We start from the raw sequence: 70,418 nt of genomic DNA, 5'->3' as shown, positions 1-70,418 counted from the left end.
AGCTACAGAGTTCGTTTCTTTGCTGACCTTTTGGATTTGTGATCATCTATTTGCATGTGCATGTACCATTATACACTGTCTTCTTTTACTTTTTCTCAACTTTTTCCTATTGAAATATATATTCTCTCTTTTTACTTGTGACTTTGTTCTGATATATATGATCGATCTTAAGTTCATAACTATTACAAACTTTATGAGGTTTTTTTTTTCTTGAAATTTAATTTTATTTAGATTGCTACCTGCCCTTGTTCCTCCAACTATAGGGTCAATAGGATTGAATTTTGAGTTTGTGGTTATTGACACTGGTTTTGAGGTTGAGTTATGTCCTACTAATATCAGCAATTTGAAGGCTGAAACTGATAGACTTTCTAGTAATAGATACACTCATTTCAATTGTTGGATTTTGTAGTTTGAGGGCTACAAATTCGACCCAAATGGAGAATACGTGCGACGCTGGCTTCCAGAACTTTCAAGATTACCCACTGAGTGGATACATCATCCTTGGAATGCACCAGAGTCAGTGCTACAAGCTGCTGGAATTGAGCTAGGATCGAACTATCCTCTTCCAATTGTGGGAATAGATGCAGCAAAAAACAGATTACTAGAAGCACTATCAAAAATGTGGCAACAAGAGGCAGCTTCAAGAGCTGCAATGGAAAATGGAACGGAGGAAGGACTTGGAGACTCTTCTGAATCAGTTCCTGCTGCTTTTCCTCAAGACACGCGAATGGAGGAAACTCATGAACCTGTTAGGAACAATCCCCTTCCCATTGCTCGGCGCTACCAAGATCAGATGGTTCCAAGCATCACTTCTTCCTTGTTGAGAGTGGAAGAGGAAGAAACGTCTTCTGATCTTCGAAACTCAGCAGAAGAGAGCAGCAGAGCTGAAGTGCCAGTAACTGCAAATGCACAACAAAATGCAGGAGTTGCATTGAACGAACGGATGTTGCAGACCACTAATAGGAATACACAAACCCAATACAATACTACGATGGACCTGAGAAATGTAGCTGATGATTCTGCAGTAGAATCTTCAAGTGGTACCAGGAGAGAAAGGGATGGAGGTTTAGTTCCAGTATGGTCTCCACCAGCTTCCAGTTACTCAGAACAATTTGTAGGAGATGAAAATGGTATAACAAGCAGTTCATCTTACTTGCAAAGGCATCCTCAATCTCACCAAATGCTGAATTGGAAGCAGCTACCTCAAACTGGGTAAGATTTCCCAAACAAATGAAAGCATTGATGACTTTTTATATATACTATTACTGCCTGTTCTGAACATTTCAGTAACATCGAATTAGTTGTCAATGCTTTGCTTGAAGATTATGTTCTATATTATTTAAGAGTAAATGATCATTTTGCTCCTTGAATGTGTATACCAATGAGGGAATGACAATTTAATCCTTGAAATAACGAAAAATTTAATTTAGTTCATAAATGTATAAAAAATGCGATAATTACATCATATCCTATGACTTGATGTCAAATTGGTTTTTAAAAAATATATGTTAAATTGAAATGGTCTCACGAAACACACTTTTTACACATAAAAGGACTATATCAGAATTTTCATTCTTTTTGGGGACTAAATTGTCACTGTTTTACACGTTCAAGACCAAAATTGTCATTTACTCTTAATTTAATTATTGTGACCCCTTTTTATATTGGTTAAATTTTAATTTTGGTCCCCCTGGTTTCTAAATCCATGATTTTGGTCCTTCTGGATTTTAATTGTAACATTTGGTTATTCTAGTTTTATAAATTTATGATTTTGATCCTCTTGATAAATTATTAACAAATAATTTTGATTAATTGAGTTATTAAGTTGATTATAAATTAATTAAAATCATTAATTATTAAAAAGTTTAATAAAAATATTAATCTTAATTCTCCACAACATTGTTCTTCTCCTCTTCTATGCAAACACATCTTCGACTCCACGGGTAGCAACTCTATGTTAGGGTTAATAGTCTTTTATCAAAAAAAATTTAATGATTAATAATTTTTATTCAATTTATAATTAATTTAATATCTTAATAATCATAATTATTAGTTAATAATCAACCAGAGGACCAATCAATTTATAAAATAGGGGATTAAATGTTACAATTAAAAATCAAGGAGATTAAAATGATGGATTTGGAAAACTAGGGGAACCAAGATTGTAATTTAGCCTATTATATTTTGTTGGCTCCTTGTTATCTTATACCTGCTAAATTTTGATCACAGGTAATTCATATATAAAGCAATTAGACTAGATGGAGGGAGGTGGAAGTTACGATACCACTCTTCTGTTGAGACTTGAGAGAAAGTGGGGTGTTGAAGCCACATTGGACACACATGTTTTAATTTCCTACTCTTTTATCAGTAGCTGACCTCCAATGTGTATGGAAATTTCAATTCATACGGAAGTTCATCTGCAGTCCCTATTGCTTTCTTGTACAATATTTGCAACTTGCTGTATAGTATAGTTTGTGTAGTGAGGGAGAAAGAGCCACCATAGGATCTTTGGTCTGCTAATAAACTCAGATTTGTGCTTTCACTTAAGGCGGATATATTAATTATGATCCGAGCTTTATTTACATTTCCTGTGCTCTACATCTCTGTTGATCACTGTAAAATGCACCTCATCTTGTTGCTCTCATTTCTGAAACTCCTGCAGCATATTGATCTACACTGCTAAAAGACCTCATCTTGTTGATTTTTTTTCAGCTATGATAACTGCTGTTAAAGAATGTGGACTACTAGACTTCATAACTGCTAATTTTTAGAAACATTCATCTAATGAATTTTTCAAACAGCATTGTTCATTAACTTTTTTTAACTGTTGCTAAAAGAGCCCCCTCCTCCTCCTTCCCTGGTGATGCTTTGAAGCACGGTCAGATTACTTACTATTAGGTTTAGTAGAGATCCTCAAAGAGATTAATGGACGTTTTATCTTTTGATGGGTCACTAAGGTCAATCATAGTGCAGTCTTCAGTTTTATCTGTTTCGAGTACCTAAGAGTTTGTGAATTTGGCTCCTCTAAATTTCATATAAAGTGCAAATATAATGATTAGTTACAAAAAGTGAACTACTGAGATTGCATAAAATATATGCACACTAAAAATTGTGGGGTAAACTCCTTTCAAGGTACGTGGAATGTGATTTGTTAAGGAAAAATATTTGCATTCTTAAATTGCACCTTGATATATAAGCTTCGTTCTTTCCATTTGCTAGCGGTAAGTGCTATGATGAAAACCATGATAAGATGACCGTGGAGTGGAGGCACTTTATTTAACCAGCTATGATGACTTGAAATCGAACAAAAATGTTCATTGCAGCTAGTCAGCTACAGTGAGGTCTTCTTGCCTTTATATTTTTTCAATTAGTGAAGCTACCTACCATTATAGTTCCCTTTTCACACAAAAAAAGTATAAGGGAAAATGTTTAAGTGGAATGCTTTCCCAAGTACAATTTGGAGAATTATGAGACTTTTTACTTTTCTCCACATCAATATCGTCTTTTTTTCTTCTTGCAGATACATTTCACGCCTTAACTCCATAATTAGACAAAAAGAAAAATCCTATCAAACATTTTAAACCTTCTTTTTATCTGTATGGTTGATTTTTTTAATCATTTTCCACTTTCAATAGTTTTTAAAAGAACTATTTAATAATTAAAAACAACATTATATTATAATAATTTAAATATTCATTAAAAATTCAAAATATAAATATTTAAAAAAATTAAGTTTTAATTATATAAAAACAAACACTTATCTTATATAATAAGCCACTAATGTATTTAAGTTAATGCTCCAAAAGGGTAAAAGTTATTTAATCAAACTTAATAAGTCAAAGGGAATGAAGATATAAGGTTGGTTTAGTATTTTGTCAATAAAAAAAATTAAGGGATTCTTATTTTGCTTGGTATGGTTTAGAAAGGGAAGTAAAAAGAAAGAAATATGAAGGGGAAAAAAGAAGTAAAAATTGAGATGATTATTTAGGTTGTTTGGTAAAAAAAAGTGAAAGGAAAAAAAATATAAATATCCTAGATAAAAAAAGAAATATACAAAAGTAAGGATAGTTTAGTTTTTTAAATGTAACAAAATTTTCTTCTCAAATTGGCGATAGAGAAAAAAACGAGAATCTCACATATTTTATTATTTTCTTTCATCTTATTAGAAATCAAACAAGAGAAAGAAGCATATTTTCCATCTTTTAATTGCTTTTCTTTTCCTTCTCTTTCTTACCTCTTCCAAACATAGCTTATAATGATAGAGCTTAAAATTATTATTTTTTCTTTTATTCGTTATTTAATCTTATTGGATTCCATATTATTTAAAACATATGTTGGATGGCAACCTAACGTTACATTTTTATTTCAAATTTTATAACAATTTATTGTTTAAAGAGTTTTTTTAAGCTCCATGAGATGAGGTACAAGAGTTTTGTATTGTAACCTGGGTGCGCGAGTGATCTGGCTCCTTCTAAAAACAAGTTTGATTCCCTTCGGCAAGGTCTTCCAAGCAACTAAAAAGACAAACAAAGAAAAGTCATCAACTTGCGAGGTGTTGACATTTTCTTGTATAAACTCTACAAATTTGTTTTTAGAAGTTTACTGACCGTGAAAGGACGTTTTTGTATCAGTGTCAAAATTAACTTGGGCATTATAGTAACCAAGATCGTATTGTTGACTATTTGACTTCATAAACGTGAATGCACAAATACACCATCTCATCCGGGGCTCATTAGTTTCTTCATTTCTTGAATCCCTTTCTATATTTAATGATTTTAAAAGCACAAAAAGTGCTCATATACTCCACGAGTGTAGTGGACAATTAGTGATTCTTGGTGCCTTTAGAGAATGAGAATCATGGGATAATGAAGCAAGAATTCCAGGCACAAAAGCCTATCACACTACTCATGAATGATGAATCATTGGTTTATATATCTCTCCCATGGACTATTTTGGGAATGTACTTTGTCTCTTTTAAGAATCCTAGAAGGAATTATTTCCTCTTTTGTTTTACCCCTGTCAATTTCCTACCAATCAAAGCATTGGATTCCACTTTAGGTGTTAGGGGTAATGTCCTATAACATTAAGTCAACCTCAATTACTTGAAGCCTAGAGCCATGTAATAGCTACTTGCCACTAAACCATTAAGGCAGTGGTTACATAATTAAAGTCCCTCAGTTCATCTTAATGTAGTATATTATGAGAAGAAAAAGAACCGCGAATTAATGCAGTTTCTTAATTAACTCAAGTTTTGAAATCTGAAAGCCAAGTTCATATTAAAGTATGAATGTCATCAGGTGCTTCATAGTCACAACTAAACTAACTGTTTTGAAAATGGTAGAGAAATCATACACAAAGATGTTTGAAAGCAAACTTCAGCACTAACTGAAAGAGCTCATTAATTATAAGTATAGTGAATAGAGGAAATATAAAGTGGGTTGGATTGTTAAAGAAATGAGGAGGGAAAAGATATTTGATCTTCTCTATTAACAAAATTAACATTTGTCAATATAAAAAAAAAAAAAAACTACAGAGAATGGAGCGTGTTTGTGACATCAAATTAGCAAATGTTTTGAATAAAAGGACGGCTTTGAAATTTGAATTGAAAGAAAACCTTCCCATAAAATTAAAGTAAACTTGCAGCCTGCAAAAATGGCGCTATGAAATTAGAGAAAGAGAAAATGCTAGAAAAGAATCAAAAGACTGTCTGCTTTGACTTCTTCAATTCCAATGCTTTTGAAAGGTAAAAAAAGGCTAGCGGTTATCTTTTGAACAAGACTATGATTTTTGTATATTTGTCAGACAGATAGTATACTTCAAGTGGTCCTCTAAAACATAAAAATCTGTTTTGAACCAACTTATCATGGAGGGGGACAACCGGACAAGCGCAGTCTTATTCCAGACTATGGCTCTATTTTTTCGATTACATTTAATATAAATTAGGGCTAGGTAAAAAAGAAAAATATGGGTTATCTGACTTGCAATTTCACACCTAAAAAATAAATAACGTGCTTGGATCAGCGTTCAGACGCAAAGGATCCACATTAGATCAAAGCTAACATTTAGATTAGCTTTAATGCATTTAGAATAGCTTTACGTGAATTTGTAACACATATCCAAACACACTAAAAGAGAAAGAAAAAAAGTATAATTGCGATAAAAAAAAAAAGTAGGTTATCAATAGAAATATAAAGATAAATAAGTACTGAGCACTTGAAATTGACACACAACTCTTTAATTTAATTACTAATTTTGAATTTAAGCATTGGACATGCGACTATTTCAAATACTCGAAGGAAAAATTGTTACTTGTAGTGGTCTTAACTCAATAGCTCAATGGAAGTGTAGTCAGCTGTTAACTGATTGATCATAAGTCCAAATTTTATGTGGGAAGATTTGATTGATTCCAAAATTTCTAATTCAGAATGAATGAAAGTGTTTGCTTTGACCGTCAAGAAAAATAGATAACTTATTTTTTCTTTATCTTTGTTTATGTTGTATTTTATCTCATCCTATCTCATTCTGTTTTGTTCTACAATATTTGAGAATCAGTGTAGATTTGGAATACTTCTTTATTCCACAGTCGTCCGAAACTATTTAAACCAAATAATTAAAAATTCTTATATGTACATGTACTAACAATAGCAGGTGCATCTTTTGATAGAATTGTTTTCAATAAAAAAAATATATGTAATCTTCCGCGACTAAAACAACCTCACATGAGTTGATAACGGTGGTAACATTGGTATAATATAACACATATAAAGATATAGATTTAATACATTTTAAAAATTATAAACTACACCATGATTAGAATTATAACATTTAAGTGAGTACATAATAGAAAAATAAAAAAAGAAATAATTTTTTATCACGTATGAAGAAACTCACTTCAGTGATAAGATATTAGTTTTGTGAATTTCAATTGAAAATATCTTGCTTTGTGGAAAAAAAAATTATCATGTGCTAAAAAAGAATAGTGCTATTTGTTACAAAATATGTTAGTACAATCTGCACGAAAAAAAAACTACCAATAAAAAGTCAGTATTCATCCATCAAGATAATGATTAGACATAATTAATAGGAGAAAGAAAATCAAAATACCAATTAGATTTTCTTATGAATTTCATCTTCGTTCTAAATATATTATAAAATCCAACTAGAAATATTGAAAGCATCCGTATAAAGTCCAATATAAATACATACTCAATGACCACTGTAAAAAAAATGATATGACCACTATTTAAAGTATATCTTTATATATATATATATATATATATATATATATATATATATATATATATATATATATATATAATATATGATATGACCATTATTTAAAGTATATCTTTATATATAAAAAAATGAGATCTTTCGATCAATATTTTTTTTTCCGATCTTATATTATATTAAAGATGGGAACATTATTTTGGTATATCATTTAGGTCGGAGAAAAGACATTTTCTTCTTTTTTTACCATTTTCTTTCACAAAAACACTATTTTGTTCTTTGTATTAAGTCCTCCTTGTTAATGGAGGGCTAGGAACTTCATTGTTGGGGAGTTATATTCCACTGAGCACTCTTAATGTAAACTTTTAACTATCTATTTAATGTTATTTTCTGGTGTTCTTTGCTTCTATTTACATTTATTTTACATGTTTGTGACTTGATCATCCATTTGTATGTTTAGTTAGGTTCTTGAGTGTTGGAAAATGTTTGGAATCCTTAAAACTTGATAAAGCAGTTGGAGGTCCGTTTATCTAGGAATAGAAGGCAGTAATCTAGTGTATTTTGTATTGTGTGCGTACTACAACTCCCTTGAAGTGAGTTTGTTGAGAAATCAAGAACAAAAACTAAGAGGGTTGGGTTCATTCTTGTGAGGAATCATGGTCTAAGTAAATAGGTGGTGCAAGAACGCTAAAATAACGTTAAATAGATAAAAACATTTTATTACGACAAGAGAAAGTTAGTAGAAGACTCCCTGACGCTTTTACCTTGATATTTATCACATTTACAGCTTTGTGTTTATTTTATAAGTTGATAAGTAGAGTAATTAATTACAGAAAATCAAATCATTGATAAACTTTTCATTTCATTTCCAAAGTTAAAAGTGTTTACATACTGAATATACAACATTTAAGTGAAACAAATTCTCTATGGATACGATACTCGATCTTACCGTTTAAATACTACTTGTGTAAATTGGTACACTTACCAATAGGATAACAGTTGGCAAGGATGTTTATTCAATTGATGATGTCGAGGGTGTCGAATTACGAGGGGAGGGGCGCTGGGGGAGGGCGAAAGAGCCGGTAGACTTGATGTTGTAGTTGTAGAGGCTGCTTGATCTTCTTAAAGGAAGATGAGTTGAGGACAACGAAGATGGGTTTCACGAAGTGAAGAACTTACAATAGTTCCCATAATTTCAAAATTGAAACCGAAACTAAATACTCAAAATTGAAATTGGATTTAGTTTTTAATAATTTCAAATTTGGAAACAGAAAACCACCCTGAACAAGACTTTAGTTTTAGGTTTTTAGTTGATGCATTATTTTGTTTTTTTTAATAAAATATTTGTTAAGAGAAACTAAAAGCCTCTTGAAAAACCAATGCAAGATGCATTATTATAAAATGGTTAAATTACTCATTTGGTTCCTATAGTTTCATGATTCTTACATTTTTAATCCCTATAATTTGAAAGTAATTTTTTTAGTTCTTATAGTTTACATTTTAATTCTTTTTTAATTTCTGTCGTTTAAAAGTGTTCTTTTTAGTCCTTATAGTTTGTATTTTAATTTTCTTTTAGTCCCTATAATTTAAAAGTGATATTTTTAGTCCTATAATTTGTATTTTAATTACCTTTTAGTCCTTACTACAAAAAAATATAAAAATAATTAACTACAAACTAGTTATAAATTATCAATTACTTTTTTTTATTACAAATTATCTTACAATAAATTAGTTACGAATTACTTGTTAATATTTTTGTAGTTAATTGTAATTGATAATATTACTCATATTTTGATGATAAGGATTAAAATAAAATTAAAATATAAAGTATAGAGACTAAAAAGACCACTTTCAAACTATAGGGACTAAAAAAGAACTAAAATACAAATTATAAGAACTAAAAAAATCATTTTTAAAACTATAGAGACTAAAAGAAAATTAAAATATAAATAATAAAGATAAAAAAATTACATAAAGACAAAAAAATAAGAATCATGAAATTATAATAACATACGAGTAATTTAATCTTATAAAATATAATTTTTACGCTAAAAGTAATGTACATATGAATAAAATAGTTTAATTAGATCCACGTGTAACCTCTACAAGTTTTATGTTGAATTGTTAAATGTGGAAGGTCTAATATAACCTTCTTCCTTTATTAACGACTGGGACACCAAAGTATTTTCTATTTCTTTGCTGAATAAAAAATTCTATTCATTTAAGAATTCAAATTCAAATACATGAAATTTACAGTAAAAAAATATTATAGATAAAATTTTTTGTCTGAAATAACATAGAAATTATTTATAGGAAAAAGTATATAACATTACATTCAACTTTAATAAGTTTGATATTTTTAATACACACACACACACATATATATATATATATATATATATATATATATATATATATATATTACAATTAGACCGATAGCATTTATACTATAATTTTATCTGCTTCAATAGTTGATTCATGATACATCCTACTCACTACGTTTTATTGATGAGTAGAAAGTTATATAATCATATAGTCAAATTTTGGACCAATTCAATTCGTTGGTCAATGATCTTATAGTTTTGATGACTGCAACCAATGAAAACTTTCAACTACTTGATGAAGGCACTAAGAAAATTGGTTCATTTTCAATTAAGTTAACGTTAATGTTTATTAAAAAAAATAGAAGGTACTTGGCTTTCATAAAAAAAAATGGAAGGTCATTGGCCTTTACTGCCAACGTTCACTGCAATTAAGGAACAAATACGTCAGAGTCGCAACTTCCAAACGAGGAGCTCAGTTCGTAAACGACTTGCAGGAACACAATATTGGCTTTATATAGTGAAAATATTATTGTATTGTATTTTGTTATACTAATGCATTCTTGTCTTTGTAAAATATTTTGGATTTTGGATTCTAATGACAAGTACTCAACAAATTAAATGAAGGTTAATATTTTATACAAACTTATAGAATACAAATCACCCCTGGATCGTTTGCTAGAAAAGTAGAAATCATTCTTATGTTCGGTTTATTGTTTACGATTTTTTTTTCAGAAAGAAATAGTATTTAGTAAACACTGTTTTTCATAAAATTATTTTTATAGAAAAGTGAAAATTATAAATTTTTTAAATTGGGAAAAAGTTATGGAAATATTTTTTTTAGAAAAAGTTAATTTCTCACTTCTCTATAAAATAGAGAAAATACAAATACACAAAGGTGTAATGGTTATATATTATTATAAGATAAAAAAGAGGTATGCATTACAGTAAACATTAAACTCTTATTATAATACTATAAACACCAAAAATAAAAATACTACACTAGATACGAATATGAAATGACACAAATACAAAATTATAAGACAAAACTCCATTATATTACACCAGTGTAATATTATAATATAAAATTAATCTAAAACATAAAGTTGAAATAAAAAAGGAAGATAGCCTTCAAAAAATAAAATAGACCCATTGAAAATATCAAAAAATATTTTTCTCTCGTTATAATATTTCTAACTATTGATATTAAAGTCTAAAAATTAATATATATAATGCAATATAAGAGTTCAAGAAGTGTGTGACACGGAAGTGTATTTAAGACGAGCATGATACATACATATTACACAGTGTGTAAAACCGCGTAAGTCTCGGTTTAGTGCTAATAAAATCACTAGAAATGTAAAGATTATAAAAAACTAATATTCATTCTAGCATCTGACCCATCTTTAAATTAAACATTATCGTTTCTCAAGAGGCAAATAAATTCCTCAATTACCTTTTTTAAAGTAAGAAATAAAGATTATTATTTTATACAGTAGCAAACAAGAAAAGTCAACAGGAAAGAAGTCATTGCTATGTTTTTGTTGTGGGTACCCTTTTTCCTTGGCATAAGAGAAAATACTATAATTTTCTTTTCCCCTGTCTTTGCGAAGCTTAAGGTTCCCCAAACGGTTACATAATTATATCATAACACAGAAACATAAGCATCCTACGATTCCTTTCTGCCTCACACACAACACAACACAAGCTTCAAAATTATCACTTTGCTTTATGTTCTCCCTCTCTCATTTTTCTCACTTGCTTCTGTAATTTTAGCTTTTGCAAACTTCGAAGGGAAACAGCATGGACTATCCGAGTCCAAGTACAAGTTGAATCCTTTATCAATTTTGATTGGACTGGTGAGCTTAGATTCGTTCATACCTCACTTTTTGCCTTTTCTTGTGTCACTTAATGGCTTTTCTGTGGTTTTGGGGTTGTTTTTGAAAGTTCTGTTTTTTGACAGTTGTGTTTGTGTTTTTGATCAAACAGGTTGTGATTCTGGACACAGGAAGTGGGTTTCTTTTCAAATTTGAGTTGAAGGTGTCAGCCAAGTGGTTTGTGCTGAGAATTAGTTGCAAATATTGAAGAAGCTGCTCAAACTTTTTTCTTTTCATTCATGGACAAGTTGTGCTGTTTTAAGGCTTCATACTCTCAGGTAAAAATGTAACTTCAGCTTTTAGTTGTCTCATGCATATGCATGAAACATTAGCTGTTGTTTATTGAGTTTGATAGAAATTATAAGGCTATGTTTTCACTTTTTTTTGGTCACTCTGGGGAAAAACTTGAATTCCATTTCTGGGTTTTATATTCCTATATATTTTACCAAATTTGAGTGTTATAAATTCTTCATTGTTACCTTATAATTATCTTGGAATCCATTATTGTTATCTTTGGAAGAGGGGCATGGTTCGCTCTTTCTTGTCACTGTACTCTGTCTAAATCTAGAATTTTAGTGTATCATGTTTGGTTAGTAATTTTAATTTGTTATACAATGATTGTTTTGTCTGCATCCTCATTTTTATTGGGATTAGAAATCTGTCTCTTGGGGTGACCAGGAAATAAAATGATTCTGTAATTACTAGTAGAAGACAATTAAGGTTTAGGTACATTAAATTAAACTTTTTTTTTGTTTTTAGGCATTCTTGACCATCTATTAGATGGCTCGTAGAACTCTGAAAGGCTCTATTTGTATGATAGGGGCTGTTAATGTAATCAATGTGGCTTTGTTGTGCAATCAAATACTTATCCTCCCTTCTATGTATGTCACCTAAACTGGCAGGACTATTCAATTTCTGTGTTGGTTGCTTTACAGCTTGTAGCAGCACGTTCTTCCTCCAGCACTGGTAAGGGGAAAAATCATGAAGGCTCAATAAAGTATGGTTTCAGCCTTGTAAAAGGGAAAGCTAATCACCCAATGGAGGATTATCATGTTGCTAAGTTTGCACAGATAAAGGATAATGAATTGGGTTTATTTGCTATTTATGATGGTCACTTGGGTGACCGTGTGCCTGCCTACTTACAGAAACATTTGTTTACCAACATTTTGAGGGAGGTTGGTTGAAACTGAGTGTTGTGAAAAATATGCATATATTTTCTATGCTAGTTTGATCAAAATTCAGATTGGAAATGTTACATCTTCTTCATTTAATATCCCAGGAGGAATTTTGGGAGGACCCCACTCTTTCTATCTCAAAAGCATATGAGAGTACAGATCAGGAAATTCTATCACACAGTTCTGATCTTGGGCGTGGTGGATCAACGGCTGTAACTGCTATATTGATTAACGGACGAAGGTTATGGATAGCTAATGTTGGAGACTCAAGAGCTGTTCTATCAAGAAAAGGTCAAGCTGTACAAATGACAACAGACCATGAGCCTAACAAGGAACGAGGTAGCATTGAGACCAGAGGTGGTTTTGTCTCTAACTTGCCAGGTACTTTAAAGCTTCCATTCCACTATTCCAATTTATGGAGTCTATGTTTCCTTTGTGTTCTTGTTTCTTGTATGGATCTCCTCTTTCTGTTTAATCTGTAGCTACCATTTGGTTGAAAGAGAATATTCTAGTATTGTGTAAGTGAATTGTACTGTTATAATTCTCTAGAGAAGCAGCTCGAATTTGTCTTTTGTTGTCAAATAAGACAAAGCAAATTATCAATGCATTCAATAACTAGATTAAATAACCTTGCAGAAAAAATATTCTCCTTAGTTGTGATTCTCTTTCCGAGTTCCAGTAATTTAATCGGCTATTGAATGAATTTGAAAGTATATGAATTCATGTACTCTGTTTTATAAATCATAACTAAATTCAAGTGCAGAAATTTTTGTATGTTGTTTTTCTTGGAAAACACATAATGCTCATGATGTGCATAAGCAAAATTCTATTCCATTACATAGTGCTTTGTGACTGTGTTTTTCTTGGAAAAGAATTTTGCTTATGCACATCATAAGCGTTATGTGTTTTTTTTTTCCTTTTTAACATGAAAGTTTGTACCATGTATCTCACCTACTATTTCCTGTTAGGGGGCTGTAGGGAGTTGTGGGAGTAATTCCTGAAGTATCCAAGTAAAAATAGTAGTTTGTTACAAAATTCTTTGCAATCCATAAAAGGTTTCTTAGAAAAATTCGTTTTCTTCATTATACTCTAACCCTATTTCCAAAAATCATCAGATTTTTACTAACAGTGCTTAACTGTATCCATATTCTAATATCAAAAAATTGCAACAACAATCCTGAGTGTGAAGTCACAACAATATAGTGGTTATTGCATGCTTGTGGTATAAGTGAGATTACATGTATGACAGCAAAAAGTCACCATAACATAGATACTTAAAGTAACATTAATGATGCTGATGATGCAAGGTGATGTGCCTAGAGTAAATGGACAACTTGCTGTTTCTCGTGCATTTGGAGACAGGAGTCTCAAGTCACATTTGCGATCAGACCCTGATGTACAGTATACTGACATAGATGTTGATACTGAGATTCTAATCCTTGCAAGTGATGGACTTTGGAAGGTGAAATAAAAGTGTATTGTTGTTTTCATTGCCCTTACTTTTAAAGGTCAATATAAAAAGAAGTAAAAAAAAAAAACATTTGCATGTGATAAACCAGGTAATGACTAATCAAGAGGCAGTGGATATTGCTAGAAGAACGAGAGACCCTCAGAAAGCAGCTAAGCAACTAACAGCTGAAGCATTAAAAAGAGATAGTAAAGATGATATATCTTGTGTTGTGGTTAAATTCAGATGATGGTATCTTTCAAACCATGAGCATGCTCGGGTGCAGTTTATAACAATAATATAAAGGTACATGTCTACGGAGCATGTCAACTTATGGTCTGGACCAAACAACTTATATTACATACTTGTTTGGGTTAGTCCTGACTGAATTTTTCTGAATAGGTAATTTTGCCAAAGAAAAAAGAAGGGTTTGTCAAGCTCTAAATTGTTTTTTTTTTATAGATTGTGGTTTGAGAATGTTGTTTCTGCAAAAGTGTGACTACTCAGAATCTGTTGTATATTGTCTTTTTATTGTTCATAAAAGACCAGCGGCTGTGTAAAAGACGAATATGCTTGTAGTTATTGATTGGGGTATAGTGAGTGCTAGGATGATTGGTCCTATCCATGGCTGTATACCACATTCTTTGATAGAAGTGGACCCTCTTTTCCTTTGTTCTGTTTTCCAAATGAGAGGAGGTTCCCTGTGACACAAGCTTTTGATACCATATATATTAGATTATTAGTGTTACATGCATTTTACACATATTTTCATAAAATGAACAAAAGCATCTTTGATTCTTAGTTCACAATTAAACTAAAATATGTAGCACAATTTCTTGTTTATGTTTTTTGACCAAACATGAGGAAATTCTATTGTCACAAACCATGAACACCAAAACTGAGATTAATTACTCATGACGTTTAGTATTGCCAATACATAATAAAAATAAAAATAATTGCAAGCTAGTTTAATTTCATCAGATTGCAAATGCAAATATGTCAACCATGTGCAGTCAAGGCATCTGATTAATTTAATGATGTCTTCCTAGTCTCTCAAAAGCACGTTTAGTGCAAAGACTTTCTTTTCATAAAGAAAAAACAAGGGAGACTTCTTAACTCTTAATGTTTGGAAGTATCAAATTCTCATATCAGCACACGAGCGTATTCACTATTAGAGGTTAGCCAAGGGATTCACCGTTACAAACCAGGGTTTTTCAAGATCGACTATCACTCCTGAGGAAAGGATTAAAACAGATTACTAAAGATTTTGATATAAATTACTTCTATGACATTTTGATTTTGATCAGATTATCACCATCTTATTATTTTTGAACTACAAATAACCACGCACCAAGTACATCAACAATGCATCCAATCACTTTTGTGAGATTTACAATCAATTCATTCCCAACAAAATTAAATTTATGAACTGACGATCAAGAAAACCTACGAGTCAAAGAATTGCAGATTTTAGCTCGAGTTTGCTACATTTAAACTATACACATCAAAGTCTCAATCTTCTAGAACGCTGAATGAAGTATTTCTTGATCATATGAACATATAAGGGATGTTTACATCATTCAGTAACATAATTGACCCCACTAAGCACGAGGCCAGAGGGTGTGAAGATGATCCTGAAACAAAAGTACATGGCATAACTTGCAGCCAAGCCTTTCATAGGTTATATTCTAATCTCCAATTTCAAGAAGGAAAATCACTCAGTACAATCAACTCACTGATGCATCCCACGGCTGCTGCTTTCCTCTCCAATTGAAACGGTGGCAAGGGACTTGGAAGCCCATGCTCTAGCATTCATTGCTCCTTCCTGCAGATTACGTCTCTTGCACGGCACTTTCAAACAGTTAAATGACTGTGTTAGGCGCTTCAAATAAATCAAAGGATGTTCAAGCAAGCACCATATTCTAATACTTTGGATGACCCTTCTCAAAGCATATCGAATACATATAAGCAGTGTAGGGAAAAACAAGTATAGTAATCTGAAAACCACAAATGTAGTGGCCAGAGCCAAATAAGTTTCCTGTCGTAGTAAATTTTCTGGAGATCTAGCCCATGAAAATGGACAACTTTCTGGCTCGGTGCTACCATGACTCTCATCAGCCGATGAACGACTAATTTTCTCAAGTGATAGTTGATCAAGTGAATCAATCATAATCCCTACAATGACAGCAAAATAATGAACTAAATACAAGAAAATAAGGAAAAAAAATGTAATGCTGCATATCAAAGAAAATAAGGAAAACAACATGTGGTACTGCATAACAAGATCACAAAATTCTCAGTTTGTTTGGTCAAACAATTTAAAAGAGGTCATGTGTTTATTGAGACAACTAAAATCATTTACTATAAAATGCTTCCCTTGGATATTAAACAAAAGAATTTTGAACATCCTAGGAAATTCCATGGGCTAATTTTTAGCCAAAAACAGAGAATCTGAAATCCCCACCCCCCCCCCCCACCCCCCTTCCCCAAAGAGCAAACTTCTCTTCTCACTAAGACTCTAGCGTTGTATATCAGCACATTTTCACAAAAAATTATCTTCCTTGCTGAATACAAGCAACACCTTACCCAACCTCCAGCTCCACAACCACCATGAGTTCAGGACCTCTGTAGGTTGGTTCAGTTTCAGAATCACCAGGGTTGAGAGTGCCATCATAATGTTTTGTTTTGGTGCTTGTTCTTTTTTCTTATTCTTCTTTGAGCATGAAAATTCAAGTTCTGTCCTGGTGGTGTAGGATGATGGTATCCCAGGCAAATTTAGTAAAATTTTGTAGGAACAAAAATGAGGATTTTGCAGGGTTTTGCAATTAGGAAGATAAATCAGGGACTATACTGTGGTTTGTGGGCTTGACTTCGTAGGATATAAAATTTGCTTGCATAAAAAATTCTCTTCAATTTTGAAATACTCCAGTCAGTATTTACAGCAAGTGAACTTTTTATGCCCCCACACTCCCATGTTGCAACAGTTGTTTCCCCTTTTTCATGTGAAATACACAGTTATCACTTGATCGTAGTATGGGACAGACAAGGCATGACCAAAGTCTGTCAATGATCAACTTTTACTATGGTCTGTGGGTTTAACCACATAGGATTTAAAATTCCCTTGCATTTAACATGCTCACATTCTTTTATGGCATGTTGACATTTAATGCCCCCACACTCAAAAGCCACAATGGTTTCCCCTAAATGTGAAAGACACAGTAGTAATGACTTGATTGCAGTACAGGACAAATAAGGCCTAGCCAAAGTATGTCAACAATCAAATATAAAAATTTAAGCTTAATTAATAACCAAATCAATCAACCAATTAATTGAATACAACATATTCTCTTGTGTCAGATAAATCCATCCATTTCTTCGATGGGATCATGTTTGGAAATCAGATTTTAGTGTAATCAATCATATATGTGTCTGTGTTTTGAAAGCTTTACAAATTGATTGAGCACTATGATCAAAGTTAAACTCCATCATGAACTGAATGAATTATTTGTGAGAATCTCAAGTAAAAGTTGCAGCTACAATTGATTTACATGAAGAAAAAACTCAAGATTACAACACACAAAATCCCAACGGAAGGATAATTAGTGGAAAAAGAAAAGCATGCCTTACCAGTAACATCATTGTAGAAACCAATGAGTGAGCCAAGCGTCCGGGACCCATGATACCGAACCCGCATGGTAGAATTCAAAATGAACAGCGTAGGGAAACCATGGACACCATATTTGGATAATATGCTGCAAGAATCACATTGGCATTCAATTAAAATAATCCATAAAGAAAGAACAAAATAAATAAATAAAATAAAACCAAAAACAAATTACACAAACCTGGGCCTAACGGATGACTCCTCAATGGCAAAATGAGGAATGGAAGGATGCAGCGAAGAGAGAACAGAGAAAATCGGTTTAAACACCCGCGAGAAAGGACACCAGGATGCATAGAAGAGCACAGCCACATACTCATGATTATTCTTGTGAACCATATTCAGAGCCTTCTGCAAAGAAACTTCATCTCCCTGCACATTACCAATGCAGAGCTTCAATAAAAAAACTCGTACTACAGTTATCACTATCTCACATCACAAAATCTAAATTTGACACAAACAGTGCATCAGCTCCACACAGAACTATAAAAGGCGGCGACAAACATAGTCAACTCCGAATTCATGAGTCTTCTAATACCAAAAAAACAATTTTAATGCCAAAATTACAATTATATTTTTTTCTAAAGAAATTATAATTATATAATAAAAAGAGAATATAAAAAAAGGAATTACCTCGATGACGGCAATGGATCCAAGAGAATTGAGAAGGGGACAAGTGGAATCTGGAAACCCTAAGACGAAATCGAGAAGGGAGCCGGCGTGACAGATACTTGTGGTGGTTGAGAGAGAAACCCTATTATGATGAGGTTGGGCGGTGCATGAGAGGGTCCCACAGAGAAATATGGCGAACACGATCTCCAATACCCAAATCCTCATCCTCATCGCTTTCCCCTTTTCCCTCTCTCGGAGTCAAGAAATCGGGCACCAGAATTGCGAAATCCAAATGGAAACCCTAATTCCGAACCATGGATTTGAGATGAGCGAGGGGAAGGGCGAGATGGTGACGTGCCTCAACCTTAGTGGACAGTTTTTTTATTTAGTTTTAAATTGGGGAAGGAGAGGAAGGTGAAGAAGTTACGGGTATCAGTTGGTGGATGAGAGGGTGATAGGCGGTGGTGGTGGCGGCGGCAATGGTAATGAGGATTGCACACACAAAACAACACAACACAGATGAAAGAATGATGATAAAACTTTATCTCTTGTTGTTTCATCGCCTTTGCGTTCAACAGTATAAGCACTTTGGTTGGTTTTCAGTCTTCCACTTTCTCTTCTTTTTTATTTTTTATTCTCTCCAAATTACTACTACTAACTACTTCATTAATTTTTATCTATTTCTACTTCTTTTTTCTTTTCTGATCTTTCAATGATATATTGATTGCTTATATAAGTTGTTTTACTTTTTTCTTTTTACACATGAATTGTTTTACACGATAGTGGTTGTGTTTAAATTTAATATTTCTTCAAATAAATACTATTAAAATTTTATATTTTTATTGAATATCATAAAATATGCAAGAATTTTCTTGTACTTCTTAGTTTAGATGAAAAGGCATCTTACACGTGACATAATTTCATTCAAGATAAGAATAAGAATACCATTATGATGGGTTCACTTTTTAGAATATATATACATATATATATATATATATATATATATATATATATATATATATATATATATTTTTTCCTTTTTGCTCAATAAAAAAATATGTATTATTTGAACCAATTGCTAATGAGTACAATACAATGAGTTCAATATTCACAAAACACAACTTTAAAAGAATAACTTTAAGTCATTAAATATGATTAAGTTTTAAATAAAAAATTAATCTTATAGTTAACATAAGAAATTAAAGTTTATGAAATACTTCAAAACTCCACCGAAAAATTAAAGATTATAATTACACAAGCTTCTTACTAGGATCCTTGATGCTCATTAATCTTCTTGTTATAATCCATGAGAGCATCTTATAATATACGTTGCACAAGCTTATTGACTTAAAGTCCTTTATGGAACAAACAGGTTTAAGGATAAACATTATGAATGTATCATTTAATGTAGCCACTTGAAAGAGCTGCTAAAATAAATCTCATGTAAACAAGATACTCATAAAAATACTTAATTATACATTGAATTTACTCACACATATTGAAGAGTTTTTTTTATGAAACACCTTATGAGTTGGACAAACATATATGATAACTATTAAATATGAATTATTTTTTATAACAAAAATATATTAAAAATATCTTTAAAAATATTTATTTAGAAGTTATTTTTTACTTAAATGTTAGGAATTGATATTTTTTTATTTATAACTTGTAGATAGGAAAATGAGAGATTAAAAACAAAAAAAAATCTAAAAAATATCAAAGATATGAACAAGGAAGATTTTTTGTATTAGCTCAAGTCCACTCCAACACCTGCGTATCTCTATTAGGAGAAATCTTTCTTCTTCTATCCCTTATCTTCCATCACTTTCTAAACCTCTTTTCAAGTGTAAGGTCTCTTATGGCTATGAGAGGTTAAACCCTTAGTTAGGGTCTGGTTTTTAAACCACTCCAAAAGATGTATTATACACTTTAATCAATGCAAATAGTTTTTTTTTCTATTATCCTTTCTTATTTTAATTTCATGTATCATTCATCCTTACATCATCATCTTTAGGGGTTATGTGCTTGACATAGGGTAATCCTTAATAGAAATACAAGGGTACATGCATCAGTTTTAGGGATTAGTCGACAGGGGGCAATAGAACTAAAAGAAAGAAATATCTTAATAAAATCATTGTTAGACATATAGTATTGCATTATGTTCATACGTTAAAGTAAACATCTATAATTAGAACTTTCATGCATTTTATCTATTGAGTCTTTACAATAACATTTGGGAGATAGATAAGTACAATAGGCTTGTCATCCTCTGAGAAATTTAGCAAATTGATAGAGAAAAATTTAAAATAATACATCTTAGACAAATAAGTCAGGTTAAGTCTCAACATTGTCACATTCTAAATTTATCTTTCTTTATCTTCATCTTAATCTCCTTTTGTCTTCTATTTTTATCTTTATCTTTATCATCTTTTATCTTTTCTATTTTTATCTTAAAATTTTGTATCGTATCTCCTATCTTTTTCTTTATCTATTATCTTAAATTCTTTATCTCTTGTTTTTAAATTGAATTTGAATCAATCTAAGTACGAACAAAGTTCATGTGGATTAAATACTCAGATTTTTGAATACTTTATTATTTATGACAAATTTGGTGTACTTGACAACAAGTTAACAATATCAATCTAAAGTCCATTAAAACTTTATCACGTCAAAATGACTAATCCGTAAAAGAAATTTAATGTTACATTTAATGTCTCCAACTATCATTTTCTCTCAATGAATAAATCAAATGAACACTTTTGAATCCATCCTATAAATACCAAAGATTTTTCAAAAAACACAAGGTTTATACACCATTAGAGCTAGAGTGTGGGAGCAAATAAAGATCAATAAGTTTTCAGCAATTCAGTAAGCTTGTGCGTGATATCTCTAATAACACTTACTACTCATTATCCAGTATTTCTCTTGATATCAAGGTCTCGAGGAGAATTTACCGACTATCCATTTTCATTTTGGAAAGCATCATTAAGTATTTCATAGCCTTTCAACAATAGTTACTCCATGAAAAAACTTTGTATTTATGACCCTTTGCTTAAGTCACTTGCACCATGACTTTTGGAACTACAATAATTCCTCTCTTTAGAAGATTTTCTCGCATTCTTCCCACAAAGAAATGTAAAATTCTTGAATAAATTTATTAGAACCATTAGCAAGTTTCTTAGATATCCTATTGAGTCTACAAATGAGTATTTATTCTTTATAATACATTTTTAAAAACCTCTTTATTCTATATCTTTAGTTTTTCCTGGGCATTTAGTGGTTATTATTCCACTCAAGAGAGTAGTTCCAAGATATTAGGCGAAAATGTGAGAAAGTTTCATGGGTGAACTCAAAAGAATAGTTCCAAGATATAAGTAAGCAACAATGTTGTGATTTGAAAAGGGGGAGAGGGGAGTTCACCGTAACTCTAGGAAAAAGTTTTTTCCATTCCATGTTTAAGTCCCATCACGCTGTTGTGAATGTCTAAGCTTTAGGCAAAGATGTTCGTGTAATTACCCTCTAGAATTAATATAGATTATTATAAGGAGACACTATATTGTGCCAATAAACTGAAAGAGTATTGATATTTAAATACTTCTTTTGCTATAATTGACACATTTAACATGTATTTTTTTATTTCTCCTTATCATATCACTATCACGTATTATATTTATATTTTTTTTTCTTCTATCTTTTTACCTTAGGTGTAAAATAACATTTGAGTGTCTACTTATCATTTTCCAAACCAGAACCTAAATGCTTCTATTCTTTTAGCAAACCAACTTTCCAAATGAAGTTGTAAATGTTTGGTTTGTGATTGAAATTGTTGTGACAGGTATTACAATACAAATCCAACATACAAAAATAAAATAAATACAAAAACAAGGATCATAATCCGTTAGCAAAATAATTTTTATCTCAAACTTAATTTTGCAACAAATAACCAAACATGCACGTGATGTCACTTTGACCGTTGGCTTCATAAATAAAGCAATCATCCAACTTAATAGATTTAGTGAACCGATGAGCCTTCGGTCCAGCAACATGTGCGCTGACATATAGCATTATGCCTGAATATACCTCCATTGACAGGTTGCAATTCAAGGAATGCCTCCATTGCTATAAGATAAGGCACTGCTAATGCTTACACGAACATGAAATCAGTCGAACAACCCCTCTTCCCATCTGCAATTAATTCAACCGTCTCTCTCTACGCTCTTGTACATGAAGCGTGCCTCCATTGAACTACTTGGACTTCCTGCTTATCAAAGCCTATTGGCCACACCTTGACTTCTCCTTTGAGTGAGAAGCCTGTCAATAACTTATTCGCAAGAGGCACATTCGCGAGGTTTATTTTGTGCTGGGCAATGTCTACGATGTTGAAGGAAGACTCGATCTTAACCACTACAAGTTGGGCAACACATCCATCATGCGCTAGCAAAGGTCCTTAAGCGTGAAGTCCACAATGAAAGATAATGAAGTCATAGAGCCTTTAAACAGTCAAGGACAGCGACTTTGTCATTGATGAGGATTGTACCAAAAAACTGTGGTAAGCAGCGTTAGGATTTCTCTGATTTTGAGTCTATGAATCCCAATTATGCCAGCAAACTCATCCAAATTCTGACTTTTTCATTTTTATTCAGTTAGAACGGCATTCAGCCCCCATCCATTTTCTAATATATATCTAACGGATATAAACTCACCTGTCCGTCATGGACCACGCTATTGCTTCTATAAAATAGTTTAGCAAGCCTCACTTTTATAAATGAAGCTCAAACACAAGAATCTAAAAGAATATCCTCCTGCTAAGTGCAAGGTTGTATTTTGAGCAGGGTGTAATTGCGCGGAAATTCTAGAAAACACACGAGACGGGATAAAAATGAAAAATAAAGAAGGCAGTATCCATTGGATAGGAAGCCCATAACAGTATCAATAATAATGGTTATGCAAAGAGCGATCCACATGTGAAAGACGAAAATCACCAGATAATTTTGGTATTTCTCTTTCAAAAAATAGGGGAAAAACTAGTTCCTTCATTTGAAGGATGGCCTACCTAAAATTCGATTTCAGTATACCAGTCTACCAGTTGTTAAAAAAAATATGTTTTTGAGCTAAAATGGACCTAAGGAAAATTTGTTCCTTGCAAAATAAAAATGGTATCCGAGCTTTGGCAAGAAGCAAGCAAAAGCATCACACCCGAACCCCTAAATAACCTCTGGAACGGAGAAGCCACCAGCACCACCAGCTGAATCTATCAACAACAAAAAATGCTGCCATCGCAATTATCTGTTTTGTCCCAAAATAAAAGAAAATTAGAAACCCTAGAAAGTCATCAGCTGCAGACGTAAAGCATGTAACCAGAGAACAAGAAAATATCTACAGTATAGTTCATTGTGCGGTATTTAGCAGAAGACAAAACACAATTCAATTTAAGTTTCATAAGCAAATCTCTTCAAATTGAGCTACTATATATACAAAAGAGAAATGCTAGAAACAACACCCTCTATTCACACTTTTTTTAGACTCTTATTGATTGAAATTTATCGAAAATGATAAAATTTTGGAGATTCCACATCATATTTAATTATTCTCTCTCTTGATTTTATAGTTTTCAATAAATTTTAGCCAAATAGAGAATGACTTTGAAGGAGTGTGTTAGAGAGTGTTTTCCTAGCACTTCTCTATACAAAATAATTATGACTTTTGCACACAGCCATTTTCAACACAAGATCTTTTAACATGTTACATCCATTCACATTGAAACTAGACGATAGTAAAATCCAATCTTTGGCTTAACTGTTTTCACTATTCTCATGATAAAAGAGGCAAGAAACTGATCAAAGTTACACAATTACACCTAAGCCTAAAAGCAACAAAAGGTGCCATATTACAAGTGTAATTATAATTATTTATGATTGATATTCATTCTTGCAATTTGCTAGAGCATGGCATTTCCATGTTCTCAATGCAGAGGTCCCCAAACCTCAGTCATTGAATAGCTGTTAATTTAGTGTTAAATTCTACAAGTATTTCTAGACAGAAATGTCATTCCAAATTTCTAACACATTACACACCTTACAGCCACCAAAAAGAAGTTCTTGTTACTTGTTAGGCATAACTAGAATTTTTTTAAATTTTTTTTTAAAATAGAACTGTATATGACCACCATTTACTCAAACCTCGGCTATTTTGTATTAAGACAAATTCTTGATTATTTGTCTACCCACTGATTGCTACAGGAGGAATCCTTAGACAAGTTTCAATGTCTGTTTTATCAATGATATCATTGATGACATGAATTCTATTGCAATCCAGAAAGTATGAGCCAAAACTATTAACAAGATCAAAAAGGCAAAAGATTTTTAAGCCATAACTCATAAGCACAACTGCACAAGGGTATTAACTCAAGAAACAAATTTAATCAATCTTTTCTTTTTAAATATACAAAATCCATCCATGTCTAAAATATTTATTCCTACTATTTTATGGGAACATTTTAAAGAGTTCATGGAAATGCCAACAATATGTTGTGTGTTGGCTTTAGCTACTTTTAGATTAATTTTCCAAGTATTTACATTAAAAGAAAATAATTTTCATAGTTTAATTTCATCATGAATTTCAAAATCACTTTGAAAAGAGAGGAATAAATGGATCCTGAGAAACAAATCAGTTCTTCAGCAGAAAAAAATTTATTATATTGTAAATATAATCATTACCTTTTCTAGCATATCATCTTCAATAGGAAATTGAGAATATACAAGCAGAGCCTTGTGGTTACCAGCACACTCTGCAGATCTATAATACAAGTTTTATTAAGAAATTGCTTCCTGCACTGCATGTCACCACATCTGCATCTGAATCTAACTGCTACCGAAATTTGGGCAGACCCATAGATTCAGTTTGGAATATTTCAACTTCATTCTGAGCTGTCTCTGGTAAGCAGGATTTATTTGCTTTATTAACACCATCATCACTTGGCTTCTCAAAGTTTAATATATTTCCACCAAGAGGAACAGATACACATCCTTGTGGTTTTCCCTGCATAATGCTTGCAGTAGTATATGCATCTACAGCAATATTGCTGCAAGAAACAATGCCCAACTGAGGCTCCATGCAACCAGCATCAACAGCTTTGAGTGCATCAAAGGTTCCATCAGAGATATTTACATTATCATGAAAAGTACAAGAGTGCTGATTACCAGTTAGAGCAAATAAGTTACTTTCAGAACTTCTGTGCAACATATTGTCCATCATGCTATTTTGGTCATTCAAGGAACTCCTTTCCTGTAAACACCTTGTCACAGCTTCCTCGTTTGAAAGAATATGATTATCACTAACATCCTTAGCTAGTTTAAGATCAGAAGCAAAATCAAATCCACCATACTCGGATGCATGTGTGCAAGAGCTAAAAGAAACATTACTAATGTAGCCACTGTGAACATGTGTTCTTTCATCAATAGATGAGCTAAATAAATCACTATCAAAAATATTTTCCTCAGCAGAGTCCTTCAGCTCGGAAGTCTGTGTCTTGTCCATATTATTTTTAGATGTATTAAGTTCATTATGAGATGAGACAAGTGAACAACCCTCAGAACTACGCTGCAGTTTAACATCAGTAGAAACATCTTTAATTTCAGTCTGGTCTCTGCTACAAATAATTTGTTGTTTGTCATCCTTAACGGCCTTTCCATCTCTAATCTCCGTATCCTCCAGTGAACTGATATGATTTGTATCCTCTAAATTTTTACCAGCAAGTATTTTCCCCTCGGAATTTGGAGCCAGCATGCTGCTTTCAAAACTTGGTTTCTGAATGTTCTCTTCCACTAATTTCACAGAAAGCCCAAGTCCATTGTTGCCAACATGTGCTCGCACATTTCCACAAGAAACAGTTTCATGGCATCCAGTATTTCTATCGTGACTAGCAAAATTGCTAACGCCACCTTTCATGCATGTGGAAGCATTTATTTCATCTGAAAGTTGACCATTGTCACTATTATTATTGGAGAAAGGAGTTGAGAAAACCAAAGGAATATAAAGATTACATGCAGCATCACTAGACTCAACAACACCAACCAACTTCTCACTGTTTTCATTACAAGCTCTATCCTCCACAAGAGAACATTCCTGAACTGAATTTTCATCATTCTTATCAGCCTTCGATAGTTGTTTATCTTCAGTTTGATGGTCAAAGTCTCTAAAGGCTCCACCAGTAGCATCTCCTAATTTACATCCCAAAGCCAGATCACTAATGAAATTTTCACTCCCAATTGATGATGATACGAGGGGCTGCTTCTCATGACTAGAGTCTATAGGTGCACCAGCTGAAGACAAATAACTTGCATTGGCAACAGTCTTCATGTCTCCAGTGGGGACATGTCCAACACTCTGCACATGTATTTAAAAAATTAAGCATGTTCATTTTGTTATTGGAATAGAAAAAAAGAAATAAAACATTGCAAATATTAGCTTACACTTTCAGATGCCCTGTTCATACTACTGGACAATTGCTGAGCACCATCAGTATAACTAGATTTTAAATGGCTTCTATCCTGAACACCAGAAACAGAAAGCAAGTATGCAGAAGCTTCTTTGCACGATTCAAACTGGTGTCCATCAGGACTGGATGGAATCAAAATTAGAGAAATTGCATAAGAATCCAATGTAAATAACAGTTATAACCACAAGAAAGCAATAGTCAATATATGATGTATTACAATTAGAACCAATAGAATTTAGGTTACAGCTGCAACAAAGTAAATATCCTCATCCTTCACAAGTAATTCGTAAAAGAGTAAATAATTAAAACAATTTCATTTCTTAATGACTAATTTTATCAATTTAATGTCAAACTTCAAATCCCCAATATTTTTCACTTTTCATTTCTCCATCCATTTCATTATAACTTTTTAACAACAACAACAACAACAAAAAATGCTGCAAGTGGCTTTATAAAATCAATGTCTTTAGTTATATTTTGAATTTGCAAACTTATATTTTGAACTTACTATAGTGAAATGTCTTCTGTTATGCATTCTTTATTTAAATTAAATATTTATATATTCATTCTATTTTATGCAGTTTGGCAAGTGGCTTACTAGTTGAACCAATGATCCAATCCAATGCCCCAGCCCAAGCTGATGACGAGTCCAAATGTACTAATCCACTTAAGAACTTAACAAACACAGTGGATTTCTTTTTCAAATTTCAATTGATTTGAAAAAGGGCCCTAAAATCCAATATTCGATTTTTTTCACTTTTTTGTTAGAATTTAATTTAACATCTTGAAACTCTTTCTATTAGTAGAGTGGACTAGTGGCAAGGAGATGAGTAGTTTGCATTCGTTCATAATTCATAAACTCAAACAATGTCCAAAGAGATAGGGCAATGGGATTTAAATTAATCTATCCTTTTGGAAACCACCTATTCCTCTTATCAATTAGACTCGTGTTCATGCATCTATTTGTAACCTAGAAAAAGGAAACAGGAAGAATTTTTATCCTGTTGCCATTTTTTTCCTTCTTTCATGGCATATGTGCAAAGAAATGTGCTTTACATAAAAGTTCATATATATTGCCATCAGTATGAATGGTGATAAGATTCATGCAATTCAATTCTAAGATACAGTAATTCAACATATCACATCCACACGTAAGAGTCAATAACGGATAGCGCCACGGAGTGGCTGCCCTCCAAAAATGCTATAGCAGCAAAGCAATAGTGGGATGACGGCTATTTTGATCCTTAAGTAAATTTATATTACATGATGTGTGTGTGTGTGTGTTCATGTGTGCTGAAAAATTAAAAACACCTAAATTTAAAAATGTATTCAGATTAACTTTCATAACCAACATAGGTCCAATCCAAAACAGCAAGTAACATCAAATCTCTATGTCCAAAACAGCAAAATAACAGGTAAGCACTATGCCGAAAACAACAAACAATAATCAGGAAAATAAAACAAAAGCTGAACAGGGAAAAAACACGGGTGCAGGCGTCGCCAGAAGCACCACTAGAAGTGCCAAGGATCAGGTGCAGGGTTAGGGTTCACGAGATTGGCGTTCGTGCAAGTGCGAATGGGTTTTGGGTAGGGCTCGCATGGGATCGAAACGAATGAGGGAAAGGAGTGAAAATGTGGGTCAAATGGTAAGACATGTTTTTACAGTTTTATCCTTCATTAAAAAACCTCGAAAAGGCCAAAAACAACGACTTTAGGGTTGTCTCTTCCCCCAACCCTACAATGCAAATCACGACTGCAAATCGTGACTATCACTCACGAAACATTCACGATTTTTGGAGTGACTGGAAATGTGACCACCGCGCCACAACATCCAGGAGCAGTGGGTGCCTGCTCCACTCCGCACCGGAACTATTGACTGCTATGCATCCAGAATAGTTTTTTGTGCTGATACACACCTTGAATCGTTTGAATCACAAAATTGCACCTTGAACCATCCATATTGATCATCTAGTGACTTGCATTTTTTAAGGGACTATACAAATAACTTATGCATTCCCTCTTTTATTTTTGCCACTGCTGTTATGACTTGAATTTTGGTCTATATTAAAGTTTATATTTCACTCTATTAGCTATAATGCTATATGACTTTGGTTTTTGGTCCAAGGGGAGGCTCAAAAGGTGGAAGGTAAGAGAAAGGATAAAGTAACAGAAAGGGGCGGAACACATTGCGAGGAATCAAACCCGTCATGCATTTACAATTCATGTTTGTAGCTTAACCAACTGAATTGACACGAGGAAATTTGACTTCAAATGCCAATGTGTATTTTAATGATTTTTTACGTTACAATACCTTTTTATGGTATTCTAATGATTGATCATAAATTTTTACTATTCGCGATAAGGCAACGGTTTAGGAAATAGGCCTTCAAATTCAAGTTTCAAATCCCAATTTGACAACCATGACCTAGAAATGATATTTGCACGCCCTTTCAAACGCAAACCTAACCAAATTTTAAAGGTACTATCTGAATTTGAGAGGGAAACTGCAAAAAATTCTGGCAGTAGGAACACCTGAACTCAGACACAGGCACCAATCGTCACATTTTATCATAAAGTTACAGATGAAATACAGAAACTTGTTCCTTCATCCCCATCCTTAAAACACATTTAAAAAAACAGTCCACAACCGTGATTTTGATTGCAAAGTCAAGGTTTTCAGCCTTCCATGGTCGCCATTTTGGACGCATCAGCTACATTTGTCCACAATTTACCAAGATATCAAATAACACTACGAACCCGCCAGAGCAATCACAATTTAAAAACCTTGCATAGAAGCACTTACACAATTCTCACCAGTTTTCAAACATACACAATCAAACTTTGAAGTATAGAGTCATTGAAATTGAAGCACCAATCAAAGCCCTATTGCATGCAATTAGAGACTGTATGAAAAAGGAAAAAAGGAACAGAAAGAACCTTACGTAACGGCGACAAACAGCGGAAGCACGCCCTGCCCTCCTCATAACAATAATCACGATCTTCCATCCCGCAGGCAACATGTCACCAAGTTCAGTGGCCGGCACAATCCTCCTCTTCTTTCTCTGACTCGCCCATTCTCCATTCAAAGTCTCCAAAAATTCCATCACTTGCGACTCCGTCTCCAACCCTTGCGCCCTCCTCTTTAACTCCACCTCAAACAGATCCTCATCCAAACCAACACTCTCGTTAACAGTCGCCGTCGCCACCGCCGCGTTCCCCTCGCCGTTACCGTTAACCTTCACAGATTTCTCCTCATTGGTAACCTTCTTCGGTTCCTCAACGAAAACCGTCAGAGAATTCTCCTCCTTGGTAACCTTCGTCGGTTCCTCAACAAAAACCGTCACCGAATTCTCGTCCTTCCGCGGCCGCCCGCGCTTCCGCTTCCTCTGACTGCCGTCCGGGACAACGTCAATCGGAACGTTCTGGAACAACGCCACGGATGTCGGAGGCGGCTGTTTGAACTCGACATGGACGGGAACGAGGCGGCGTTCAGGCGCATCGTTGTTGCGCGGCGCGTTGTTGCGGAGAGGCTCGACGCCGAAGAGTTGGTGCAGCAGAGCGATAATTCGGGAGTTTTCTTCCTCCTCAGGCTCCGAAATGTGGAGGGGAATGTGGAAGGAGGAGGAGGCGGGAACCGCGGGATTTTGTTTGCGCTTGTTGAGGCGGAGTTTGGAGTAGGTCTGTTTGCGGCTGCCGGCGGATTCGTTGAAATTGGAACGGTCGATTTTGGGAATCACGGAGTCATCGTCGCTGTTACGGCGGTGGCGGTGAGTGGCGCCGGAGAGGGAGAGGGTGTAGAGTTCGGGTTGAGAGAGGAGGCGGAGGTCGACGAGCGGAAGAGAGCCGATGCGGTGGTCGGAGGAGGGTTCCGGTTCCGGCGTCGCCATGGGCGTTGCTGGCGATGGCCACCGTGGTTGCAAATGAATCTGAATTTGGTGTAAATCTTGTACGCCTCTCTCTTTTCGTTTGTTTCAAGTTCCAATTTTTCAACTGTCTGTGTACGTTTTCACTATTCTTTTTATAAGGGTTTCATTGTATATTTTTTCGGGATAATTACAACGCTTCGAGATTTGAATAATTAAAACCCTGAATTCCCCTCACAGAGCTTATCGACTGAATGTCCGAGACAAGGGAAATTGAAAGCGTAGGGCCCAATATCGCTCGGAGCAATAAAGGTCCACAACGAAATCTTGAGGGTTAATTTTAATAGATTTGAATTTAATTTGTTTTAAATTTTAAATATGACTTCAATTCCAATCTAATTTTTTACGGGTTATATATCAAATGATAATAGATATTGATTTAATAGATAATATCTTATACAACACAATATTATATTGTATTGATTATTTGTGGTCTATACTAAAATATTATATTATATTGGTATTATTTATTTTGAAATATTCTTAATTTAAGTTATATATTTCTTTAATTTAATAACTTAATTATATATGATGTTAAGATTAATATATTATGTCAATAAAATAGGTAAACCTAGTTTTGTCCTGCATGTCGTTAAAGCTCAAATGAATTGTGTTTAGATTCAAATAAAAAATGATCTTATTGAAATGTTAGGTCAAATAGAAAAGATAAATTCATTGTACAAACACACTTAACTTAGGGTAAATAAAGACATTTGATAATAAAATCAGAAATATTGAAGATTTCACAATTGTATTTTATTTTTTAAGAAGATTTTACATGTGAGGTAAGGAAATTCATCCAGAAGAGAAATCATAAAAATTTTAAGCCTAGCAGCCTAATTTAAGGATCAATTTGTTCTTAGTTAGACTATCAACAATCAATTGCATTCTCTAAATATATGGACAAAAATAATCATGTTTATCAAATGCTTAAAGGATCTAATAGTATTAATAAGAGGAGGCAAGAAATGTGAATTTAAGTAATCATTATTGATCAATTTTATCTCAAACCATAAATGGATTGAAAAACGTTGTTTAAAAAAACATAAAGTGACAACCAAAAAAATACTAAGAAGAATTGCACATAGTCAAGCTTACACTACAAAAAAAAAAAATGTTACTTAGTGGCGGTTAAAGATGCAACTTACCGGAGGTTCTAATCGCCACTGGTCCTACTTCAATCAGTTCACAAATCGCCATCGAATTTGGCAATGCAAAAGCATCTAAACGGAAATCGCAAATCTGAAAATTTTGAAAGAATTGAAAAGAGAATGAAGAAGCTTTGAAAGGAATATTTCTACTATTATCGTTTGTGAGGATTTGAACGAGTATTGAGGGGATGATGACTCGCGGGAATGAAAAAGGTGCATCTCTGGTTGGCGTGAGAGCAAAAAAAAAAAAGCCATCACTTGTCTTTGGTTTAAATCGGCAGGAAAAGCTGACTCAATTCAAACTTCATTTTAACTTAACGTCCGTCTTGTATGACCACCTCCAAATAATCGACGTTGTGTTGCGCTTTTTTTGTAGTGAATTAAATGATTAAGCAAATACCCAGAAATAAATGTTAGAGAATTAAGAATAAAGATAAGAGTATTCAAGAATTAATATATCATTATATTTGAGAAGTCATAAAAGTAAATAATTTTATTGGAAACTAAATTTATATGGAAGTAGTTTAAGACAGTTAAAAGAAAAAACATTGTATCTAATATCTATGATGAGTGATTTGTTTGAGAAGGAGTTGGAGAGATGCAATTATTTGAATTCTTGAAAACTTTAATATGGAGTAGAAATGTTTAAAGAATAAATATGAAGATGGCATAAGCCACTTAAATAAGAAAAACAGTTTATTACAACAAAAAAAACTGTCAATGTTTGAAAGTATCAAGTGATCTATTGAATAAGTCTTAGCAAAATCAAACATTGATAACAAATACTGGTTAATACTAAAACAAAATACAAATGTCGCATAAATAGTTACAAGTTCTTTTTCCTTCGATATGTATAACCCTCCTTAATGTCAGCCTACAAGATTTTAAATGTCTCTCACGTAATTAATATGATTAATCGAGTTATTGAGTAAACAATGAAGTTGAAGAAAACAAAATACAAACTTTGGTAATCCTAGAAAAGACATGCCCTTCCATCTAGTGCATATGATGCATACTAGCATCATGGAAGTGCTTATAAAGGTATGCTAAGGCAATTGACCCCATTCATACTTATCACATGTTTCAAGGTCGCAAAAGAGATCTATAATCAAACATTGATACATGTAGAACTATTGTTAGTAAAAACCATTCAATCCATCAAATGTAGGAGAAATTCTCTTCTTGTATACTTGAAGTGTTGGTCTCAAATGTATATCTCATACACATCTCACAGTCGGTTTAAACATACATATGTTTTTTAAGTCACAAATGTCTTCATGAGAACTTTTAAGATGGTCTTTCAAACAATTTCAATATTTATGTAAGGTGATGTCTTGAAATATGAACATTTATGAACACACCTTATAAGAGATTGATAAATATAATAAAGATGACACATCATCTAAAGTGATGATCATTTTTCCAATTAAAAGGTGAAATAACAAGTGCCCATATACCTAGGTAAAAAATCTTTATTCTTGATGTGATAACTACACTATAAAAGTGACATTAGCCAAACATATGAATCTCTAGTTATTTGTAAGTGCTCTTTGTCCAATGCTAATTACTTCAATTTATATCCATAAGTGATTTTCTTCAACTTTGACAATCTTGCAAAAATACAAACATGTTTCTAGAATGAAAGTAACATCAGGGATGGAGCTATTCATATTGGAGAGGGGCCTTGGTGTCCTTTTTTTATTCTATTTTTTCTTTATATATATATAATACAATATTTTTATATTAAATTATTTTTTATTTAAAGACTTTGATTGTAAAAATTTTGGTATTTAAGTATTTATTTATTTATTATTTTTTTAGAAAATATCTTGTTCCCATTTATAGTATTTGTTACAAATATAGTGATATTTTTTTCTCTTTTTTAAACAAATATACTACTCTCTTTTTTATAAATACTGTTTTTTTAGTCTTCATCATTGAAATAATTATATTTTTTTCTTTTCTAAAACAAAATATTCAATGTTATTTATTTCCTTTGTCAATATCTTTTCATTTCATATTGTATAATTATTTTTTTTAAGGTTATAAATATTTATATTTGTAATCAAATGACTTTATTTTTGATTCTTTTATATTTATTTGAGGAATTAAATTTTATTTATAATTAATCTTTTTTCTATGATATAAACTTACAAGAAATTGATAACTTTAATTAGAGTCATATTAAACTATTATCTTTTTTTATTACTATTATTTATATTTTTTTTTGTTTCTCTTATATTATTTTTGTTCTTCTCGTCGTCATGGTTACCTCCAATTTAATTTTAGCTTTTGATGCCCTAAATCATAAAAAAAGAAGCTTTTGATTGCATGGGTCTAGTTTCAAATTTATGAAACTAAATATCATTAAACTTTGGAAAACAAACTAAGTATTAATGTGTACCAAACATTTTTCAAAATTTACTTTAATAGATTTTATATTTTTTTTATAAAATAAACAGTTAATGTAATTCTTTTATTACAAAACCAACTAGATTATATTTGATCCCCTAACTTATTTTGTTAGATCCGCCCTTAAGAAAAATCAAACATATATCTCATGTTCTTAAATAAGTATGTGTTCTCAGTATTCTATTATTTTTAGTCTGAATCTAATGATGATGATCATTAATTATTCTCATTTAAGTAAGTATTCTTCTAATAAAATCCTGTCTATTTTATATTTATTAAAAATATATAAATCAGTCTCTCTCTCTCTCTCTCTCTATATATATATATATATATATTTAATATTTATTTTATAAATAAATATTAAATTAAATACTACTTACTATCATCTAAAACAATTCATATAAGCCATCACTATACCATTAAAAGATTACAAAAGAGAGAAAAAAGTTAAAAGTAAGAAGTAGAAAAAATTAATGAAATAATTTGGAGAGAACAAAAAAAACAGTCAAAGCACCAAACTCAACCAAAGTGCTTGACGCAAAGGCGATGAAGCAACAAAAGCAATTGTTAAGGTTGTAACTTGTATCATCATTCATTTCATCTGTGTTGTGTTGTACGTGTGATTTCCATTGCCGCCACCGATTACCCACCAACTGATATACATAACCTCTTCACCTTTCCCTCCTTCCCTAATTTATCACTAAAAAAACAAACAAATAAAAAAAAAGTCCACTAAGTTGGGGCACGTCACCCATCTCGCCCTTCCCCTCGCTCATCTCAAATCCATGCTTCGGAATTAGGGTTTCCATTCGGATTTCGTAAGTCTGGTGCCCAATTTCGTGACTCCGAGCGACGTAAAAGGGGAAGGGAAAGGGATGAGGATTTGGGGATCGGAGATCGTGTTCGCCATATTGCTCTGTGGGACCCTTTCATGCACCGCTCAAGCTCATCACATCACTGCCAGCACCTGCCCGGCTCGCTCCATCCTCGATTTCGTGTTAGGGTTTTCAGATTTCACATGCCAACTTCCCAATTCTCTTGGATCCATTGCCGTCACCGAGGTAATCCTTTATGTTTTTTCTCTATTTGTTATATTATTCTAATTTTCGTATTAAAATTATAAATTGTGTCTCTTGGGATTATAAGTCTCAAGAATTGGGAGTTGACTATGTTTGTTTGCCTCCGCTTTTTGTATCTCCTTGTGGAGCTGATGTTTGTGCCAAATTTAGATTGAGTAATGTGAGATTGTTATAACTGGAATATGTTTTTTCTTTTTGGTATTAGAAGCCTCAAGAATTCGGAGTTGACTATGTTTGCCTCCACTTTTTGTAGTTCTGTTTGGAGCTGATGCACTATTTGTCCCAAATTTAGATCCTGTGATGTGAGATTGTAATAACTATAATATGAGTTTTTTTTTTTTTTTTTATTGAAGCTGTGCATTTTTGTTGTGCAGGGAGATGAGGTTTCTTTGCAGAAGGTTCTGAATATGGTTCACAAGAACAATCATGAGCACGTGGCTGTGCTCTTCTATGCGTCCTGGTGTCCTTTCTCACAGGTGTCTAGACCGGTTTTCTCCATCCTCTCTGCCCTGTACCCTTCCATTCTTCATCTTGCCATTGAAGAATCATCAGTTTGGCCGAGGTTTGTGGGATGTTTTTTTCAGATTTTAATCATTTTATTTTTAATTTTTGTGTATAGATTATTTCAATTGATCACCGATCCTATTCTTGCAGCACACTGTCCAAATATGGTGTCCATAGTTTCCCTACACTGTACATCTTGAATTCTACCATGCGGGTTCGGTATCATGGGTCTCGGACGCTTGGCTCGCTCATTGGTTTCTACAATGATGTTACTGGTAAGGCGTGCTTTTCTTTTTCCACTCCTTATCCTTGCATTTGTATTTGTGTGTTATCTTGATTTTTTGTTCATGTAAGTCAACTGTAATTGAAACTTTTGATTGAGATTCTCACAAGTAATTCATTCAACTCATGGAGTTTAAATTTGATGATAGTGCTCAATCCATTTGTAAACCAAAAACAACAACAACAAAGTCTTATCCCACTAGGTGAATTCGGCTACATGGATCACACAAAAATTTTCAGAAATATTATTTAGCATGAGATCTCCCTTAATGATTTCCTCCAATGTCCATTTTGGTGTCTCTTTTCTCCTTTTCATTAGACTAAAATCATGCAGTCTACTTTTCTAATTAGCACCTCTTGTGGCCTTTCTTTGTATATGCCCAAACTACCTTAACCGGTTTTCCATCATCTTTTCTTCAATGGGTGCTACTCCAATCTTTTCTTATATTCATTATGTATTCTATCATTTCTTGTATGACCACACATCCATCTTAGCATTCTCATTTATGCTACTCCCACTTTTCTTTCATGTTGTCCCTTTAAAGCTCAACATTCACTACCATATAGTATAGCTGGATGTATAAGTGTACGATAAAACCTGCCTTTGAGTTTAGTAGGTACTTTGTGATCACAAATAACCCTCGATGCCTTTCTCCATTTAAGCCATCTCACTTGTATTCTATGTGTGACATCCTCATTAATTTCTCCATCATCTCATATGATTGATCCCAAATATTTAAACTCAGCAACCTGTGGTATGACTGTGGTAGGATGTCTTTTCCAAATTTTACGTCTGACCCTAAATCCTCTTGTTTCTTCTCTTGCTAAAATTGCAATATATATACTCTGTCTTGCACTTGCTCCTATGTAAGCAAAAATCCTTTGTTTCCAAAGTCTGCCTCCAGAGTTCAAGCTTGTTGATAATTGCTTCCCTTGATTCCTCAATCAAGAGTATATCATCTGCAAAAGCATGCAGTTAGAGATAATCTAGTCTTGGGCATGCTCAATCAAGACTATTGGGATAATTCAAGAGGTCAAATTAATGACTTTCCTATTGGGATAGGATTACATCAAGCAAATTTTGTCTCCTATGTGGTCAAGTTCCCAGACCACAGTATAATCGTTGGTTTATCTTCCAAATTGCGAAACCCTGCAAAATCCTCGTTATTGCACCAACAAAAATTACAAAAATAGCCTGGGATACCATCATCCTACACCACTCATTTCCCCACTACAGAACTTGGATTTTCTTGCTCAAAGAATAATAAGATAAAAAAAGAACAAACACTGAAACAAAACATGGTGCTCTCAACCCTGGTGAGTCTGAAACTGAACCAACCTATAGAAGCCCTGAATTCATGGAGGTTGGGTAAAGTGTGCATTTAGTGAGGAAGTTGGTATTTAGTGAAAATATGCTGATATACAATGCGAGAGTCTTAGTGAGAACTGAGAAGAAAGAGCATTATTTTTTTGATTTGGAAGTTGGAAACTTATCATTGAGCTCTTAAGAGGGGTGAGAAGTTGTGAATTTTAGAAGTTTGCTCTTAGGTGGAGAAACTTTGGATTTTCTGTTTTTAGCTAAAAATTACCCCATGAAAATTCCTAGCATTTTCAAAATTCTTTTGTTTAATATCCAAGTGAAGCATTTTATAATAAATGAAATTAGTTGTCTCAATAAACACATTATTTCTTTTAAATTGTTTGGCCAAACAAACGGAAAATGTTGTAATCTTGTTATGCAGTAACGCATATTGTTTTCCTCATTTTCTTTGACATGCAGTATCACATTTTGTTTTCCTTTTTTTCTTGTATTTGGTTCATTATTTGGCTGTCATTGTAGGGATTAGGATTGATTCACTTGATGAACTATCACTTGAGGAAATTGGCCGTTCATCTGCTGATAAGAGTCATGGTAACAGTGAGTCAGAAAGTTCTCCATTTTCACAGGCTAGATCTCCAGAAAATTTACTATATCAGGAGACTTATTTGGCTCTGGCCACTACATTTGTGATTTTGAGATTACTATACTTGTTTTTTCCTAATCTTCTTATATGTATTCAATATGCTTGGAGAAGGGTCATCCAAAATATTAGATTAGGGAGCTTGCTGGAACACCCTTTGATTTATTTGAAGCGGCTAACACAGTCATTTAACCGTTTGAAAGAGCCATACAAGAGAAGTAATCTGCAGGAAGGAGCAATGAATGCTAGAGCATGGGCTTCCAAGTCCCTTGCCACCGTTTCAATTGGAGAGGAAAGCAGCAGCAGCCGTGGGACGCATCAGTGAGTTGACTGTACTGAGCGGATTTTCCTTCTTAAAATTGGAGATACGAATATACCCTATGAAAGGCTTGGCTGCAAGTTATGCCATGTACTTTTGTTTCAGGATCATCTTCACCCCCTCTGGCCTCGTGCTTAGTGAGGTCAATTATGTTTCTGAGTGATGTAATCGTCCCTTATATGTCCATATGATCAACAAATACTTCATTCAGCGCTCTAGAAGATTAAGACTTCAATGTGTATAGTTTAAATGTAGCAAACTCGAGCTAAAATCTGCAATTTTGTGACATATAGGTTTTCTTGAGGGTCAAATCTTTTGATCATCAGTTCATATATTTATTTTTGTTGGGAATGAAATGATTGTAAATCCCACATAAAACTGATTGGATGCATTGTTGATGTAATTGGTGCGTGGTTATTTGCTAAGTTCTAAAATAATAAGATGGTGATAATCTGATCATGTCAATATAGAAGTAATTTATATCAAAATCTATAGTAATCTGTTTCAATCCTTTCCTCAGGAGAGATCATGGATCTTTTAGAAAACCCTGGTTTGTAACGGTGAATCCCATTGCCAACCTCTAAATAGTGAATACGCACCGTGTGATTTGATCCTTCCAAACATTAAGATTAAGAATTAAGAAGTCTACACTTTGCTTTTTCTTTAGGAATAGAAAGTCTTTACACTAAACGTGGTTGGTAGAGTGGAATGAAAGTGAATTGAGATGAAAATTTTGAATTAAAATAGAATATAAAAATATGAATTTCATTTTATTTTACTGTTTATTTTACTCTTTTTTAGTTTTCTTTCTCTCCAAACAAATGAACAGTTAGAGAGAGTAGCAAGACAACATTAAATTAATCACATGTTTTGACTGCACATGGTTGACATATTTGCAATTGCAATATGATGAAATTAAACTAGCTGGCAATTATTATCATTTGGGAAATACTGTTTAGTACGAAAAATATTAGACGAAACTGAATACGAATGCATCACCATGATTTGTGGCAAACGCCCAAATCTATCCTTTTCTTTTTAGTTGTCAAATAACCAACAAAACATGTCCACATGTATTCGTGTGAGTTTTTTTTTTTTTTTTTTTTTTTTTTTTTGCAATTTCTCTTCGTAAGAAATAGAACACTTATTATTTTTATTATGAATTGTGTTTAGTCTGATCATTTCTCGCCGGCAAACAGAAAATTTGGGTGAAAGCTTGGTTTCGTGCAATTTCATTTTTAGATATATTGATAATTGATTGCCCTTCAATCTTCATAATTATATTATGGGATCAAAGGAAAATCTTGATGAAATAAAAATTTACCATGTTAAAATAAGTTATATGAATTGGATGAGGTAAGAGTTTGTCATTCATTACATATTATCTTCTTTAAGTTTAAAAACCAACACTGTGTGAAATTAACTATTTTAAAATATAAAAGTTAACAGTGTTAAAGTGATAAAATGGTAAAATTGATTCCTTTGAAAAATTTAAATGATGAAAAAAAAAACAATACGAAAAAAGCGAAAACATAATAAAACTAAAAGATATTTTAGACTGATTAAGTATGCTGCCTTTTAAGATAAATAATACCAATAGGTAATTAGCACTGCATATGCATTCTGTACAGGAAATCTAACTGCAGCTATTCTTAATCTATCTTCGATTTGATCCTATTTGCTATATCTATATAATATATACCATTTAGCATTTTTTAATTGGTGGATTACCGGAACCGGAAAGCAAGGAATTTGCCATTGCAGTTGCAGAAGAAGCTAGCTAGGGGGCAAAGGAAACGAAAGACAAGTTGCAATTGGTAGCACTGAAAAAGGGATGTATAGAAAATTAGTACTAAATCGGTAGTGGAGGAGTAGTAGAAGAGAAAGAAGAAATTAAAGTTGACGACACCAACATCCGACAATCCGTACTTGGCTGTGTGTCACACGTCAGCAACAGCAACGACAACGAAAAGAAGTACTCCTACAACCTAAGCGGCTAGCTAGTCCATTAGAACTTAGAAAGCTTTCAAGCTCTCATGCACATGCACATGCACATGCATGCCCTACTTGTACGTATTACCCAATGGGATGGGATAGGTAACCAAATGTGAGGCATCTACTCAAAATAGTTTGTCCGATGTCTACATTGCTGATAAAGTTGTTGATAGTACTTCAATTTGCATTTAGAAAATATTTTTTTTTAATTTAAGGAAAAAAACTAATTAATTAACATAAATGAGAAATATAAGTAAACAGCATTAAAAAGTTCCTATCATTTATCATTATATTATAAATTTCAGTAGTCATTCTTGAGTGGATTTTTTAGGAATTACTATTATTTTGAGTTACGTGACGTATCTCGTTTTAATTTTTATTTTAATATATTTTAATTTCCTGAATATTATTATTATTATTTAAATTTAATTAATTTTAATTTAAAATTTAAATCTAGACAAATCATTTCAAATTGTAATAGGCCGACAAATACAAAAATTAAGTGTTTTTTAAGGCAAAAATTAAGTGTTGGGAGCTGAAAATTAACTATTATAATAATATGATTCGTTGAAATTCCAAATTCTCAATTACAAAATTACAGATATAAAAATTTTGCTATAATAATTGAATAGTTGAAATCGACCAAATTTAGTATAGAGACGTTGATAATTGAATTAATTAATAAATTATAACATCATGTATTTTTATATGTGAAATTAAAGATTAATTTGGTATTTTTGGTGTAATTTTCCTCTCATCAAATCAACTCATTTTTTTAATAAAGTGAAATATCTAGTTGTCACTTCATAAGCTAAAAATTGAACCCATACTTTAATTAAGATATCTAAGTGTTCAATCATTTATGTCAATAATTTATTTTTTTATTAATTGGGTGTTTAGTTTGACGTCCACAACCCAAGATCGACGTGCCTATTGGATGAGAAGGAATCGATTTTCAATATCCAAAATAAAATATGATTTCTTTGTGACATCCTACATTGAAGCCACTCCTTGCAAATTGGCGCGGCTTTATGACTTATCCTTCTGGATTCCGTTCTAATCTAATCTGCCTCTCGTACCCCCACCGCCCATAGGCCCACCTTACTAAAACAGGATTTGCAATCATAGTTCACAATTGAAAGATAAACGCAATTATATAGGGAAATTATCTCATAAATTATTTTGAAGCTTACGATGTCATTATTATTTTAAGCAACTGACTAAGATCGCTTGCAGTTTAGATTTAATGAGTTTTTGTTAACAAATTCATATGCCATTGATGTTTTGTCCTAAATATTGAGAGTGTCTAGTTGTTTTATCATTTTCTGCTCTAATAGGACTTCTAAAACTTTTGTTTCATTGTCCCACATTGACTAGTTAAATGAGGAGAGAAAGGTTAAAGTATGTAATCTATTTTCAATAGTTACAAAGTATTTTAATTAGTTTCTTTTAAAGCTAAGTTTTCACTTTTTATCTACTCAACACCATCACAACAAACATAACTATATCAACATGCATAAGAGGAATAAATAAGTAGTGTGTCTTATGGAACTACAACTCCAAATTTCAACATCAAGTTCAATAAATCCAAGCGTATCATGCATGGAATAAAAACATCAAGGTTCAAAAGCGTAAATCATGAACTCTTTAAGATAGCCACAAGTCTGATAAAGACCTCACCAGTGGGTCACAACCACATTGAGTAAGGCTTTCATCATCCCTAAGTAGCATGCTCCACGAAAGTATCGGTATTCACGGGTTGGATTGGTTTGGGCTTGGGAAAAATAAAATTCAAATCGATTGAATTTTAGATTTTTTTGTCTAACCTGAACCAAATCAAATCGATATTGAACAGATTGGTTTGATTCAGATCATCGGATATCCGATAATAAAAACAATAAAAAAAATAGTTTTGAAAAAAATATAAAATAACAGTTTTATCCCAAAATTAGCAAATAATTATGTGACATAGACCGAATTAGTCAAATCTATCATGAGGAGGTTTGAAAGTAAAAAATGTACTATTGACACCGACTGAGTGGAGGTTTAAAGGAGGTTCGACGACATCAATGACCATTATGGGGAGGCAAAATGACAAGTGGAGGAGGCTTTATGAATGTGCATGTGTAACACCCTTTTAAGGTTATATGAGAAAGAAAAACAAAAGTGTCAAAGTGAGTTTTTGTAAGTGTGTGTGGTGAACACAAAACGCAAAAGAGATACACAAAACGACATAAAAATATAAGTAACTTCATTTAAAAAATAATATATATTCTATTTGGTTTGGATTTGAAAATTCTCAATCCGATACTCAAATCAATTGTTGTCAATTTTAATTGATTTAGTTTGAATCATCAGATTCGTCGGGTTGGTCCGAACTAATGAACCCCCTACTTGAAAGCACCTCCATCATCTACTTCCATATCATACCACATGATCATCAGTCACACAAAAACACAAGGGTAAAACTCATTTAATAAACCAAACATATAATTATCGAACAGTGAATTAAAAGTTGACAAGTAAAATAAATCAAGACACATTAGAAATTGAAACATTTCTCACATACTCACAATTAAAGTCAAATCACAGTAAAAAAAGGTCAAATCAAAGTCAAAATCAAGTTCACATCTCAAACATATTTCAATCACTTCCATCAAAAGGATGCATATTATATGTAAATATCGTGCATAGTGTTTTTGCACATTCTTACTCCAAGTAATTTTTTGACTTTGAGTGATCATCTTAGGTTCGCCCCTTAAGATAAAAACACTTGTTAGCTAGGAGAATCCACCGGAGAGAATCCATGGTAAGTTTTTTTTTATCATAAGGGAAGTAGATTTTTGACTTTGAGTAATCATACCTACCATTACAATGAATTCTCTCCGAAGCTTTAGAGTGTAAGGAAGGATTCAAGGAAGTGTAAGACTCACAATTTTGTTGATTTGTAAGACTCAGGGAAGGAAGGGCTTTAAAGGTTTTTCAATAAGGCTCAATTTTTACACATACACCCAACTATTCTCTTCCTTAAGGCCAACCATGAAGCCCTGCCACAAACAAATCATAAAATCATCCAAAAACCCCTAAGTAAACTTACTATATTTTACCAAATAAATTATTCATAGCATAAATTAAATTTAGTTTCTCTTGCATTTCAATAAAAAAAATGATTGATCTTTTAATTTAATCTTTTTAACACCATTTCTAAATATTTAAAAGTAGAAAAATTTATTAAATAAATGTTTCATCAAACTATCATAAATACTTTTTGAATAGAATTTTGTTACTTTAAATCATTTAAAATCATTCTTTATCTTAACATTTTATTAAAATTACCATCATAAGTGCATCCTGATTTTTTTATTATTTTTTTTTACGTTTATATGAAGTTTTCCCTTCATCTATAATTATGATTTGAATAATTATTATAATTAGTATTTTAATATCAGTGAACAAGATAAACATGTTTTATAGAGTAAATTAAAATTCATAATAAATAGTATATATCTTTTAATTTATAATCAACAATTTAAGTTATTTTTTTACTATATAAGATAATTTTCAACTATTTATAATTTTAAATAAAACTATTAACATTTAATTTAGAGATAAAGATAAAAAATAAATTGAGATAGTGGAAAGAGATAATGTTTGTCTTACAAGAGAATTATGTAAAACATATTTCTAAATAAAAGAGAAAAAATGTTAAAAATATTTAACTGAGAAACTAAGAGTAGAAGTTTTACTCTCTAAATTGTAAATTCTAATTTATAATATATAAGTAGAAGAGTAATAAATTTATTAGTTATAAAATGAAAAAGCAAATTAGCGTTGCATTTTTATTGATGTGATAAATTAAAATGAAAAGAAATACAAAATACCTGTTTCGACTAATTTATTTTGAAATTTTAAAAGAAACTAAAAGGTTTAAGGGAATTTATTTAAAAAAATGAAAAGCAATTAAATTTTCTAGAACAATCATTGTCAAAACATGTAATGAAACACGGCATTGTTTAAATTTTTAAAAAGACAGAAAAATAATTGAGGGTCGTTAAAGTTTATGCGTAGAATAAGGGGAAGTTAAGTCCTACACAAAAAATAAAAAATAAAATTGTGGTGAGGAATGCGAGAGCTACTCCATAAAGAAAATGATATTAATATTGACAGTTGGGCGATCCAATATTTTTTGTGTAAATTATAATATTGGTATTCATCACTCACAATCCATATGAATATATGTGAATGAAAAAAGAGAAAATATAATAATATGAAAAGTCCTATTATATGAGAGAAAAAGTTATGTAATGAAAGTGAAATGATTTTCTAGTATCCTTCAACTATAAATTATATAGCATAAAACTAAATATGCTACATTATTAACGTATATTTTGTTTATTGATATTGTATATAATATCTACAAACTTTAAAATGATTAATTTTTGTCGACTTTCACTTCCTGTTTTTTTTATCCAGACTCAAACCTAAATCTTATTTAAGAGATTCAAATTATAACCAATAACTCTGTTGGTTACACTGTCACCTTATAATCATTTAACGCTTACTATATTCTTATATGTTTATTTTATCCTTGCCTGTCGTACTGTGGTTTTGAAGAAGCACATGCAGTGGGCACGCCTTGGTCACAGCCTCATTGGAGAAATTAGCATAATCACTGATACACCGTGTTGATTGCGCGTTTCTCTTTCATAATTTCATTGTTTTTTCAGAACAAATTCTACCAACACCCAACATTTAATAATATCCCTCCAACAACTACACACAACACAGTTTTGTTCTTTTAAGAATTACTCAGCACAACCACAACAGATCTCCTTCACAAGGTTCGCCTTTTGACGACAAATGTTCCCTCTTTATATGCGTGGGACAGTGTCTGTGTTACAATCTCGAGCCGTTTTCATTTTGGTCAGGTTAGTTCTTGTTCCCTCTGACCCCTCAAACAATCGCCATGTGTCTTCTTCTCTGCTGTTTAAATTCTGCACGAATTCTTGAATTCCTAGCATACCCATCAAAACAGTATATATTCTTATTTGATCGATGCAGCATGAGTATGGGTTGCAAGCTCTAGATGTCACAACATATGAATAGTTTTTGAAAGAATTTATTCGTGTACTGCAGGTCTTACTTCCTTGGCATATTTTGTTTTTATTTATCTGAATTCTGAATGACTGGTTGGTTTTCTTCCACTGTATAGGTCTGTTTCCAGAGACAAATATTCGTGGAGCTTTGAAGAGCTGCGGTGTAGATATATACAACAACTCTGGCCAACTCTCTAGTCATATCTTCCCCAACTGTAGCAGGTGTTCGTCCTTGCTGTTGTGGTTCGCAGTTTTGTCAGGACAGGCTCCCATCTCTTGTTCTGTGCCTTCCCACCGATTATGGCTAACTTCTCAGTCACTCTTGCTATGATATAATTGAGTCAGTCAAGATGTGAAAGGGAATAGGATTTGTATATAGACCAGTACAAAGTTTGAAAGCGCAAAGGAGATTGACTAAAAAGGACTCGACTCAGCACAAGCTTTATCTTCTGCCATGGTCTTGTGTAGGTGTCTCTCTTTTTTGACTGGGAAGAGAGAGAAAAACAAGGTAACAAATATGTAGTCATATTGAGTGTGTATTTGATTTCTATTTTCAAAAACTGTTTTTTGGTTTTTAAAAGAAACAAAAGAAAACAGAAATTCACACCAAACTCACGCCTCACCACTTAAGATAACTGACCCCCTTGAACTAGGAACACAGAACAAAAGAAGAGGATGAGAAAACATCTCCCAGCTGTTTACCTGCTTTTTGTGGTGTAATGAACCATATAATTTATCTGCTTTGTTTGCTTCTTCAGGGTACTGAACAGTCTTCCACAGGGGACCTTAATACCCAACTTGGTGAAGTACTACACCCAAAGATTTCATCAGAGAGTCGTGATTTGAAGCCGGCCACCGTTGATGTTACAGTACCCAGTGGTGTGCAGAAGAATTCAAGGGGCAATGTGAGGGTTATGAGTCTCGAGAGTCCTGTGAAGACTGAAGTGGAGGAAGCTTATGAAGGGGAAGATGAGCATGAGGAGTCTCCTTCCATCAAGAGGGAGCTCTCTGATTTTGATCTCCAAGTCCACGAAGCTGCTGCGATCCAAGGAAGATATCATCCATCAAGTGAAGAGATAAAATACCCCAGTTTATATGAACACCAAGCTAACATTCAATTAGAAGACAGAGACCATAAATACAGCAAAAAGAGTGATGATATAATCCAAAGTGGACATGTTAGTGATCCTGGGATTGGCAAGGCTGACTTTTGCGCTTCTCCTAAGCTCAAGCGTTCCTGCTCTGACCTGGAAAGAAGGGATGTACTAAGGAAGACTTCTCATCTCTTTCCGTCTTCAAAGTCACAGTCTTTTGAGAATTTGCAGGGGTTATCAGCATATCAGATGGTTAATCTAGAAAGCCCCAGGTCAGTGATGACTCACGGCAGTGCTGATAGAGTGATGTTGAAAAAGCATTCCTCAAGTCAAGTTCTCCCTTCTAGAAGTAAAAGATTGTGGTGGAAGTTGTTCCTCTGGAGCCACAGGAATATACATAGAATGCAATTAGGCAAACTGAAAACAATACATCCTGCAAGTGCTGCTTTAAAGAGTCAATGTGGGTACTCTTCAGACACTCTTGAAGCAAAACATGGCAAGGCATTGAGACATGTGGAATTGCCCTCACCCAGCTCATCTTATGGGGAATACTTTCACAACAGCTGCGATGATGGAAATATTGATAAGCAAAGGTGGAGCAGATTTCAAAAAGAGAATTTTGGTTTTTGGCCACAAAACCAATGGGTGGCTTTCTCAACAGAATCATCCTCCTTTAGCAGAGTGGATGAGTGGGTGAAAGATCTCGAAATTCAGCAGCCACCTCCTGAGGATGATTTTGATGATGACAATATTGGAACCATTGCCTTCCCACCTTCTCCTGATGCTATCCCACAATTCATAGCATCCTCAAGCACAGCTCAGTCTGTTCGACATCCAGATGCCAATCTTTCAAAAGAGATATTGAATGCCAATAGTGTGGTTCAGTCCCTGAACCCAGCCTCAACTGCAGCTCATATATCAGGCATTGGTATAAAAGCCATCCCATCTATTTCACACTTCTCCACTCTCCGCTCTGTCAATTTGTCAAGCAATCTCATAGGTATAACATGTCAGAGAGAAGAATGTTACCCTTAAAAACATCAGCTAATAATAATAATACTAACTAGATCAACTGATTGGCTCTCCTTTTCATTGATTTGTAGTTCACATCACACCTGGATTTCTCCCAAAGGGTCTTCATACTCTGAATCTGTCAAGAAACAAAATCAGCACCATTGAGGGCCTCAGAGAATTAACCCGGCTGCGGGTACTTGACTTAAGTTATAATCGCATTTCAAGAATTGGACAAGGTTAGTTTCTATATTGGTTAATGCTCAATGGAGGTTTTTACTTCTGGAATTTCTTATCCTTCGTGCAGTATTTTCTATAAATACAATACAATTATCCACTGTGTTTTATCAGGGTTATCAAATTGTACCCTAATCAAAGAGCTATATCTCGCGGGAAACAAGATAAGTGATGTTGAGGGGCTACACAGGTTATTAAAGCTAACAGTTCTGGACTTGAGCTTTAACAAGATTTCAACAACAAAAGCATTGGGCCAGCTGGTGGCTAACTACAACTCACTTCAGGCCCTGAATCTGCTTGGAAATCCAATTCAAAGCAACATCAGTGATGACCAGCTGCGCAAAGTAGTTTGTGGTCTTCTTCCAAAGCTTGTGTACCTGAACAAGCAATCTATCAAGCCTCAAAGGGGACGAGAAATACTCACTGATAGTGTTGCCAAAGCTGCACTTGGGAACAGCAGCCGGAACTCCTACAGAAGAGCACTAAAGAAAGGTGGTGGCCAAGGAGGGTCAAGTTCCTCCAGTGTGCATAGAAGCAGTGCTAGTGTTTCCCAGAAAAGCAGGAACAGGTCAAGGAGCCGAACTAAACATCATTAGATGTCTGTAAAAGGTGCAATTCATCAGTATTTATAAGACTTGATAAAGTGGAGTATTTTTCAAACTTGTTTTTACCCAATATTTGCTTAAACCTGTAACCCACCCTGTAGAATAAGGTTTGGTTATGTTTGTTTCAATTTCAACCTGTTAGTTATCATGGGTGTTTGATTATATGCCATAAAGGAGACTGCTCTAGTCAATGAGATTATGAGAGTCTCTTGGTTTAAGACTTGATGTAATGCAGTCTTCATCATCTCCAATTTTAATGTGTGGAACTTGACAATGCTGAAAACTTGTGTTCAAGCTCCTCCATTGAACTATACTACTATACTCATCTTTTTGCATATCATCACTATGATTCAAACTACGAATGAAGACACACGCCTGTTATTCTTGCCAATGCAAGGAATACTCTGACAAGCACATTCAGTAAAACTGAAACAATGAGTATACTAGTTAGAACTTAGAAATCAAATAAAAAAAAGATAGAACAATCATTTGTTGCATTGTACTACTAACTTCCGTTGCTTATATCCTTACCGATATACTTCAATTGAATAATATTTGAAAATTTGTGAATTTTCATCTTGTTGGTAAACTCAATGTGGATAAGCTTTTCGGCAATGCCTTTTTCATATATTGATCCATAAACATCAAAGTGTGCTTTACATAATTTCTTTTAGGCCACTGCTCTTCACAATGATCGAACTTCTACTGCACAATTTGATACTTGAAAGTGGATTTTCGTGGTTGCTAATAAAGATAAATACCTCTAGTGGCCAAGTTTTTCAAAATTCAGTACGAAAAAAATGATCTACCAAACACAGAATTTGACTCCTAAAATTGAATAAGGTAGCCTGGCTAAGGACTAAAACTTGTAAACAGGCTAATTACAGCCTCAGAAAAAAAGGGAAGAGAAGGGAAGGGAAGGGGGGAAGTGAGACACTACTTAATTAAAGAAGTTTTCATACAAACCAGAGCTCTACAATATTGAATATATGCAGAAAAAGATGGGTTCCTAGCAGTTCTTTTGTCGGAATTTTGTTGACAACTAACGTACTTGACCACTTGAGATTTCCATAACCATTTCAAAATGAGATCAGTTTCACTTTTCATTGATAGACAATTACTCACCCACATTGCTTATTGGGTATTACATGGTTTATGTATGCAAGAATCACTATTACCCAAGATAATCGTATGGATAACAAGAAGTTTCATTATTAAGTTATTTGATTTCTTACTAAAGGAAACAAAGAAGCTTTGCTATGTTAATTTTTTTTTTCTTACATGAGTAGGAACAATACAATTGTTTCTCTATTATGATTCTAATACTTGATCGTTTATATCCTTGCCACCTATGACCTTCCAATCTTCTTTATTCCTCCTTAGAATGAAAGAGGACCCGTGAAGCCAATCACGAGCATACACATAGATTGAATCATCAAAAGAAACCTTTTTCTTCCTTTAGCATTTCATTATCAGAAAACCATTTGATTTCTGTTTCAGAGCACCCTTTAATAGTTAAATTGAAGGCAGCTCCAATTGCTGTTTCTTTCCTCAACTTTCAAAACCGTTGTATTTTTTCTCATGAAACACATTTCTGACTTCTCTTCCCGGGAAACACAACACAAGTTACCCAAAAATTCAAGTCAAATGCTGCTCTTCCACCCCATCATCATCACACCTGGGTTCCATCTGATCCACCTGAGCATACTTATAAAGCTTCTCATTAAACACAGCCTGGGGGTCCTTCTCAATCAAATCTCCATTCCCATCATAAGCATCCTTCAAGAAGACACCCCAATTCATCTCAGTTCCAGCCAAGTAAAACACTTGCGGCTGCTTCCGAAGCATCTGATAAGTATGCTTGGTCAAACTAAACTCCTCCTTAAATTCCACAAGGTGATGAATCGACGCCCTCTTCTCCAACGTCAAGCTCAAGAACTCATGAATCACCCCAACTCTATACTTCTCCGCCTCCAACGTCCACCCATCAATCTTACTCCCATCCGAATACGGAGACACCAAAGGAAGCGCGTTGAGCAAATTAAGCTTCCTACTATCATCCAATTCTAAATCCAAATCCTTCCCATACTTCACCGGAAACCTAAACTTCCTCTTCGCGGAATCCTCGTCAACAACGAACTCTTTCTCCAAGGCACTCACTGCCAAGAGTGGGTCCCAGTTCACCAACTCGAGCACCCTCCTCCCGTCGTTTTCGACCACGATTCTGAAAAAATTAGGGTATTTGGAAACCCTATCGCGGAAATCGTCGGGGATGCCGAATAGGGTTCTGCAGTGGTGGATCTTGCTGAGGGGGATGCGGTTGCGCGATGACATCATGAGCAGCTTCCGAACCTTCTCGACTCGGTTGAGTTCTAAAGTGTCCATGAGGGAGCGTTCCTCTGCGAGGAGGTCGTCCATAAGGTCGGTGAACCCTAGCCATGTTTTGGCGTCGGTGTGGCGGTAGGTCTGGAAGAGGAGGGGGTGGCGCTGGATGAAGCGGGAGACCTTGCGGCCGCGCGGGAAGCCGAGCTCGCGGTGGAGCTTGCCGGCGTCGTCGAGGCGCAGGACGTGCTCCGGCTGGGCGGAGAGGAACTGCTTAGAGCGGGTCACGAAGCGGAGGAGGGCGTCGCGGTGGAGAATGCGCTCGAAGTGGGGGATGCGCTTCGGTTCGGTTCGGACCGGGGTGGTGCGCGGGCTGGGCTTGGGTTTGAGTTTTTTCTTGAATATTTTGGGGGTTTTGGTGACAAGGAAGGAGGTGGAGAATGGGGTTGAGGAGGAAGAGGGGTTAGGGTTTAGGGTTTTAGAGAGGAAGGAGAAGAAGCGCCAAGCCATGAATCTCAACGAGAAGCATCCATCATCGATGCTATATATAGGGGATGTTGATCAAACAGCATATGTGATTTGGGAAAAAAAAAGTTGAGAAAAAAAAACTTCCGACCTGCCGGATTCGAACCAGCGACCTAAGGATACCTGGTGTTACCAACTACAGTCCTCCGCTCTACCAACTGAGCTAAGGTCGGATATATTACATGGTTGCACAAAATAATATCTATAAACACTTTTTTATGTGTCATGTTTATCTATATTTTCATTTCTTTTCAAGTTTTTAATTTACCTTAGCAACTACAACGTATATATTTTTGTATTCTTAAATAACATTTTTAAATAACAAGCATTCTGAAGATATCTTGACATTTTAAGTCTGAAAATTAATAAGAATCATATCCCTTCAAGTGAGATAAAAGACACATTTCATAATTGGTTAACCATTTTTTCAATAAGGGATTTTTTTTCTTCTAAAGGTACGCTCTTTTAGTTTTTAAGTTCTCTGTTTGGTTGCATAACTTGAATGTCAAAGTGTTTACAAGTGATAGCATCCACTTGTCTGACAACTATGTAACTCTACCATCATTATGTTTTAGTTGAATTAGCAGTGCTGGTCAAGCCTACAACTCAGTTATTTGAGATATTAGTGGATGATAATCATTCAACAACCTATCACATTAACTCACAATTAGGTTATTTCCTATTCCAAAATACACAAACTGACATATTCTAACATTATAAATTCACGGGTACACTACAGGTGTGTCTGTATTCTAACTTTACTAGAACTTTATTATTTACTTACTAACTTAAGATCGGACGAGGTGGAACATGGTAAAAACAATAAGCAATTATGCTAAAACCTATATATTTGAAATTGTAATCAACTATCAGTACTCCAATTAATTTTTATTGTAAATACGTTCATATATATCTCGAACAAGCTTCAATTTGTTTGATTTTAAGTTGTAGAAGATCAACATTAGTTATATAATATTTGCTTCTATATCTTTTTGATGTAAAAAAGACACAAAGACAGGCATTTAAAAAACATAACGAGACATGCACTTTGTCAAGAGGAAGTCACACCTTCTTCCAAGCACGCTTTTGTATTTAGCATAATTCACAACAAATTTGCCGTTAGTGTTTAATTCAAGTAATGACTAACTTATTTAATGTGTCAAAGTGACAATGGAAAATTTGCTTCTATATCTTTTTTAGTCTTTAATTCAATAGACTAAATTTTTGAAGTCAAATGGAAAATTTCTTGAAATTAACTTGAGAATTCGGCAAAGCCAGAAAAAGGGTAAGCCCACATCATATGTTGTAATCGTCTCCTCAGACTAGTTTAACTTGTTTGGATCTCATTATTTTGGAGAAAACAAATATTTTTTATTCCAAATAAAAAAAAAACTCTTTTGATTGTAAACTGCTTTAAACACAACTAAATCATGAGAATTACAGTAGTCCTTAACAAATTCTAATCGTAAACAGTTCCTTGCTTCTCACGCAGTTTTAAAGATTTTTAGGTGAAAAGAAAAGCTAAATTCTCAAAGTAGGGAAAGATGACTGCAGGTATCAATTATATTATTGTGCACTCGGAACACACAACCAGCTAATTCAAACCGCTAGATTTCTGCGTTACGTTTGTTTATTCCAATTAATCAGTGTCAGTACATCCAACCAGAGGTCAGGTAATTTTACACTGGCTGATGGAGAATGTGACTTTTGATTTCACGTTATAAACATTGACAAGATTTATCAAAATATAGTTTTGCCGGGCCGTTACATTACAGGAGATATTAAAGAACCCATGAAATCAATGAGAGCAGAAAAATAATTCTTCTATACGAATATGGGGGGGGGGGGGGGGGGGGCATTAACCGCTGAGCATTTTATACACTACAGCAAACAAAACATAAATATATAACTTATTCTATCACCATCTTTCCCAATCTTAATCCTCATGTGTCTGTGTAACTGCAATCAGACATCACATGAAAAATGAAATCTACCAGTATACTTCTTCCTCTGTTCTGCTCTACTCCTCGTTTGATAGTTGCAAGGCCCTATGTATATGCCTTACGGCTACATAGGAGTTGTGGTGGTATCATTGACGAGAATTCACTCTTTCCTCTATTGTTTTTGTTCCGGCTTTCTTTTTCTGTCCAAAATTTTCAATCCCCACTTTCTATGGCGGAGCATTATGATAATAAATGAACATTATGAAAATGAATATATGAATATTATGGTCTAATTTCTTCAGGGCATGAATGAATTAATTTGCTTGTCTCTTAAATAAAGGTTTTTGACAGATCAGGAGTCTTTGATCGCTGTCACTTTCTATTTCTACAACTCGCGCATCCCATTTTAGCCTTGTTGTTAGAGCTCTGGCTGACTCTATTAAAGGAACTATGTCACGAATTATAATCCAACCCTGCAATCATGGCCATCGTTAGCATATCAAAAGACAAAGACCTATAATATATCAATTCGGAGGGAAGTAGCTATCTGGTGAAAACCTCCTGCAAATCTAACATTTCTCTATTGCATGATGCTTTGCTAGGAAGTAAGGTGTGTTTATTTTATTTTATTTTTCACCCTAAGCACATAAAAGAAGCCATTTTAGCTTTCTGCTTTCACTGAGAGAAAAAAAAAAATCTAACTTTCTACTGCGTCTCAATGTTGACAGCAAAGATCAACTCCTAGAAGTACAGGACATTTTAGAGTACAAACTACATGACATAGTAAATTTTTAAAGCTAGCTTCATTGCTCAAGAAAAGGAAAACCTTAATGAGGTTTAAAACAGGCAGGGCTACAAACGTAAGGTCATGAATGAATACAATATTAGGCAAACTGGAGGTAAGTTCATATGTACAAGTGTGTAATCTTCCACAAAATTAATATCCAGCAACTTTTACTATCCTGTTAGTATTATTAGATTATATGCTCAAATCCAGGGCATTATGCTTTGATCCAATAAAGAAACAGACAGAATATATTACATTACTGCATGACAATAAAGCTTCACCAAAGTGAAATCTAGAGACTCCTTCTGTTAAGAGTTTAGTTAAGGTTTTGAAAAGGTTATCCTTACTCCAATGAGTGTTGAATAAAAATGGCTGCACTTAAGCTCATAGTTTTATATATTTATACCTTGTAACATCAAATGAAGCAAGTAGGAAAACACAAAAATGTAAGAGGTAAATAAAAAAATAAAAAAGTAAAGCCCAAAGTATTTTTACATACCTCTGGACGGAGTAACCTGTCAATTTCAATGAAGATGTCAAGCATGGTACATCTGCGCTGCTGAGCAAATTCAAGGGATAAAAGTCCAGCTGCATGCACCAAGTCATAGGTTCTAGGATACGTTGGGAAGGCCTCACACCTAGAAGGTATCAAGACATAAATGCTAATATTTTACATAAGGAAATCAATAATTCTATATGTTTGGAAGGTATCAAGACATTAAAACAAAATTGAACAAGGTAAGGAATAAAGAATTTAGCAGATGGCTGAGAATTTACATTCAGCCAAGCAAAAAAAAAAAAAAAAAGAAACAAAAAGGCAAACAAAGAATCATGAAATTCTAAAATAAGAGAAAGGAGGTTAAAATACCAATCGTGCAAAACGCCAACATAACCTCGGTCCTGGATCAAGGGAAGATAGTTGAGTCCACTCAGAGGGACCACATTCATTACCCATAAGGATTTTCCAGCTTGCACCAATGCAGAATTAAAACCACCGACATGAGCATTCATGTCTAGTACATTTCTTAGCATGTTATAAGGTGGTGGAGGGTCCTCATCACCAGGTCTCTTAGGATGATCAGAAAATATTAAAGGTGACAGAAGAGACCAATAATTACGAACTGCTGCTTTCCAGCTTTCAGAGTCTTCAGCAAATTCATCAGATTGCAGCCCTATTGCAAGTAAATATATAGATATTAAGATAACCTACTAGAAAGGAGATTTCATTCAGTGATACAGTACAATGAAATCCTTCTATTAAGAGAAATCTATAAATAAATGTTAAAGAGTATAACAATTACCAAAGATTGCAAGCTCCTTCTTGTTCAAGTGATCTCTGGAAGGCCAAGTTTGCCTCTCTTTGACAGAAATCCAGCGGCTGCTATGTGTTCCTCCTATGCAGTTTTGCAGTTCTCGATAATACGGAGACTCCACATCATAGCCTTTGCCACATAAAGGAGGGGGAGAACTATTCTTTCTGAAAATACAGAGAGGAAATGCTAATTATCAGGGACATTTATAAAATTTTATGTAGTATACAAATGTATATTCATATAACACAGATCCTAGTTACTAGATGTCTCTTTCCAGGATGTACAAAGTGAAATACATTTTCATCAATACATGTCACAGAGGTGCTACCTTGAACTATAGCAATTCCTTTTAATAGTTTTCTTCCATACAACAGTTTCATCTTGCTGAGACAGCATATCCCAGCAAAGGTTTTCAGCAAAACTTTGTATGATCTTCCATCTTTTCTGACTGTCTTTGTCACGAGCATTTGTAAGTGGTGAAGTCCAGACAAAGTAGCCCCCCGGTCGTAAAAGTCTATCAGCTTCAATCATGAGAATGCCATCTATACCATGTAATATGAATGTTAATAAATGCAGAACAATTAAAGCTATGGTTTTAAAGATCAGAAGTAAATTTTCAAATTCTTGAGTTTAAACTTTGAAAAGGGAATAATAATATGAAATAGAGGCAACTTGATGGATGAAATTCATGCAGACATAAGAGAAATACTTCAACAAGTTAACTCCAGTTTGTTGGATAATTCAATGACTAGGTAAATAAACATAAAAGGTATGCATATATTTTGCTTTTAGTAGGTTTTCAGTTAGACGATGGGTGTAATATTTTATATTAATTCTAATCTAATGAATTTTGAGTAAACAGGAAACCCATATGCAATCAATGATGAGTGATTTTCTCAATAAATACTTAACAGAAAAAAAAATCAAATACTATGTTTAGGTTGACTTTGGCAGAAGACAATCAATAAGCTACTTTAACTTTGGGAAACTTCCTGTAAGAAAGAACTGAATTTCTTTTTTTTCCCAAAAGTGTACAGCATACAATCCCCCCCCGGCCCCCCCTTCCCCCAAAAAAAAAATTGTGGAGTTCAAAAGTAGAATTACATCAGAAAACAAAAAGGGAATGTATGACGAGACTTTCAGGCATCTCACATGGAAGATTTTCAATGCAGGTGACATAAATGGATAGAGCGATATTTTTAATCAAAATGGGAAAAACGTATTGGGTTAGTTGAAACAACCAGAAAGAACATAGAAGCCCAGATAACTACTATAATCTATCAATATTTTTTCTTGGTTCCCAAACAGTGATGTAGGCATATGCTTGATGGGGAAAAAAATACAACACCAGAGGGAACAGCCAATTGACATAAATCATCAAATAAAACTGTGTCCAAAATTTCAATTAAAGAACCTAAGAATGAATGCATTGCAATTAAAAAATCACTTAGATCTAAATGAGAAAATCCATGTAGCAAGCTTATTTAGGTGAAAACCATAAATGTTAGGACAGTCAACAGTTAATATTTTCCTTGGTTCCAAAAGAGTGTTGATGGATGGTCTAAGCTCACTTGTGAAACAATGCAATACCACAACAACCAGACCTCAACGTTCAATTCCCGAATATGTAAAAATTAAAAAACATAACTTGAAGAAACAGAATGGATAAGTACTGTAAGTCTATAAGAACAAATATTATTTCTTATTTTCTGGTATCTAATTTCTCCTTCCAATGACATTCATAATCCAACATCTTGTTTGGAGTTGTCAAATAAATGCATAGAATGACAGAATCACATTGACCTTATAGATAGTAGGAGGAGGAGGTTTTCAAATATACCTTTTCGGTCCCAATCAATGCCACATCTTGCACAATGCAACATGTCAAAGGAGAGAGATGGGTAAGGCAATTGTTTTGAAGTGAAAGAAGCAACCATAGCAGGAAGACCCCTCTCAAGTGTAAGCTGAACTTGACTGCCAGAAGGCTCATAGCTTGCAATGCACATAGTTAAAAGCTGACTCTGAAAGAGGTGTGCTCCAAAGCTACCGTAACCACAGCCAATGTCCAGTATGGTTCTAACCTGTATATTTAGAATGCCAACATGATTAATCAAAGAACATTTTAGGCAAGGAACAAACTTTAAGAACTAAGTTCACATTCAGTACCACCATAACCTATCAGAAAATCTATCACAAAACCCTCCAAATGCAGGGTACAAAAAAATTGATATAATTACCCACCAAGTAGATGAGGAGATGCTGCTTAGCCAAAGATGTCGACAAACTTACTCAATAATCCCATGGGATTTTCTGGCACTTAAAGACAAATAATTGTATCATTGTAGAGCAAGGTACATGCTTAGAACAGTTCAGATATAAATATGGTTAACATTTCAAGGAAAGAGAAAATATTCAGATTTTATTCATTGTTCGAAGAAAATACCTTCAAGATAGTTTAAGGATGATATCTATTTTAATATCAGCACTATTAGAGTAAGCAATGAAGTTAAGCCAATGCAGATGCCCACCCATTTATCAAAATTAAGCAAAGTAGATGAATTTAAGAATGCTAAATTTTATAACTAGCATGCACTGAATTAGTGGAATATGACTATAATTGATGAGGGCCACCACAAAAAATCCTTAACTACACCATTTTCAATGGAGAATAAATATTCATTTACCCCAGCTTGTATGAAGCTAGATTCATTTCTGAGTCCAATCATTTCTGCGATTTGATGTGAGTAGTCTTCAACACCATCAAACATGAGAGAGGCTGAACGAAAGGAAATTTGCTCTTCATCAAGCATCATCATCCTGTAACCAAATAAAATACATGAAAACTTTAAGATGAAACAATAGCTCAAAGTATGACAGCAACTAGGGGAGAAGTATATCACTCACTCACCTTTTGGTAAAGCTTCCAGAAGAAAGAACCTCCTGTGCAGTGATTTTAGTATTAGCAATCCAGATAATATCCCTTCCAGTAGGCCACCTAAGAGGAATCTTGTAATTTGGTGGAGAGAGAACTAAACAATTTTGCCTGAGCTCATGACGACATTGCCGGTCAAACTCATTTCCATCAGAAAAACCAAGAGCTAGATTGTCAGAAACATTAAAGCAAGGAACATAATTTTCAAACTCCTCAGAACAGAATTCCAATTCTTTCAGCCTTGAGGGAGCATAAGAAATCTCCCCAATATCCAACAGGTCAGATACAAGTTTCTCTTGGAGTCTTCTATAACCATGGTAAATGTGACCTCTTGATGCAGTTGAAATCGATATTGTCCACCAAAAAGATCCAGCAAGAGCAAGAATAACTATAAACACTAAACTAAACCTCAAGAAAAGAAGAACCAACTTGAGCCTACTTCTTGGAGTGCCAATAATGAAGGGATCAGATGAGAAACCATTCTCACTGATGCCGTATTTGGAATTAGAATTATCCGAAAAAAGCAACCTAAAGGGAGACCTCAAGGGTGAGGGGTGACCAGAGGAACCTCTTCTATCCAAACCTTCCTTTTCTGATTTATCTTTGGATTGAGAGTCCCATAAGTCATTGTTGTTGCTATCAGGGATCCGAATAGATACCCCTCTGTGCAGAGGTCTGGACATTCTCTAACCAATAAGCTCAATGCTTAAAGTGCAAATCCTCTATGAATACACCCAAAAACCAATCCAAGTTCGTTATTCCAACATCATTCAAATTGGTGTAGAGAAAATCATTGAGTGAATCTCCCTCCAATTCAGCAAACACAAACCTAACATCAAAAAGGAAAATGATGGTGTTCATTCAAAATAGAAAAAAAAGCAGTAATTTAAAACACCAATCCAGCAAATTAAACAAAACTAACTTCCTATTGAGAGAATAAAAAATATGTGAATAGAGAAAGGTAGACCCTTAATCAATTAATCCACGCATTCACAGTTCACACCACCAGATCCATCACCGACCCAATATTGAAATGCTTAGTAACAACAAAAGATTTAAATTATACCCCAAAGAAAGAAAGAAAAAAAACTTGAGTGGCAATTACAAGTCTGAAGTCGGAAAGAACAAGATTCGAAGAAGTTAAAGTTGAAGTAGAGAAGAACATAGGTTGGTGGATAACACAACAAACAGTTAAATCACTTGCAGCTACTTCCATCAACATTAACTAGACCCTCATTAAAGCCTAAGCTCATTTTCCTTTTTGAAAGAAAAAAACACCGTCAATGTGTTACCAAATCGCAATCCAGAACCGAATCACAAATAGTTAACGGTAATTTTCGTAAAAAAAGTGAAAAGAATCACCATCTTTGCCCATCCCAATCGAAACCAAGACACGAGTCATAAGAAAAAGCGCAAGCTCATTTTCTTTTCTTTCTTTTTTTTAAGAAAAACAAAAATGAAAAGAAAAAACGAAATTGACGTACCCCAATGGAAATTGAGAAAGGAAAAACAAAATCCCATTTAGATCAATGCAGGAAGCAACACGAAAGAGCGAAAGATTGGGGAGAGGCTTCAGATCAAAGGGAATGAGAAAAGGAAGAAGAGCTTTCGAAGATGCAATGACAAGTACCTCCTTCTTGTTGAGGGCAACAACAACACAACAAAGAAGAAAAGAAAATTAAGAATCCAGAGAAACCAGGATGAATTTTATAGACACTTTTGTTTTATTGCTTTGGTGCACACTCCCTTTTGTATCTCTGTCCCCTCTGGTTTTAGATTTCGCTTTGGTAATGGCTTCTCTGTATTGTAATTTGTAATGGGTATCTTTCTCTCACACACACTCGCTGCTTCCAATGTTAACTCTGATTATGAAACAAATATGAACATATACATAGCATAAGCAACCAGATTTTGTACTGATCCGATCGTGACTCGTGACACTACCCCCCAGGCCAATATTTCAAGAAATACATAACTAGTAGTAATATTTAATAATGAAATGATGGTTTTAAAATATGACATGTTTGTTTATTTATTAATTCTATTAATTATGGCGAGCAGTAAATAAGTATATAGTGTAAGATGTTACTAGTACTATGATAGATTAACCTGTATTAATTATCCGCGCAGAACAGAAGAAAAAGTGGGAACTAGGAAGCTACCTAAAAAGGGATCCTAATTAATCTTCTACGGGAAATCTTTCCTGCTAATCACGTCGTATCCTAATAAAAGTTTGCACTCAACTTGTGGAATTTGTAGGCAATTAATCCCAGCCCCACATGATACCTTATGGATCTTGTTAACATTAACGATGGTTTTCATTAGTAACAAATATAGTACTGTAGTATTTTTTTGGTACATAATTAACAAATATATTATTGAAATACGCATTTTAATAAATTTATTAAATAGCCTTTTTGTGTTCAGTATAATGATTTTTTTTATGTGTGTCATCCAATTTCAAACTATATGATAACTTTATTAACTTTCTTTATAATTAACTTAAAATATAATAATGATAATTTCTTATTAATTGATTATGTAAAAAAATTACAGTTACATTTCATAAAAAATTTAAATTATATTATTTTTCTTGTTTAAGTATGAGGTATTTGAGATTTTTTATTTAATGCTCAACTATTTTTTTTATTAGGTTAGTTTATTTTGGAGTAAAGTGATACTTTGAGTTGTAATTTCATATTCAAATTAAGATCAAATCTTAGTTAAGAAAACATAAGTGTCTAATCACTTATGCTAATAATTTTTTTGTTGAAATTATATTGTTAAATTACTTAAATACTTTGGTTTTTGTTTTGTTAATTGATTGATATTGGAAAGGCGATTCCTTAATCTTTTTCAGAAAGTATAGAGCCATTGGTTGTTTGTTTCTAAAGTTTTTTATTTTATGTAAGTAACGTTATATGCGTTTTGACTTGAGCCATGAAATGAGGGACACTGACCCACACGGCCACACCTTATTTTATCATCATTTCATAAATGCAACGATTGGTGAGCATTCACGACTGCATGAGGTCACGTCGCCACACCTCCAATATTTATTGTTTTTATTTATTTTTCTCCTGCAATTCGGGTGCACAAAACCCACATTAATTTTACTGGGTCATTGCTATTTGCAAGCACATACACACCAGATTCCGTTCGGTGCTAGTAATTTTTTGGGGTAAAAATTCACCAAGCTGTAAAATAGTAAAATAACATATGTAAAAACTTTTACATCTCATAACTTTTACGAGATTTGGTTGTCGATGGAAATGATTTCGTCTTTAGGGGGTTCAATTTCAATTGCCCACGTAGATTCAAAGCATTACTATTATAATATATGCAGAGAGACAGATTTTCAAAGTGTAATTACTGACCATAATCATTTTGACCCGAGAGTGCTGACTCGGGTATATACTGTATACTACAAGGTGGAAAAAAATTAATGATGTTTTCCTGCTTTCATGTTATTATACTTATTTTGTTGATAATTATTATTTCATGTTAAGAAAATTTAAATTGTGTTATTATTTTTTATGCAAATGTATGAGGTTGCATGAGAATATCATAATCAATGTAACAAGGAATAATAATAAAGTTAGGAATTGGGATAGTTTCACCTAGAATTTTTCTTTATGTTTTTGCCTTGAATTCTACTTTTAGATGAACGAAATAAATATTCTGTCCGTTTTGTTTCGGCAAAGAAATAAAACAAAAATACAGTAAACATGTATTATTTAGATGGATAAAAAAGAGAATGAAATTGATTTAATTTTATTTAAATGAGGAGAAGAGTGAAAAACAAATAAAGAATATGTGAAAAAATATTTATACCTCTATCTAAAGAAGAAGAATTTCATACATGAAGAATACAAATTAAAAAGGTTGTGATTTTTAAAACTAAGAAAAGTCTCTTCATGTTTGAGGGCATAAACTTTTTGCAAGTCTCGTCTGAAAAATTCTCTCGTTTCTTGTTTATATGTGATGACAAATGAGTAAAATGAAGAATTTTTGTTCTATTTTCACTCTCTTTATTTTTTTTTTCCATCTTGTTTTCCCAAAGCAAACAATGAGATTAAAATGAAGGAAAATGCTCATCATTGTTTGGATTTGAAGTTCAACAACTAAAAGCTAAAAAAAATATTAAAAGCAAAATTAGATAATTTTTTAACAAACACTTGTAAAAAAAGAAAATAAATGAATCAACGATTTCTCAAAAAAAAAAAACAATTTATATACCTTAACTTATATTAAAAAAAAGTTGCAGAGCCTATTAAAAACATTATATAAATTAATTTTAAATTATGTGAGAAATTGATATATTTGATCTCATTATTTTTTTTTCTCAAACAAGTATTTATTAAAAAGCTATCCAAATTTATTGTTATTTTACTTTAACTTTTTCCATATTATTTTCACAAATAAAAATGACATGAAAATTAAAGAAAAGGTTAAATTCATTTCTTAAATTAGAAGTTAGACAACTACAAGAAACAAAAAGTTATTAGAAAGAATATTAAAAGCTAAATTTGTCTAAATGGGATATAAATAATTATAACAATTATAACTTATAACATAATAATAATAATAATAATAATAATAATAATAATAGAATTTCTAATATTTTAAATAGAAAATATAGTAAACAACTTAACATCATTCCTTAAGTTCGAATGTTAATTAAACAACTAAAAGTAAAATATTTATTTAAAATGAAAATATTAAAGTTGAATTAGATAAATTTTTCAACCAACATTTATAAAGTAAAAATAAAATAATTTAAATCAAGAAAGTAAAATAATTCAAACACTTCTTAAAATTTAAAATCAATTTATATACCTTAAAAAATAGAAGAGCGTATAAAAAGTTAAGATACATAAACTGATTTTAATTCATGTGAGAAATTGATACATTTTGTCTCATGAAATTATTCTATTTTTTTAGTTTACAAGTATTTATTAAAAATATTTATGTGGGAATAAAATTAGAAAACACCTTATCTATAATATAAAATCAACTTATATACCTTAGTTTTTGAGAGAAGTTAAATGAAATGAGTTTATGTGAAAGTTAAGTGTATTAATCGATTTTAGTTATACAAGAATCCTATAAAAAAAGTTATACAAGAAATTCAAATCATTCTATCTTTTTATTATTTTCTTTTTCTAAAAAAAATATCCGAAGAGGACTAAGAAATATTTTTTTATTACTATATTATGAGAACATCGCAATATTGTGTATGTTTCTTTTCAATTTGAAGGAATTTTTTATATTTTTTCTATATAGATGCCCTTTTAAAAAATTAATTTTTTCGATCCTTTATTTTTTATTTTTTGAAACGATCTGTGTATAAAATATTTTCTTGACATTGTTTATAAGGTATTTTATAAAATTCAATTATATTTTGACTATCTAATTTTCTTTAAAAATTATTTTCTAAATTTTTTACTTCGATTTTATTTCTCCACTCATACAACAACTCCATTTTAACTCAAACTTTTTTTAACAAATACTAAACGCCTTTGCTTATAATTACTTTTATAAACAATTTCTATAAAATTCATTTACACTAATATTTTCAAAATGCTTAAAAAAATCAGGGCAGAATATTCTCTAATAAAATTTCATTAATAATATTCTAAAAAAATAGTTAGAAGTGGGTCCATTCCATCGCGTTTTTTTGTGTCGGTTGAACTAAATCGTGACAGTCAAGCATAGAGTATTTATGTGTTGCGTGTAGTGTGCCAAATGTCTCAAAGGGCTTTGTTTTTTACTTATTTTTCATAAACTGTTATTGATGAAAACCCTTACAATATAATTTACTTAGAGATTACGATAAATATGATTTTTAAATAATTATTATAAATAGTAATACTTCTTTTAAATAATGAATTCCTTTTTTTAATTTTAATACATTTTAAGATATGATTAATAATAAAAACAATAGTTTTATTATTATTATTTTTTAGTGATAAAAAAATAGTAGTACTAGCAAGAAAACACTTCCAACTTGACCGTTTTTGTTTGTCCATAGCGAGAGTGTGTTTCTCAAGTTGTGAGTGGCATAAACGCGGAATTAAATATTGGTAGTACTACTGACTGCGCAAACTCACGGGACCATCATCTAGTTAGTCGTTCATTGTTGTCCCACGCCCCACTTCTCAAATAAAAGTATTTCCTTAATCTTTTAAAAGAATAAATAAAAAGGTTTATTTGAAAAAATGGACAAATCATAAGAGGTAAATGGTTTTTTTAGTGGAAAGATAACTCATCATCCATTGACAGTGATATTCTGTTAGGTTCGGTTGATTCAAGATAAAATAAGAGCTTGTTTATTTGGTAGGAGAGAAATGAAAGAAAGAAAAAAAGATAAATTTATTTTTCATTATTTGGTAAGATGACGAGAGAGAACATTATTTTAAAAATAATAGAATTTGTTATATATATTTTTTAACTCATCTTACCTTTCTCTCCATCTTTTCTTTACTTTTTTTTCCAACTAAACACTTTATTCTTACTGCTCACTTTATTTCTCGCTAATATTTTTAGTATTATATATATAATAAGGGAAAATCAAGTTATGTTAAGATTAATTTTTTTCATTCTTTATTTTATTTTAATCTAACCATTCAATTAAAAAAAAAGAGTGAAGATAATAATTTGATATTTGATAGAATAATATATATATATATATATATATATATATATATATAAAAGATAAAATATAAATTTCTATATTATAATTATATTTTTTTTAGAAGGTGGGCTAGGGTGGGCCCATTTCGTCTTACCAACCCCAGAAAAACTCCGAATACAGGTCCAAGTCATCGTTTGTGTTACCGGCACTTAATAAATAATCAAAATAAATGTAATTAGAATTGTCACTATCATTTTAATGATGAATTTTTTTATCAATATCGGTTAAAATTTTAGGATCTTTGCTTAGACGGATATTTTCAATAAGACTAAAACTATCCAATGTATTACTTAATTCACACTTAGTATTCTAACTTTTTATCAAACAACATAAAATTGAAGTACCATTTTTTTATTTTCTCTTGAACTATATTAATATATTATTTTGATCAAACTCTTGACTTGTTTATTTCTATTGAAATTTTTTCAATATTTTTTTAAAATTTTACACATATCTTTTTTTAGTAGATCTACCTCCATTATGATTTTAAAGTTATTGGAGTAATTTGATTCCACCTCTTATGTAATATACTAATTATTACATTTGCCATTAATTCAAGTAGTGAGATACAAACTAAAATATAATTAACCTTTTTATTTATATCTTCTTAATGTCTAAAAATAAGTCCAAACTCTAATACTAATTGTGGAAATGAATTGAGTTAAAACAATACTGAAAAAGGAGGGAGTGAATTGAGTATTCAAAATCCTTTTTTAAAAATAAAGTTCCCCTTTGAAAGTATTTTCAAAATGTATTCCACATATGTCCTTGGTTATAACATGACATGATTTGGGGTTTATTTCCATCTTTAGCCATTCAAGTTAAGTGTTAGAGGTTTAGCAATGAACGTCAATGGAGATTTAAAGCAAATGGGTTTGAAAGATGATAAGTTTAGGATTCTACCCAAGATAATTTGAATGAAAAATTTAAAAATTACCATTTAAAAGTAACCTGATATCATTTGATAAAATGAGATAACCAATTTAGTATGTTGTCAAATATTAAGAGTATCTAATATAAGTTATTTAATGAGTTACTTATTTAAAGATATTATTTTTTAAGTTTTTTTTAGTATTAGAAGAAATTTACTATCAAATTGCTTAAAATTAAGGTGCATTACTTTTAAAGAGGGTTGTTTATGATCAACAACATTTTTTTACTTATAATAGAACTAAAATTTTAATTGAAATAGAAGTAAGTGTAAATAAAAAATGATAAAAATGTGGGTTATATGAGGATTTCTTAAAATCATACCATTAAAATATCATGTATGAGTTGCTTAAATACGATATAACATTATAAAAGTTAATTAATAAGATATAAAAACTTAAAATATGTTATATTCTGGTTATGAAATACAAAATATTGTCAATTTTACGAAGGGATGCCAGTGTAATGCATAAAGAGTGTTATAGCCTAATATTTTTAAATCAATTATGAAATTAGTGTAAGGGTAGAAAAAGCATGAAAATTTTATATAATTTCACAAAATCTTGGAAATAATTAGTATAATTTGCTCTAGTTTTATAATTTACCATTGACTCAAGGTCGTAAGTATGTCATTATTAATTGAGCTAAGTTAGAAACTAAATTGAAAGCAAATTAACAAGTTAGGAACTAAAAATAATAATTTACTTGATGATGAAATGTGAATACCATTCAGCTTATCTCTCTTTAATGTACCCTCCTTTTGGATATTGACATCACTTTCTAATAATGTGTTTAAAGTAATTACAATATTTTTTTCTTAAGGTTTAAAAATTCAAACTTTTATGTATAAAAAAAAGGTAATATTAGAAGCGTTAATTCAACTATGAATATTCTGAGTTTGAACAAAGTACTTCCTTGTGATCAAGATAACCTTGGCAAAAAAAAAAAAAACACTTTTAAACAATAAGAATGTTTTAAATTATGTATTTTATAATTAAGGCTGTTAAATTTTTCTTAGAAATTATTGTTTTTAACATCTAATATTATTCTTTTCTTAAAAAATATAATTATAGTGTTTAACTTAAATGGTTTTTTTCTTGAATTAAACACAAGCAAACGTCCCTATCAAAATCAAACATGCACCAATAATTCTATGTCACTTTGACTGCCTCTGCATTTTCCTTTTAGATATTCTTCTTTGCGTTGTGTGTGTTTACTTCCCCAATCGTCCACGTCTAAGTATGGAACATGGAAGAACCACTGCACCATAAAATGTCGTACTGCAGGAGTTCGTGCCTTCTTCCCTACAATCTGTACTTGACATTCATTGCAATCCTTTTTGCAAACTCGATCTGCACTTGTGGGGTAACTGGCTTCCCCAGGATCCCTCTCAGTTTTGTTTTTTCTAATTTCTGCTTTCATATGCATTTTTTTGCCTTTTGGTGTTATAATTAATATATGCATTCTTTATAATAATATCACATTTCCGTTTTTTTTAAGAAATATATATATTGATACGATAGGAGCATGTATATCTAAATGGGTTCAGCTTTACTTTCTTAGAAGGATATGTGCCATTAATTGTGTGATTGAAATTTGAATATCATTTTCTTGACCGTTCTTAAGACCCTGTCACACTTGCTATGTCACGATCTTGAGAATATAATATTAATAGAACAAGTTCATTAATGGTCAAGGAATCTATTTTTCTTTTCCCACTATATTAAAACAACATTTTGGATGCCTGGAACTTTACTAAAGATATAAGAAAGTAACACTAAGGGTGCATATAACAATGACCGATATGCGTAGATACTGTGTATAGTCAACTATTCAGGTAATTTCTGTAGTTAAAGTTCAAACTTCAAACCTCATGCATAATCATTGTCAACCTTTTGGAGATCTGCGATTAATAATTGCAGCCATAAAAAAATAAAACAAGTGGACGTATTTTAATTATGGATCTTGTTAATTAATGTCTAGAAATTAATAAATAAAAAATTATACATTAAAATCACGGTAAAAGTATATCAGTAGCATTTTAATGCTAGTATAAAATTTTCATTTTTAATTTCCTAATTAATAAGCTTAAAGTATTGGTTTGCATCTATCCTTTTAATTATATATATAGGGATCATAATGGCTAGAGAATTTATAGGAGAAAATCTATGTGGATCTTGATCCCTATATATATTTTGACTTTAATGTGCCTTGTGAGTCATAATGGCTAGAGAATTTATAGGAGAATGGAAACACATTGTAAAATGGACTTAGCTGCCATTTATACATACTAAGGTCAAAACATTTCATGTGAGGTCGGCGTTCCTGCATCATGGTTTAATTTTCTCATTCAATAATGGTTTGACCAATGCCTGTGGTCTAGTTGCACGTAAATCTATACCTCATTGGGCAGTTGTACGGCTAGATTCCATGTACACTATATAGTAAAGTGCTATCAAATAACTAGTAACTAGTGCAGTTCGTTTCTTAGGATATAACGAAGTTCACCTGGTTAGGAAATAATAAGCATTAAGCAAGAACCCACTAATTATGATGTGCAAAAGAACAAAGTGAAGGTGAGATCGAAGATAGAAATGGATAGAACTGGTTAATCCAGAATCGAATGTTGAGAGACTAACGTGAAAGATATATTAAGTAAAGTGAGCTAAATCCTCTATACACAAGTGTTGTGACCAGTGCACACTAACTAGCTAATATTATACGGAGTATTCACACACAAAAACTAATATACGGTGTTATATTGCTTAGGCGTCTGAAATTTTTGTTTGGCCAGAAATGCAAAAAAAAAAAAAAGTGTTTCTCTATTGTAATTTTTTTTTTTTTAAAAAAAAGGCAATTCGATTAAAAAAAAAAAAACAAAACGAATCTAAGAGAAGTTTCCCCGTCTGCAATATAGTCATATTCTAAGTCTAACAGTTTTATATAGTATTCCCCCAAGCAAAAATTAAACAGAAGTTCGAGAAAACTTCGCAACTAAAAATGGAAGGAGCTGAGTGGTAAAAAATGATTTAGAAAACACACACACCCCTCATATTCTGTTTAAAAGGTTTTTTGAAACAAAATTAGGAAATAAATAAATACCCAAACATCTTAAAATAAAAATTAGCCTAACTAACATCTGAGCTTTGTAAGTTTCCGAACGTCTCTGTAGATCTCTTTAGAATATAATAGTTTTTTTTTTCAAGAAAGTCATATGTATTTACGCATACAATATGTTAGTATATATCAATCACTAATAAATCAGGTTGTTAGCACATAAAGCAATATTAAACTGAGCTGTATGTAGGACCAATTGGACCATCTGGGTCCAACTTTCTTGCTTTGATCGATTCCATGTGGTGATAAGAGTGTCGGTTAACTAAGCCTTAATATTGAAGGTCACATTTATAATATTGCAGTTAAAAAAAACATTTCTAAGAATACTATAATTAATAATAGTAGTATTATTCAAACTAAATTAAAAAAGCGTTTATTCTTAATTAGAATTATTTATTGAAATTAAAAATGATTATTAAAATGAAACATAAGAGTAAAAATGAAAGTTACAATTTGCTTAGAAAATATCTTCTATTTTTGTATGAGAATATAGCTTTGAGGAGAAATTATTAACTGGTCCTGGATTACCACTTCAGCTGTGATTCAGACCAATAATTTGTCGACACGTGTCCAATTCAATCCATGTTACTAAAAGCAAAGTGACGGTAGCTCACGGTGTTAATAAATGGTAACTTTTCCGATATTACAAATAAAGAGTAATTATTCATCTTTAATAATTCCAGATCTCATTAAAAGTTAAATCAATTACAGTAATCAAAATCCCATTAATTGAGGTTTTTAAAATTTGAAAAGTAATTGCTCGTATAACCAAAAAACAAAGTAAGGAAGATTTCAAATTTTGTTCTTTCCAAAAAAACCTCCATTGCTCTATTCGATCAATCATGGCTTCTTCAATCTTCATACAGACCCATATCGTGGATGCGGCGGCGCGGAGGGCATGCAACAGAGTCACGCGTGGAGGCGTCGTGGGGTGGCAACAGAGCCACCACGTGAAGGTGGCGGCGGCAACAACACTGAGAGCATGCGAGTGGCGACAGAGCCAGTGCGTGAAGGTGGCTATGCTTTTCACAGAGGTACCGCTGGGACGAGGATAGAGCCATCATCACCTGGAGGCAAACAAAAAGTCAAAAGAGTTAGTAAATTTTACTAGTTGCAGACTCAATTAACGAATGTGTGGTCACACAAAATAATATTACTTAAAATTATCAATATTTTATATTATTAAAAATTAAAAATTATTTTTAATTAATAATTTAAAATTAGATTATGTTTATTTTTTATAAAATTTTATATTAAAATTTTATCTATTTAAAATATAAAATTAAAATTTTATATATAAAAGAATTTGAATTATCATATTTAAATAAAGAATTTTAAATTAAAAAATTTGAATTGATTT

The 70,418-nt window shown here is 32.6% G+C and overlaps 8 protein-coding genes and 1 non-coding gene across 15 annotated transcripts in view; 4 read left to right on the top strand and 5 right to left on the bottom strand.

Annotated features, from left to right (window-relative positions):
* LOC114415320 (cryptochrome-1-like) overlaps positions 1-2,705 on the top strand; it is a 5,452-nt gene extending 2,747 nt beyond the window's left edge. For 3 of the 4 annotated variants that reach the window (XM_028379949.1, XM_028379948.1, XM_028379947.1), the window contains exons 5-6: positions 410-1,212; positions 2,230-2,705. In XM_028379949.1, the coding sequence (XP_028235750.1) occupies positions 410-1,212; positions 2,230-2,233 (807 nt within the window). In that variant the 3' untranslated portion in view covers positions 2,234-2,705. Of the gene's footprint in view, positions 1-409; positions 1,217-2,229 lie in introns of those variants that run through there. The other variant, XM_028379950.1, reaches the window with a different exon arrangement.
* An 8,412-nt stretch (positions 2,706-11,117) lies between these two features.
* On the top strand, positions 11,118-14,775 carry LOC114415319 (probable protein phosphatase 2C 10). 2 transcript variants are annotated; one of them, XM_028379945.1, is made up of 6 exons: positions 11,118-11,410; positions 11,541-11,706; positions 12,331-12,603; positions 12,708-12,984; positions 13,911-14,065; positions 14,163-14,775. In XM_028379945.1, the coding sequence occupies exons 2-6, from the start codon at positions 11,668-11,670 to the stop codon at positions 14,298-14,300; spliced, it is 882 nt and encodes a 293-aa protein (XP_028235746.1). In that variant the 5' UTR covers positions 11,118-11,410; positions 11,541-11,667; the 3' UTR covers positions 14,301-14,775. The 2 variants fall into 2 exon arrangements, with proteins under 2 accessions (XP_028235746.1, XP_028235747.1); XM_028379946.1 differs by having other exon boundaries at positions 11,121-11,410; positions 12,364-12,603.
* A 641-nt stretch (positions 14,776-15,416) lies between these two features.
* Positions 15,417-19,029, bottom strand: LOC114415317 (5'-adenylylsulfate reductase-like 4). The gene is made up of 4 exons (XM_028379942.1): positions 18,345-19,029; positions 17,896-18,083; positions 17,678-17,802; positions 15,417-16,225 (listed from the first exon to the last, which is right to left on the bottom strand). The coding sequence occupies exons 1-4, from the start codon at positions 18,552-18,554 to the stop codon at positions 15,783-15,785; spliced, it is 966 nt and encodes a 321-aa protein (XP_028235743.1). The 5' UTR covers positions 18,555-19,029; the 3' UTR covers positions 15,417-15,782.
* Positions 19,030-23,206: 4,177 nt separating this feature from the next.
* LOC114415312 lies at positions 23,207-30,928 on the bottom strand. The gene is made up of 4 exons (XM_028379936.1): positions 29,761-30,928; positions 26,798-26,945; positions 25,043-26,711; positions 23,207-23,612 (listed from the first exon to the last, which is right to left on the bottom strand). Exons 1-3 carry the CDS (start codon positions 30,708-30,710, stop codon positions 25,194-25,196), a joined length of 2,616 nt encoding a protein of 871 aa, XP_028235737.1. The 5' UTR covers positions 30,711-30,928; the 3' UTR covers positions 23,207-23,612; positions 25,043-25,193.
* Positions 30,929-34,785: 3,857 nt separating this feature from the next.
* On the top strand, positions 34,786-38,919 carry LOC114415318 (5'-adenylylsulfate reductase-like 4). The gene is made up of 4 exons (XM_028379943.1): positions 34,786-35,370; positions 35,763-35,950; positions 36,043-36,167; positions 38,015-38,919. Exons 1-4 carry the CDS (start codon positions 35,185-35,187, stop codon positions 38,458-38,460), a joined length of 945 nt encoding a protein of 314 aa, XP_028235744.1. The 5' UTR covers positions 34,786-35,184; the 3' UTR covers positions 38,461-38,919.
* Positions 38,920-44,977: 6,058 nt separating this feature from the next.
* On the top strand, positions 44,978-48,832 carry LOC114415314. Its single transcript, XM_028379940.1, has 5 exons — positions 44,978-45,377; positions 45,662-46,053; positions 46,304-47,639; positions 47,743-47,889; positions 48,002-48,832. Exons 2-5 carry the CDS (start codon positions 46,000-46,002, stop codon positions 48,481-48,483), a joined length of 2,019 nt encoding a protein of 672 aa, XP_028235741.1. The 5' UTR covers positions 44,978-45,377; positions 45,662-45,999; the 3' UTR covers positions 48,484-48,832.
* An 852-nt stretch (positions 48,833-49,684) lies between these two features.
* Positions 49,685-51,494, bottom strand: LOC114415316 (protein WHAT'S THIS FACTOR 1 homolog, chloroplastic-like). Its single transcript, XM_028379941.1, has one exon. It carries the CDS (start codon positions 51,322-51,324, stop codon positions 50,131-50,133), a length of 1,194 nt encoding a protein of 397 aa, XP_028235742.1. The 5' UTR covers positions 51,325-51,494; the 3' UTR covers positions 49,685-50,130.
* TRNAY-GUA lies at positions 51,425-51,512 on the bottom strand. Its single transcript is given in 2 exon segments — positions 51,425-51,460; positions 51,476-51,512. It is a non-coding gene; the product is annotated as a tRNA-Tyr (tRNA).
* Positions 51,513-53,028: 1,516 nt separating this feature from the next.
* Positions 53,029-60,271, bottom strand: LOC114415313 (probable pectin methyltransferase QUA2). Of its 3 annotated transcripts, none has more exons than XM_028379937.1 (9): positions 59,799-60,271; positions 58,291-59,143; positions 58,067-58,199; positions 57,223-57,463; positions 55,711-55,924; positions 55,371-55,546; positions 54,938-55,241; positions 54,569-54,707; positions 53,029-53,755 (listed from the first exon to the last, which is right to left on the bottom strand). In XM_028379937.1, the coding sequence occupies exons 2-9, from the start codon at positions 58,995-58,997 to the stop codon at positions 53,597-53,599; spliced, it is 2,073 nt and encodes a 690-aa protein (XP_028235738.1). In that variant the 5' UTR covers positions 58,998-59,143; positions 59,799-60,271; the 3' UTR covers positions 53,029-53,596. The 3 variants fall into 3 exon arrangements, with proteins under 3 accessions (XP_028235738.1, XP_028235739.1, XP_028235740.1); XM_028379938.1 differs by having other exon boundaries at positions 59,945-60,271; XM_028379939.1 differs by lacking the exon at positions 59,799-60,271 and adding an exon at positions 59,381-59,596.
* Between the last annotated feature and the right edge of the window lie 10,147 nt (positions 60,272-70,418).

The sequence above is a fragment of the Glycine soja genome, chromosome 6 (assembly GCF_004193775.1).
Source record: "Glycine soja cultivar W05 chromosome 6, ASM419377v2, whole genome shotgun sequence".
NCBI lineage: Eukaryota > Viridiplantae > Streptophyta > Magnoliopsida > Fabales > Fabaceae > Glycine > Glycine soja.
Note: the sequence above shows the minus strand (reverse complement) of the source record. Positions and strands in the feature narration are given on the sequence as shown.

Excerpts from the sequence above, each read along its gene's own strand:
- LOC114415319 (XM_028379945.1), top strand. The coding sequence starts at position 11,668 with ATGGACAAGTTGTGCTGTTTTAAGGCTTCATACTCTCAG. Across the intron at positions 11,707-12,330 it reads TTAAGGCTTCATACTCTCAG|GACTATTCAATTTCTGTGTT; the intron begins GTAAAAATGTAA and ends CTAAACTGGCAG. Across the intron at positions 12,604-12,707 it reads TTACCAACATTTTGAGGGAG|GAGGAATTTTGGGAGGACCC; the intron begins GTTGGTTGAAAC and ends TTAATATCCCAG.
- LOC114415317 (XM_028379942.1), bottom strand. The coding sequence starts at position 18,554 with ATGAGGATGAGGATTTGGGTATTGGAGATCGTGTTCGCCATATTTCTC. Across the intron at positions 17,803-17,895 it reads GAGTCATCCGTTAGGCCCAG|CATATTATCCAAATATGGTG; the intron begins GTTTGTGTAATT and ends TGATTCTTGCAG. Across the intron at positions 16,226-17,677 it reads TTTCTACAATGATGTTACTG|GGATTATGATTGATTCACTT; the intron begins GTAAGGCATGCT and ends CTGTCATTGTAG.
- LOC114415312 (XM_028379936.1), bottom strand. The coding sequence starts at position 30,710 with ATGGCGACGCCGGAACCGGAACCCTCCTCCGACCACCGCATCGGCTCT. Across the intron at positions 26,946-29,760 it reads GTTTGTCGCCGTTACGTAAG|TCCTGATGGACACCAGTTTG; the intron begins GTTCTTTCTGTT and ends GATTCCATCCAG. Across the intron at positions 26,712-26,797 it reads TGAACAGGGCATCTGAAAGT|AGTGTTGGACATGTCCCCAC; the intron begins GTAAGCTAATAT and ends ATACATGTGCAG.
- LOC114415318 (XM_028379943.1), top strand. The coding sequence starts at position 35,185 with ATGAGGATTTGGGGATCGGAGATCGTGTTCGCCATATTGCTCTGTGGG. Across the intron at positions 35,951-36,042 it reads GAATCATCAGTTTGGCCGAG|CACACTGTCCAAATATGGTG; the intron begins GTTTGTGGGATG and ends CTATTCTTGCAG. Across the intron at positions 36,168-38,014 it reads TTTCTACAATGATGTTACTG|GGATTAGGATTGATTCACTT; the intron begins GTAAGGCGTGCT and ends CTGTCATTGTAG.
- LOC114415314 (XM_028379940.1), top strand. The coding sequence starts at position 46,000 with ATGGTCTTGTGTAGGTGTCTCTCTTTTTTGACTGGGAAGAGAGAGAAA. Across the intron at positions 46,054-46,303 it reads GGAAGAGAGAGAAAAACAAG|GGTACTGAACAGTCTTCCAC; the intron begins GTAACAAATATG and ends TTGCTTCTTCAG. Across the intron at positions 47,890-48,001 it reads CATTTCAAGAATTGGACAAG|GGTTATCAAATTGTACCCTA; the intron begins GTTAGTTTCTAT and ends GTGTTTTATCAG.
- LOC114415316 (XM_028379941.1), bottom strand. The coding sequence starts at position 51,324 with ATGGCTTGGCGCTTCTTCTCCTTCCTCTCTAAAACCCTAAACCCTAAC.
- LOC114415313 (XM_028379937.1), bottom strand. The coding sequence starts at position 58,997 with ATGTCCAGACCTCTGCACAGAGGGGTATCTATTCGGATCCCTGATAGC. Across the intron at positions 58,200-58,290 it reads TCTGGAAGCTTTACCAAAAG|GATGATGATGCTTGATGAAG; the intron begins GTGAGTGAGTGA and ends ATTTGGTTACAG. Across the intron at positions 55,547-55,710 it reads AGGAATTGCTATAGTTCAAG|AAAGAATAGTTCTCCCCCTC; the intron begins GTAGCACCTCTG and ends CTGTATTTTCAG.